General features: G+C 36.0%; 4 protein-coding genes and 1 pseudogene across 8 annotated transcripts; 2 read left to right on the top strand and 3 right to left on the bottom strand.

Annotated features, from left to right (window-relative positions):
- Positions 1 to 3,724: 3,724 nt before the first annotated feature.
- LOC128026598 (uncharacterized) lies at positions 3,725 to 7,415 on the top strand (annotated as a pseudogene).
- Positions 7,416 to 8,381: 966 nt separating this feature from the next.
- LOC128026486 (phenazine biosynthesis-like domain-containing protein) lies at positions 8,382 to 10,516 on the bottom strand. Its single transcript, XM_052613673.1, has 9 exons — positions 10,355 to 10,516; positions 10,146 to 10,242; positions 9,957 to 10,055; positions 9,761 to 9,870; positions 9,622 to 9,651; positions 9,460 to 9,548; positions 9,026 to 9,201; positions 8,800 to 8,862; positions 8,382 to 8,677 (listed from the first exon to the last, which is right to left on the bottom strand). Exons 1-9 carry the CDS (start codon positions 10,436 to 10,438, stop codon positions 8,565 to 8,567), a joined length of 861 nt encoding a protein of 286 aa, XP_052469633.1. The 5' UTR covers positions 10,439 to 10,516; the 3' UTR covers positions 8,382 to 8,564.
- An 846-nt stretch (positions 10,517 to 11,362) lies between these two features.
- Positions 11,363 to 16,695, top strand: LOC128026258 (heterogeneous nuclear ribonucleoprotein H3). 2 transcript variants are annotated; one of them, XM_052613154.1, is made up of 10 exons: positions 11,363 to 11,525; positions 12,273 to 12,382; positions 12,478 to 12,633; positions 14,045 to 14,188; positions 14,558 to 14,696; positions 15,199 to 15,395; positions 15,513 to 15,718; positions 15,807 to 15,942; positions 16,026 to 16,082; positions 16,206 to 16,695. In XM_052613154.1, the coding sequence occupies exons 2-10, from the start codon at positions 12,295 to 12,297 to the stop codon at positions 16,277 to 16,279; spliced, it is 1,197 nt and encodes a 398-aa protein (XP_052469114.1). In that variant the 5' UTR covers positions 11,363 to 11,525; positions 12,273 to 12,294; the 3' UTR covers positions 16,280 to 16,695. The 2 variants fall into 2 exon arrangements, with proteins under 2 accessions (XP_052469114.1, XP_052469115.1); XM_052613155.1 differs by lacking the exons at positions 11,363 to 11,525; positions 12,273 to 12,382; positions 12,478 to 12,633; positions 14,558 to 14,696 and having other exon boundaries at positions 14,046 to 14,188.
- A 757-nt stretch (positions 16,696 to 17,452) lies between these two features.
- Positions 17,453 to 34,893, bottom strand: LOC128026257 (RUN and FYVE domain-containing protein 2). 4 transcript variants are annotated; one of them, XM_052613150.1, is made up of 19 exons: positions 34,741 to 34,893; positions 34,153 to 34,295; positions 27,519 to 27,692; positions 26,968 to 27,085; positions 26,500 to 26,601; positions 24,909 to 25,032; positions 24,753 to 24,820; positions 24,583 to 24,648; positions 24,372 to 24,441; positions 24,182 to 24,283; positions 23,796 to 23,912; positions 23,533 to 23,700; positions 23,357 to 23,454; positions 21,509 to 21,628; positions 21,271 to 21,400; positions 20,992 to 21,086; positions 20,857 to 20,905; positions 20,588 to 20,668; positions 17,453 to 18,395 (listed from the first exon to the last, which is right to left on the bottom strand). In XM_052613150.1, the coding sequence occupies exons 2-19, from the start codon at positions 34,226 to 34,228 to the stop codon at positions 18,252 to 18,254; spliced, it is 1,902 nt and encodes a 633-aa protein (XP_052469110.1). In that variant the 5' UTR covers positions 34,229 to 34,295; positions 34,741 to 34,893; the 3' UTR covers positions 17,453 to 18,251. The 4 variants fall into 4 exon arrangements, with proteins under 4 accessions (XP_052469110.1, XP_052469112.1, XP_052469109.1 ...); XM_052613152.1 differs by lacking the exon at positions 34,741 to 34,893 and adding an exon at positions 34,376 to 34,475; XM_052613149.1 differs by lacking the exons at positions 34,153 to 34,295; positions 34,741 to 34,893 and adding an exon at positions 29,979 to 30,524.
- Positions 34,894 to 39,243: 4,350 nt separating this feature from the next.
- LOC128026260 (tetraspanin-15) lies at positions 39,244 to 57,140 on the bottom strand. The gene is made up of 8 exons (XM_052613157.1): positions 56,972 to 57,140; positions 52,054 to 52,239; positions 51,156 to 51,230; positions 50,552 to 50,647; positions 48,125 to 48,238; positions 45,696 to 45,746; positions 45,220 to 45,336; positions 39,244 to 40,587 (listed from the first exon to the last, which is right to left on the bottom strand). The coding sequence occupies exons 1-8, from the start codon at positions 57,053 to 57,055 to the stop codon at positions 40,426 to 40,428; spliced, it is 885 nt and encodes a 294-aa protein (XP_052469117.1). The 5' UTR covers positions 57,056 to 57,140; the 3' UTR covers positions 39,244 to 40,425.
- Between the last annotated feature and the right edge of the window lie 300 nt (positions 57,141 to 57,440).

Genomic DNA, 57,440 nt, shown 5'->3' with positions numbered 1-57,440 from the left:
ATAAATTATATAAAATATATAATAGATATACACTATAGAATAAGCTATATTTTACTTATGATACTAGAATATTTTTGTTTCATAGATTGACAGTGGCAAGAGGCTGACTGTTTTGGCCATTTATGCCAAAACTGGGATTAAAGATGGTATAAACTGGGCCAGAAAATTCAACACAGAATGAGTGGAGCAAAGCCAGTGTATCACCATCATAGATAGACATTTTGGATGGTTTTCCTTACTGCCAGTGGCTTTTTATTTGAGTTCTGATAAATGAGATATTTTCCATTACCATGATAGATGTAGCAGAATGCATTGTTAAAGTCACCGTTGCAATGCTCTGAATCCTGATCTACTGTAGCTGACCCATATGACATACCAATCAACCAATAGGGTTTCTTCCACACTGCCACCTCCCAGTAACGGGAGCCGCTGGAGAATCTCTTCTTGACCCGGACGCTGTACTGGGAGCAGACGTTTGTTTTCGGTTTCCTCTCTTGGGTTGGATTCTTACTCCAGTATACCTCCAGCTTTTCTGCTGACACCTCCAAGGTGTGCAGTTTCTGGGTCTAAACTTATTGCTCTGAGACCTGCAGGTGGAAAAAATGTGTTATTTTAAGGATATGTTTTGTATATGGATTTCAAGAGAATGCAGAAAGAATGCAGAAAGAACACACCCTAGTCCATGTTTTTTGAAATACTCTAAAAAAATGAAAAAGAAATAAGGAAAATGTACACTCCAAAAGAAACTTAAAATATGAACCTGGAGCAATACAATGTCATTCTCTTCCTCAAGCAGAGTTTGGCTTGATCTTAGGGCAGCATTAATATCTCTAACATCACCCTCCAGTGACTCACTTCTCCATCTTCTCAACATCAGTTTCTGATCCTCCTCAATGTGGGCTTTTATCTGGCTGTATTTCTCAACTATTCTGACTCTGTATGCTTCTGCATTATTCTGCAAATTACCATAAGATGACAAAAAATGTCAAAGTCTGGTAAACTTATAACTTGACAAAAAAAAATGATTTAAGTCACAGCACATTTGCATCACATACACTTTATTTATAAAAAAAAAGTATATTAATTTCAAATCATAATTATCTGAGAAGTGATGTATCAATAATTTTCATGTTTTAATTGGTTATTATATAACTCATAAAAATAAACACAGACACCTCTGAAAATAATGGCTCCAAATCTTGCATAACAGACTCAGATAAATGTGTTCTGAGTTAAGGAGTGATGTGTTGGTCTCCAACACCTTCTAAAAACAAAGGGATATGTTTCCATAAGTTCTCAATACATGGTTACTTTAATAATAATAAAAGTCTGTGTCTGAATTGAAAATCTGAGTTGATTAAATTTTTTCCAGATCTATTAATTTAATACAAAAAATAAATGAAAATCCCAAAATTACCTGAACACATCTCTTCTATTATAGACGGTTTCATCGGGCGCACGCGCCTGGACCTAAGTTAACTTCCGGTCTGTGTTGTGTATATCGGTCTGGCTGCGGTGCCTTCTACAAACGCAGTTAAAAGCAAGGTGATGAGTAGACTGAAGTTGGGCTCAGGTGGTTGTGCTGTGGGATGTGTTTCCCATACATTTATTTATTTTTGGAGACTCGCCACAATTTTAAAACTGATCTTTTTTCAAAAAGGCTTCATTGAATAAACATGAGTAACGTTGCTTACTGCACGTTTAATAATAATAATTCCTTACATTTATATGTTTAAATATCAAAACGAGGCACAGGTGTTTTTATATCGCTGTATTTCTGAAGGAAGACGTGCATGTTATATGCCTGATAAAGCAGCGTGTGAGCGTAGCTCTGCTTTGTTTACAGCTGTTACTGGGGAAACCTCTATTTCTCGCACTTTATGTCTATACTTTAAAACATCTCCTGTTGGCAAATAATGAATTTGCATTTTCATTAAGTCCGTCTGATCCACGCAGCAAACACATTTTGTTTGTTATCAAAAAATATCTACTCTAGAGGACTTGGCTGTTGTTATTGATTATATTTGGAAGTCTACCGGAAGTTAAGTTAGGTCCACAAAAGCGCTCATGCGCAGTAACGTTTGTTTATGTTGTTGCCGTTGAAACCGTCTATAAGCATTTAATTTCTGTAAATCTCTGTAAAATTATATTAATATTATATGTACATATATAAATATACTGTACATATTTATATGTTCTGTAGTTTTCACTTTGACTAACTTTTTACTTGATTTTTATACTATTTGACATTTTTAGAGTCAGAAAACACTGACTCTAAATACTTGACACCTGTGTTTTAAACTACATTTTTGTTTTATTTCTATCAACAATATTTTTAACTCAGTAAATTAACTGAAATTGAATTACCTTGAATTCTGTGCATGCATCTTGCAGCGTTACAGCTCAATGGTTTTTGTATGCAACTGCAATGCACAGACAACACACAGCGATCTGGTCCTCCCGACAGAAGAGCTTCAGCTCCTCCTCATGCTCCTTAAACTTAAAAGAAATCAAGTCTTCAGTAACTTGGATGAGAGAGTGTGCTCTTAAAGCCTCTCTCTACTGGTACAGCAGGGTGTGAGCAGAGCACAGAGAGGCATCGCAGATCTTCACAGCCACCTCAGTTTTTCCAATACACTGATCACACTTGCTAACAGAAAGTGACATTTGAGATGATTCTTCCAGCGAAGGTGCTCTTGCAAAGACATCCTGAACTTTTCTTTGAAGACCTGAGTTGATCTCTAGCTCAAGATCCGGAGGAAGAAGTACAGCGGCCCTTCTCTGGATGTTTTTGGGTCATCCATGTTCCAGACCACTTGGATGCAGGTTTGACAGAAGTTGTGCTCACATGGGTTTGTAAAGCTTTCTAAACAAACAGGACATTTTAGTTATTCTCCTATAGCGTCCATGTCAGCAAACCTTCTAGAGTATGTGTGCACTAGCTCTACATAAATATTTCAAAGATGAGGTTCACATTTCAATGCCATTCTATTATGAGTGTATTTAATTACAATAACCTGTGCATGTCTTCTAATACAACATATAAAATATTTCAAAACAACTATGACATGCAGTGATATTCAAACCCTTCATTTAACTTCAAATATTGAAGAAAACCACACCAAAAGGCACACGAATGCCTTTACTTTTAAATTATTCAAGAGTAAAATTTATATAAAATTCAATATTCTCATTCCATTCATGTTTCTTTATGAATCATTTCACATTTAGATCATTTCATATCAACATTTCTGCAACTGTAATTTCTGTATAACAATGTAAACAGTCTGTATATAAATGTGCATTTTTTTGTGGTTTGGATTACAGTAACGTTGTGTATTACATAACGTACCGTTGTTATGTATTAATGACAATCATCTGTTAGCAATTTTTGAATATACCTAGCATGTATTCTGTTGGTCTAAAGCTGTCTGAAACGCACATCATAAAACGTGCTTAACTTACCATGTGGATATTCAATGATTTTTTGTCTTGGTATCTACAAAATGAATTCCTATTACATAGAAAATGACGATATAACTGCCCGTTTTTCGTTCAAAAATTTACAACACGAGGTTAACGGAGTGTTAACAATAACGGACAGATTTGTTTTCAAACTGATTAATAATTACAAACTCGACCAGTGATCTCACTGACGCTAGGTGGCAGTGTGTGTTATAGTGATGTAAATGCAGCAGACAAAAAAAAACAACGACGAAACGTTTGCTTTCTCCTTCCTTCTATGGCGTCGTATGCGGGAATTTTCTTTTGAGATCGCAGTGTTATGTGTTTACTCTACTGAGATCCAGGAGGAGTTGTTTATGCACGAAATCTGCTCTTTTTAGTCGTATGTATGTGTCAGATATATGTGAAAATGCTGCAGCAGAATATCTGCTTCTGGACTAATTACTTTTGAGCCGAAATAGCTGTGGCTATCTTTATATGCAGCTCAAGTGATGTTATACGTTTTTAAGTTTTGAGCTGCTGTGTGACATTGGATTCTCTGAAGATAAATCATTTTTAGTAATTTTAGTCACTTACGGTCCACGATGATTAAGTCTAAATCCAGCTAATCTTCCGTAAATATTTCAGATTATTTCTGATGCATTGTTATTCATCCTCAGCTATCTATAACTATAAAAAAAACTTAGATGTAAATGTGAAAGCTGTGAAACTCCTAAATGTTATTTTTATTTTTTTATTTATTTATTTATTTTTTTTTTTAAATGTTGTAGATGGTCAGTAGAGTTAAAATATTAAGCCAAATATTTCTCCCTTTTTTGTCTCAAAGGTAAGGACTAAGGACATAAAACAGCAATTTGCACTTAAAGGGATAGTAAACAAAAAAATAATATTTTGTCATCATTTACTCACCATTATACTGTTCCAAATCTTTATGACTTTATTACCTGTAATATGAATTTTGTTTTCCAAATAATGACAGTAAATGGGGTCTGAGGATGTCATTTAAGATTTATTTAGAAATTATAAATAAAAGCCCCCCCAAACTTTTTTGTTAAATTTATTTAATATGTTTGTGATGCCCTTTAATTTGTAATTTAATGAATTTGTTTACGCAGTTACTCTGCATAGATTTATGTTATTTGATAAATATCTTCAGAACCTTCTTAATTGATTTATATTTTTGAAATTTAATAAAAAAAAAGTTAACTGTACCTTGCACGTTCAAGTTAAAAATGGCCACCTGCTCTGATGTTAAAAAAACGGCTGATGTCACACCATAACATCACCTTTATGTGTTCTCAGGTTTTACCAAAGTCACCTAAAAAAAATTGCAGCTGGAATTACAAAAGTCCCCATTTCACTGAAGATAAAGGATGAAAGTGCTCCCTGCTCTCCAATCCCTTCTGCTGGCCTAGAGACACCTGACAGTCTGAGGAGCGACAACCCTTCTGACACTTCATATGAGAACTGCTCACCTGTGTCCCGTGGCCTACTTACTAAATGTGTCAGGGGTAAACCTAGCCTGATGGCACGTAAGCTGATGCAGCCACAGAAAAACAGCAATCTAGAGCCAGAAGACACTTTTGAGCCTAAGAATGGCGTAAGTCACTCCGGCTCTGTGAAGAGGTTGTTGCACAGCTCCGAGAACATCCAGAGTGCAAAGCAGTCCAGGACCATGCAAGTTCAGAAACTTCCCGATTTTGACACAAGCTCACCAAGGGCTTCATCTTCGGGAACGTTACAGAGAGCATTCTCAAATTGTCAAAATTCTCAAAATGGAAAAACTAATGGTTTCTCAAAGGTCTCAAAAAATCCTTTCATCGGCTGAGCTTTAGTACCAGTGAGAAAGAGAATTCACTTGCTCTAAGCATGAAGCGCGAGATGGACTTTAGTACGGTTTCTGAAACAAATGACTTTGATCTTGTGATGTCATATAGTTTGTGGATACAAAGTGGATCTACTGAAGGAAAAGATACTTTTCTCAACTGTCCAGTCACTACGAAGAGACCCTTGAGTACTGCTGTTTTGCAAGTAAAAGACAAAATTGCTGATGGAGAGACTTTGCCAGCACCATTTGAAGATGATTTCACTGATCTGATAGACTATTGGTTTGATGATGGTGTGGAGCAAAAAACTGAATCTGAGGCGCCAAAACCCAAGAAGTTCAGTCACGAGTATGAATGTGTTATTCAATCTATCTATGTGCACATTAGTGTGCTTTTACTAATATTTGATAGTTTGGTGAATACTGCGCATTTATAATTTATGATTCTAACCTTTCTGTGTTCTTAATTGTTCTTGTCAAATTTTAGTGCTTAAAATAATGAAACCATATGTTGTTGTTGTTGTTTTTTTACAGGCATTTGATGGTGGATCTAAGCAGATGTTAAATGGTACCATAGTTCATGATATCTTCCAAAAAGCAGCCATGTCTTCAGATTTCTCCCCAGAGCGGATACAGACATTTGCTGCAGAGGCCCTTAGAACCCCCAGCTACCTCAGACAAATGTAAGAGCTATCTTCTAACATCAATTTCATTTATAAAATATGTTTTTATTGTTTCCTCAAATACAGATATTGTGCTAATACGTGTTTGACGACAACAGCTCTCTTTAATGTGCCTTAAAAAGGCTGTGTTTGTCTTGTACTTGCTTTAATTAGGTATAGCCTAAAGCTGACCCAGGCTGACATGAGACAGGAAGTAGAAGAATATCTGCCCTCTTTATCTGAGTGGGCAAAACACTATGTCCACACTTCACCGCTGGCTGGCCAAAAGCAGCTCACTCTCAAACTGTGAGTAAATATGTATGTATTTAAAGAAGACCGAGAGCATGGTCTTGTGGGAAATGTTTCTGACAGATTCAGTTTTCATATTATAAATCAATGTTATGGTTTGTGTGGTTATTTACTATCAGCCCTAGCAACGGGGCTCTGAGCAAGCAATATGCCTGTAGCGCGACAGTCACAGATTTTGTGGACATTGAAGAGAACATGTGGTGTCCACTTTTTGGACTGAAGGGGAAGATGGATGTCACAGCTGGAGTTAGGATTCATCGGAGAGGCAGAAAGCCCACAGAGAGGATTGTGCCAATGGAGCTGAAAACTGGCAAGGAGTCCAACTCCATTGAGCATCGCAGTCAGGTACAAAACACAACATAAACTGTAGATATTTCACATGTAAAAAAAAAAAAAAATCACTATGTTTGTCATTACTGAATATCGCTTATTATTTGACAATTTTTTCTTTTTTTTTTTGGTTATTCTGTACACGTTGATGAGCTCAGCTAGATGCTGCGATCCAGAGGCTGGCTTTCTTGTCTACTGGCAGTCTACATCCTGTTGTGGGTAACCACATGGACAGGAGAGGTTGGTTTGTTTTATTAAATATATAGTTCAATTAAAAATAAATTTTGTCATCATTTATCTTTAAAACACAAATTAAGGTTTTAATTTTAGTAGGCTGAATGTGGCCATCACTAGAGCCAAACACAAGCTCCTCATGCTGGGCTCGGCGCCCACCCTTCGCCGATACGCACCACTAGAGAAACTTCTCAGCCACCTTCAACAGGAAGATATGATCTCCTTTACAAGTGTTTACGAATGAGAATCTAATTGCAGGTACATTCAGTGACTTTTTTTTGTCACTCTGTCATTGAGATTAATAAATTAACAACTTATGGAAACCAAATTTTTTAAAATTCTCCTTAATCAAAGTCACATCTTCCAGCTGCCTGCTGCTGCCCATGAGGCACTACCCAGGGTGCACTTGTGATGAGAACAAAAACCTCTTCTGATTCATAGTGTATGTCACAAAGATAATGCTGTGAAACAGTTACTTGAAAGAAATTTGTGAAATGGTATATATAAGCTTCAGATAACTATAGACACTTTTTTGGTTTTAATGATGGATGTGAAGTTTAATAATAAATCAGTGCTGACAGGCCCTAGTACATCATTTTCACTTGTGAGTTTTTTTATTTTTACTTTACACAATTAATTCTCACTACCTCCTGTTGCATATTTTTTAAATCCATTACAGTTTTATCCATGCAAGTGTTTTGTGTATGTGCATTATATATATATATATATATATATATATATATATATATATATATATATATATATATATATATATATATATATATATATAAGAATTTTAAGAGTTTAATGTTTTTGTTTAATAAAAAATTGATGCAAATACTACATTATCTTTTACTTTTTTTTTCCCCACCGAAGACCATTGACCACTAAAGAGATAGAAATAAAAAAAAGTTTGCCGTCTGTGAATTTGTACTTTATTAAATGATACCTAACTTATAATGCACCTACACATTAATGTTAAGAGCCACAAAAATTCCCTGCACCTTTCAAGTATTTTTTAAAGCAGTATTTGAAGTTAAGATAGACTTTGACCCTATTGAAATAAAAGACTCAGATTAAAAGTACAGACTCAAGATTTCAAAATGTCTTTTTAGAGAAACTTTTTTTATACTGTCATGTTATCTGTAAAAGAGAGTGGAAAAGAAGATAATGCTGATCTATCATTTTATTTTATTATATATATATTCTACATTCCACACTAAACCAGTAGCAGTATTGTTCTTTGTTAATGGCATTTGCATTTTCACCTATTGGTATTTTCTTGTAAATACCTTTTATTGCAGACTTTATTATACAATCTAAATGAAAAGGCAGTTTGCCACCATCCATCAGAGCAGCTGCTGGGATTCCCCTGTAGGATGACCAATGCCTGATGAGGGATGTTCAGTTAACCATCATCTCTGATCTCTCGCTTCAGTTTCTCTCTGTGACTAACCATGGTTTGCTGTATCCTGGATCAGTATCAGAAGATCTAGCCTTACTCTGCCCAACAAAAAAATGTATTAATATTCTAAAATAAAATGTATAAACATCCATTCAGATTTAATTTACTAGTTTATTATTTATTCAGACAATAATTTGTATTGTATTTTGGCACACAAGTAACCACATTTGTCCATTCAGCATACGAAAAAAAATAACTGTGGATCTTTGTGAAAGAAAATAGACTTATTTCCTTAACCTATTCACTCATTCAGTGAGAAGGTTTTATAGGTTGTCTAGATTTTAAGAGTTCCCTGAAGAACGATCTGTGCCTGACCACTGATGTTGAGTCGACCATCATCTCTAACCTCCAGCCCAAGCTCTCCCCCACGACTGGAGCACTGATAGGCTGAAAAAAAACATATTGTGCATTTTATTTAAGCTTTTTGAGAATTTTTTTTAAATCAGTGAACTAATGTCTTTATGAATTTTCTTTGATTCACCAGTGCAGGAACAAAAAAAGGCCTTTACCCAGCATTTTCTTTTTCTTCAGCTTTTCAGACCAGTAGGCAGCAAGAACCGTATGCGCAGAACCTTTGAGAAATAATTATTGGTCTTTTAAAAACACAAAACAAATTAATATGAAATTATTCAAATTCATGGCTTTACATTAAAACATGGACACTTCTACAGATTTCGCCTCCTGTATTGCAGGTTGCTGCATTTTTGAGAATTATATATGATTTTTTCAGCTCACCACAGACTGGATCTTCAGGGATCCCAACCCAAGGAGCAAAGTAACGGGAATAGAAGTCATATCCAGGTTGTGCGGTTGGAGCTCCCTTCATTGTAACAATGACACCTTTAATCTTCCCAGTGGATTCATTTTTCAGCAGAGCTTCTGCTTCAGGCTTCAAAGATGTTAGTTGAGATCTGCCAACAACAAAGAGTCAACAACCTTGCTTAATGATCTAGATACTACAATACTTGAATAACTGCCATTTTGGAAAATATTACCAACATAGTATTAATTCTTGTCTTGACATAGTCTACATTTGCAATAAACTCTATTGTTTTGCTTTGAGCTAATTGTTTTCTGTTTCTCTCTTGACATTATTCATCTCATTTATATCCACAAGCACAATGCATACACAATATCATTACATTCCGCCTCTGAATGTCCAGCAGTACCTGTCACATGTGTCAGCCAAACGAATCATCAGTTTGCTTGTGGTTGGACTGTAGCACACTTCCTGAATGGGCACATCTCCTACTGCGGCCTGAAAATACACATAGAAGCTTGTTTTTTCCATATGTCCTAAAAAAAACTAAATTACTCACTGGCTAACTTACTTTCAAAAGATCCTTGATTTCATGCTGATCCTGGAAATAAAAAATACAAAACTCAATAGATTCAGACCAAGATACACTACTTTATTAATCATGAGAGACTATATGAAGAAAAGGTCAATAAGGTGTGCTGTGGTCATACCTGGGGGTTTGGTTTGTTTAAGGGAAAGTCCATTATTAGAGATTCTTCATGCTGGCGCACATTAAGCTCTCCACTCATAGTCTCAAACACCAGTACAGGGTTGACATTTTCTGTGTGATGATATAACTGTGATTTTAGAAAAGTCACATTCCATTGTCTTTGGTAAAAGATTAATTTGAGAACAAGTGTTTCTTACTTTTCAGGTAAAAGAGAACTGCTGCTGAGGCCAGTGTTGCATGTCCACACAGTGGAATCTCACTTGTGGGAGTAAACCAGCGTAATCCAAACCTTGCACCTTGCAAAATATATCATAACCAAAAACAGACGTAAACAGATGTAAATCAGTTATTTGAGAATTTCATCATGCATCTCACCAAAAGAATACCTGAGGAGAAATCCATAGAATTCAGTTTTGTGATGAAAGCAGTCTCTGATAAATTCATCTCAGCAGCAATGCTCTGATAAAGATCATCTCTCAGCTCCTGGATGTATTATAGATAAACACTTCACATTCTGATCTTCATAGCTGCCAACATGTTTAAACAATTCCTTAAGTAAAAAACATAAAACTGTCTTGTGCAGTGTAATACTTACATTCTCTATAAGACATATTGCAGCAGGATTACCTTTGAAAGGTAAGTTAGTAAAAGCATCAACAGTAAATACAGGAATCTCCATTGCTTCTGCTCTAGAGTAAAACAGCTGCAACAAGTTTAGCGTGACGCTTTAGCAAGTCATAGTCCAGTGTTCTGAGGCTTGCTGAGACTTTGACCCCAGTAGTGAAACACCCCATTTTAAAGTTACAAGCAACACAATTTCAGAATGTTTCTTGTGTTTGCTGTATTCATTTCATTAAGTGTTAAAGCTCAGATTAAATTAAAACAGTATTAAAATTTTACTTTTTATTTCTTAGATAGGACTAGGATCAGGGTCCAACTTAATAGGTGTCTGAAAATTACTTTTTTCACTAGTTATTACTTAAAGTCTTCATGTTGTATTGCAAAACACTTTTACAACTACTGAGGTGGAAAACAGGTAGGTTAAAGAAAGAGTTTAGGGGAAGGGGTATCGGGTAATTATAAATGCAATCACAAATTAATTTCATATAATTATGCCAGTGAGTTTTTTTAATTTTTTATATTAAGTAAAATGTATGTACACAATAATTGCATTAAGGATTCAATAAAAGTTTAGTACATAGTAGTTACAAGACACTTGGTGATCTTTAATCAGTTACAATATTAATATTTGCAGTTGCATTGTTGATTTTTTTCACTGTCAACACAAAAACCGTAAAAAAAGAAAGAAAAATTTTAAAATGTATTTTCTGTGCATGTTGATGAACCATTCATAACTAACAGTTATTATTTAAGGGGGAAATCAAAGTGATTTTTCCAGTTTGCTTCATGGTTTTCACAGTCTTGCCACAGCTGTATTTGTTTGTACAGAGCTGCAGGCAGTGGCAGTCTCTCGCAGTAGTACACATGGAGGTCCTATTATAAGTCTGGAGCGTTCGAATGTGCCACATTGCAGTATTATCTTGGATTAAGTACAAGCCTAGTGACTACGCTCGATGATTCTCCCGTGATTCATGCGCCACATGCGCCACACGCGCGTGACGCCCCTGCTCATACCTCAGACCGTTCGCTGCGCCTGCGACGAGGTCAATGTCCTCTGACAGGCGTTCTCGCGAGAGTTCGACTATCTGGACTACTGGACTATCGTTCAGGGTTACCTGAGAGGACGGGCGCTTGACGGTGAGAAGGTACAGTATACGCTATTCATGTGCACATTTCTTCATATTTAACTTATGTATAAGTTGATATTTTATATTCAATGGTGAATATATTCTGTTTACTTTGGATCGCGGAAGTGCTGGTATTTGTTCCAGAATATGTCAACTTGTCGGTCGTTGATTCCTGTCACGCTAATGTTTACAGTCGTTGTGCTTAAAGTTAACTTAAATCAGTTTCGGTTGCGGTTTGTTTGACATGACCGAACTGTTTTCCGAATGCTATATATAACATGTACCATGTTAGTTTGGTCTTAAGTTTAAAACACTACTGTATTTTGACCTACCGTTACCGGGTAGTGGTTGTCTAGCTAGCTAACTAACTTGAATTGACGTTTAATATAAGGTGCCAACTGATTTATACTAGTCTGGATTCCTAACTACACCGAAACATGTTGCGTTTGTGTGAAATGTTATTATTGTTTGTCTTTTTATCTCTTAAGGAAGCCTCTGACTATTGACAACATGGCTGTCTTTCAAAATATATTGTGTTGCCTAACGTTACCTAGACAGCATTTTTGGGCGTCATACGTGCGTTCTTCTGAAATGCCTCAAAATGCTTTCCAAGTAGACAACTTCCTAGGTTTGTTGCACTAGCAAGGTTCAGAAATGAAAAAAAAAAAAAAAGAGTAACACAAACTATTTTGATCGAGCCTAGGTAGGAAGCTCACTAGAGGTTTAGAGGCACGGCCCATGTGTTACATTCATTTTTATTTTCAGACACAGTCCTGACCAGGTAAACATGTCTCATAACGATGAAGGATATGTGGTCCGGATCCGTGGTCTACCTTGGTCATGCACACAAGAGGAAGTGGCCTCCTTTTTCTCTGGTATGCAAAATCTCAAACTGAAAGCATCTTTTGTTGTGGTGTATGTGAGTTTACAAAAAAAGAGCTGCAGTTGTGTCCTTTTCTTCCATTTCCAGATTGTGACATTGTAGGGAAAGTGAATGGCGTGTGTTTTACCTTCTCCAAAGAGGGAAGGCCGAGTGGAGAGGCATTTATAGAGCTGAAGACATCAGAGGACTTTAAAAAGGCTTTGGCAAAAGATCGTAAATACATGGGTCATCGTTACATCGAAGGTACCGGACATTCCTGTCCACAATGTAGAAAAGACCAGTTGGAGTTTTTATCTTCTGTTGATCACAAACGATGATATTTTGAAAAATGTTGACTTCCATAGGTATCTTTCTTTTCTATACTGGGTGAACCATCGCTTTACCATGAATGATTGGACAATTATAATTTTTTATGGAATATTGCATTATCATACATTTATTTGTGCAAATTTTTTAATGCATCTTGTAATTAGAGGTGAACCAGTGCAGAATTTCTCTTTACATTAATTTCATACTCTTTAGTTTCACTGATAACCGATTTTTCATAATGAAATATGCTGATGCTGATGCAGATAGTGTGATTTTCTTAAAAAAAATCTCTCCTAACTAATGCTGTGAATTGTACTGGGAACACTCTCATTTGCTACATTGCTGTAATAGCATATTAAAGGTTAAAATTAATAACAGAGCTATTATATTCAACTGCTATTTATTCTCAAATAATTACACTCAAATAAAAACTGAATTGTCTGTATACAACTCAGTTGCACATTACGTTTTCATAAACAACTGTCTTCATGTCAGATTTGTCAGAGAACAAACAAAAACACTCATCTTTAGTGTTTTTGTAGCTAACTAATGAACTGTGTGGAAGAGACTCGTACTCCGTGCTGTCGCTTGAACTAAAGCTGCTAAACAGTGATCCATCACGCCACATTTAAATGTGTCAACATAGCATTTATTGTTTGAATTTCATGACAGTGAATAGAATTTGAAAAATGAGACTTTGTTTCTTATCACAAGTAACAGCGCAAAGCTCTTTGTGATTATTGGATGGGAGGTGCATTGTTTGGTTTTAAGGGGAAAAACAGTGTGGATCTGGCAAACCATGGCATGAACTAGGCCTACGGGTGATTCATTGGGTCAAATAGAGCCTGCTTTAATTTAGCTCATTTGTTAAAAGGGTCATATCATTCTGCTAAAAAGAACAGTATTTGGTGTAATGCAATGTGTTTATGTGGTTTAAGGTAAAAAACAAACAAACAAAAAATTATTTTCCATATAAATTGTTTCTCCTCTATGCCCCGCCTTCTGAAACACTTAAATTTTTACAAGGCTCATCGGTCTGAAAATGTGAGATGTGCTCTGATTGGCCATATGCAGTGTGATGTGATTGGCCGAATGCCTCAAGCATGTGATGGAAATGTTACACCCCTTAACATACTATGCCGTCTCCCAGGCCAGCAGCATGAGACTCAGCCCAGCTGCTCTGCTCGTGCACATCCCATCATCGGTTCTCTTTTAGCAGAAAATACTATTGCTATCTCTTTCATTCTGATTTTAAATAGCACAAGTTAAAACACATGATACTTTTGCACATTTGTTTTTTAAAATGTATATTAATTGATTGTCTGCCTTTTGCCCCTTCCCACAGTGTTCAAGTCAAACCGTAGTGAGATGGATTGGGTGCTGAAACGCTCCGGTCCCACAGACTATGACGGCAGCAGTGGTTGTATGTTGCGTCTAAGAGGACTGCCGTTCGGCTGCAGTAAAGAAGAAATTCTACAGTTCTTTTCAGGTACATCTGTTGTTTCACTTCAACACATCCTACACTTGCAGGTATTGCCAGGTTAATCCTTTTAAAACGATTGAAAATTGTGATTTGTGGTTTTTGAATCATGTCAGTTCTTCCTTTTTATGTCTTTATATAGTCAGTCAGATCATATTGTGAAGGTTTTTCATTTTATATACCCAGCAGCTGTGCTATGATTTCTTGATTGATTTTAATTTCATGGATTTATCCTTTTTCTGGTATGCTCTTGGGTTTTTGTCTGACATAGGGAATGATGTAGGGGCTCATTTGGGGGGGATGTATTTTCTGCAGATGAGAATGTTGCGGCTCTTTAACATGTTTCCCCATGTGGGGTTATTTGTCCTTGGGTTAAAGGGTTGAAAATCGTGCCAAATGGGATAACATTGCCGATGGACTACCAGGGGAGGAGCACAGGGGAAGCCTTCGTGCAGTTTGCCTCAAAGGAGATAGCAGAAAAGGCTCTGGGGAAACACAAGGAAAGAATAGGGCACAGGTGGGGCTGGCAAGACTGGGCTGGGTGCTAATGGTCTCTCTAAATGTGGGATGTTGGGGGGAGGGGGGGGGGGGTCATGCATCTTTCTGCTTTGGAAAAAGATGGTATGATCATGTTATTACACTTGAAATGTTTAATTTTACTTAAACGTGTCATGAGGGGACAAAAGAAAAGTAGACAAATATGATTTCATAATGTGGTTGGGTAACACTGCAGAAGCAAAGGAGCCTTTTTATAACAGGCACTGTACAATACTTTTAAGATTCTGTTTCTGTCTCAAATTGGCCTTTAAATACAGTTACATTTTATGACTTGGCAGATTTTCAGACATTTGCTACTTCTCCCTCCGGTCAATAACTGACAGTAAATTGCCAGTTATTGTTATGTCATAATGAATTAAGTAAGTGGGGCCCAAATACTGTCTTCCCTAAAATCTCCCAGATTGCTGTTAAACATTCAGCAGCCTGTACGTTTAACATGTAGCATTTCAAAATAAACTCAGGTACATAGAGATATTCAAAAGCAGCCGAAATGAAATGCGTGCATACTACGAAGTACCTCGGAGGATGATGGGACAGAGGCCTAGTCCATATGACAGACCCGTGATGGGACGCGGGAGCTTCTTTGGGTCCAGTCCTGGAAGGGGAAGTGCTGCCCTGGACCAGGTGCGCAGCGGAGGTGGAGGCGGTTACAGCAGTGGTATGCTACTTTAATAGTGCTTAGTAACTTTATTAACATACCGATCTCAAACTTTTGAACAGTTCTTTCACTGACAGGAAGTGATCTTAAAGTATTGATTTGTCTCTCCATCTTAAGGATATGGTGGGTTTGACAATTACAATGGCTTTAACAACTACTGCTTTAGTAACGGCATGTTTGAAGAGCGTGTGCACGATGATAGAGGAAAAGGAAGAACGGGGGGTCATGGCTACAGCAGCGATTCGGACTCAGGCTTTCACAGCGGCCATTTTGTTCACATGAGAGGTCTACCATTCCGCGCTACAGAGACTGACATCGCACATGTGAGAAACGCCACAAGTGTTGCCACTGGACATATTCTTACAATATTTTGTTTTACAGTAAAGTGTTATCGTTTTCTTTCTTTTTCAGTTCTTTGCCCCTTTAATTCCTGTGAGGGTGCACATTGATGTAGGACCTAATGGAAAGTCTACAGGAGAGGCAGACGTTGAGTTCAGATCTCACGAAGATGCTGTGTCTGCCATGTCAAAAGACAAGAATCATATGCGTAAGTTGTCTCCATTTCCAAACCTCTGTCTTAGTCAAACTGTACCACCATCCTAACTTTTTTTCTCTCCTTCCTCCCTGCAGAGCATCGTTACATTGAGCTGTTCATGAATTCAACTTCAAGTGGGCCGTCCGAAATGGGTGAGTATGACTGTGTGGAGATTGTTGTTGTGCAATAGTTTTGTTAAAAGTGTATGTATAAGAAGGTGTGAAGACAACATTCAAATCTAAGTCTTTTGTTTTGGGGGCATAAAAACACTGCAGGCCGTGGAGGAGGTTTCTATGGCAACTCCGGCGGTATGGGCTCTCGAGGAAGTGGACTAAGGGGGATGTATTGAGGATGCTTAAAATTCATGCACTTTTCAACCCAAAGTTGGAACTTCCAGTCTTTTTGTATGAATATGTTTTCACATGTTCCTATGAAATATGCCCACGATATTTTCCAGACTCGAAGAAAATTTAATCTTAATCCATATATATCTAATATATATATATTTGAGCTGTTGCATATAGATTGACCGGCTACTGTACATTTTGCTTAATGAATTTTATATGACATTGCTTTGTATGTATTTTGACTCAAAAAGGAGCGTGAATAGCTTGAAGCCCAAGTTGCGTGTGAGATTGCACTTTTGTTTTCTTTCCCAAAGCAATAACATCATTTTGGATGTTTACCCGTTTTTGCTGCTCGGTAAAATTTCTAATTGAAACCTGTGAAATTTACACATCCGTGGAATAAAACCTTTTATTGATACATTTTGTTTTTGACCTAAGAATGTTTACTGAAGACCACTGTAATGTAAGAATAAAGCGTGATATCTTGCTTTTGGTCAAAGCTAGAGGAAACATATGGCATCAGTCCATTCATATATCATGTTTTTCAAAGCACAGGAAGATTTGTGTACTAGCCTTGTGTTTGTTCATTACCATTTAAAACTTTAGGATCAGTAGGATTTAAAAAATGTTTTGGCTACATTTATTTGAGTAAAAATACTATAAAATGGTAATATTATGAAATAACAATTTAAGCATTGTTACAATTTAAATAATAAAATGGATTTATTCCTGTGATGGCAAGGCTGAATTTTCAGCAGCCATTACCTCAGTCTTCAGTTTCACACGATGCTTTAGAAATAATTGTAATATGCTTATATGCTCAAGAAACATTTCTTGTTTTTATGAATGTTAAAAACCGTTGCACTGCCTAATATTCAGTCTTCCACATGCATCCTGTCATCTGAATGATAGTGTGTGTATAAGGAGCTTAAAGGAAATCTTTACTGATTTTTATAAAGTAACCATAACATTAACTTATATATTTTTAATATTATCAATATGAACGATTACTGGACTGAAGCAACTTAGGTTTACTTTGAAGAGTTAATGCATATTTGCGGAATAAAACAACTTATTTCAAAACAATCAAACAAAACTAACTGTTCTGACCCCAAACCTTTGAACAATTGTGTGTGTACTGCGGCACCTAATTGCAAAATCCATCACATGAAAAGTGGAACCATAATCAACTTTAATGGTTTAAGGCTATGTATCGTTTCATACATAAACTTTACATTTAAGTCAACAGTTGTATTCTGAGTAATTGTCCAGACAAACGTTAGCACAGATCCTCAAAATGAGTAGTGTTCCAGTTCTGTACCAAGGTAAATCTGCAATTGTGAAACAATACCATTTCCAGACAAACCTGAACACCATATTCAGAACATTATTTCTGTGCTTTCTGATGTGAACTCCTCAGTCATTCTCCAGCAGCACTGACAATATTCTACTTACATATACATAAGGTTTTCGCCCCTTCTAGATTCAGGGAAACATTTCAAATCCTTATTTGTCAGTTTGGCTTGTTATACAGGCACATATGAATGTAAGGTTATGGATTTGAAATATAATTGCTCAAGAAATGATATCCCTTTAAGTAACTGCATTTGCTAACTTTTGAATCTTGAGGAATGAAACCTGTTCACCCTTACATATCAAAAGTATACAATGCATGGGAGTGTTGTACTAGTACTGTATAAATAATCTAAATCAGTCTACTTGCAGCCCAGATGGAGGGCACTCAGTCATTAATTCTTTGTAAACTCATTTCTTTCATTGCACACTCGGTGACAAACACTGCATTGGCCATCTGCACAAGTGCCATTAAGTCTTCTCTGAGGCAACAGGCTTTATCCTATGTCAAATGTAAACTTCAAACACAGAGAAACGGGTGCATCCATTTTGGTCACTTTCACTATGCGGGACAGCACAGTCTGATTTTGGCCCTTGTTACGATGTGCTGTCATTTCTATCTTACGTGGCATTGGAGGAGCAGCGCTGGAGGAGCAGAGCGTGGCAGGTGTCGCAGACTCTCACGGGTTTGGGTGAAGCGGGGAGTGGCAGCTCATTATCTGAGCAGGCGTTGCAGAAGATCTCCCCACAGTTCCTGCAGTGGTGCTGTTCAAACAAAGACAAAGAAAAGAGCTTTCAATTAAAGGGCCTGTTGTTTTTTGGTTTGGATTGGACTCTAAATGACTTGGTGGAATCTTCACAAATGATATTTTGGGATTCATCCAAACAGTTGCTCTGGGGAATTTCCCTTTAGTTGTTTTTCATGGGAGTTAAATATATAAATCAGAATTTTTTAGAGTAAGGTCCCATTTAAAGATAAAACAGAAGTAGTAACACATACATTTTTCCTGTAATATGACACATCCAAGTGAAATATATTATCAAAGCAGAAAGAAAGAAAAAAATGCTCGGCATGGATGCAGATATGAATATCAGCTTTCAGTTAGTTGTATGAGAAGGGGCGGGGTTTAGGCAGATTAAAGGGGACATAAGTTCAAGTTTTCTTTTCTCTTTGGAGTGTTACAAGCTCTTGGTGCATAAAGAAGATCTGTAAAGTTGCAAAGACTAAAGTCTCAAATCCAAAGAGATATTCTTTATAAAAGAAAAGAGTCAACCACGCCCCCCTAAAACGGCTCGTTCCAACACAGCACAGAGGAGAAACAATAATGTACAGTATGTGGAAAATAATGTGTTTTGAGTTATAAATCAATTTGATTACACCAAATACACAAAATAATGTTCTTTTTAGCAACATCCTATGACCCCTTTAAATCTGTGTCCCAACCGGTCCCAACTGATAGTTTTCACGTGACGTCACACACTAATAGGAACGCCCACCTAGAGAGCAAAATGAAGCTTTTCTCCACTGACCGCCAGTTATTTTTACGCAGTTTGCATTAAGTAGTAATGTAGTAAAATCCAGATATTCAAATGTGAAATTCTGTAAACATTTAATTATGTATATTTTGTACAGGCATGCATATGAACTCAGAATATAAACACAATGTGCAAAGTTTCGTGTTAAAATGGTTTCCCATAGAAAACCATTATAAGGAAAACACTGAACCAGTTCATATTCTGACCTCTTCTGCTTGCCTATATAAGACTATGCATCATTAATATTGTGATTACTGAATTTGTTCTTTTAATATTACTGTTTTAAGTGTTTTTACAATGCTTGTCGCACTGTTTAATGATTGAAATGCTTAATATGGATAGAAATTGCCGAACTTGAATTTTTCACGTACTTTTGTTTTATGCTTTTGAAAGGTTATCTAAATACTTGCGGCTGTGAAACAGATGGAAATTTGAAAGGATTGTGCTGCAGTTCTATGAATGTTTTGCCCTCCAGCTCTTGGAGCCGGTCACATGACTGAAAGGGGCTGCATCCTAAGTCCACAAAGGTTGAACTGAATGTTGTTAAATGGAAAAGTCTAGCCTACAGAAGAGTGTTCTTGTTGCCTAGCAACTATGAAGGCTGCGTTTGACGAGTGCCAGGCCCAGGACTATTATAAAAATAATATTCAACTGTCTGAAAACAAACCAGGGTTCACAACCTGTCTAATTATGTTCACCTTGGTCCACCATAAACTAAGAATAAACTACCAATAAAACCACATCTTGGTAATATATGTCAACATTTGAACTGCTTTAAAAAAAATCTTTTTATTTTACTTATTTTTTAAATTTGTTTCATTAGATATTTGAATAAGTTAACACCAAATATTAACATTTAAAAGTGTTGTAATAATCTGCCATTTTGAAAGTCCTGTCATCTGTCTAGGCAAGGCCGCATTACAACCTTCGTAGATCGGGAAAAAAAATAACTCAATTCAAGGTCATATTTGAGACTTTGAAATGGGACAGCTTTGTCTTGTTAATGCAACCTTCAAAGGATGCAGCCTCTGAATTGGAACACAACTTAAAATGTTTGGAAAGGTCTGGCATGCATCACCAGAAAGAAGGCTGTCGTTTCACTGGAGAATCAAAATGACATTTTAATTAAATATTGGGATGTCCCAAAAAGTTAAACATGCATAGATGATAGACCCTTAACAGTGATTTAGAAAACTTCATTTCATGCCGTCTCCAACAGTACAGACCACCACTTGCCAACTCAAGTCTTTTATTCAGGCTTCATCTAATCCTCATTTGGACATGTTTTCAAGTCTTAAATCCAGTACGGTCTTTGTGCCAGTGAATTTCTTTATTTAGAGCAGTTGAATTTGTGTGGATGTGTGAGATTGGACAGCAAGCTGTGAAAAAGACACCGCTGTGCATTACAATTTGATTCTGACCTTTCTCCTGGAGATTGAAAACTCCTTCTCACAAAGCTTGCAATGGGTAGCATCTTTGTCCTTCAGCCAAACCTGTCCACCCTGAAATCAATTGTTTATTAATATGATCAAGTCAAATTACTCAAGAAACTGAAAATGTTCTTACAAAAAAAAAAAAAAAAAAACACCGTGATGGTTTCAGATGGTACTTTGATATATATCATCGTTCATGTCCACAAACATGTTCCAGGCAGTTTTTTTTTTGGTTTATCTCTAACAATGTTTCAAACCTGAAGTGCTTTGTTGGCTTCTTTTATATCTTCAATTTTCAACTTTGACCTAAACGAGAAAAATGTGTCTTATCAGTAAAAGAATGACATGATTTGAAGGCTCCCAAATGGCATTTGTATATAAATCCTACATACTCGCTGAGTTTGCAGCCCAGCTCCTCCAGCGCCTGTTCCTGCTCTTCACAAATTCCCTTCAGCTGCGTATTCTCATCCTGCAACCTGTGAAACTCCTGACAAGACACAAGGACACATCAGAGCCCAAGACAGGATGTTTGGCTTTCACCACAACGAAAACATCCATGAAGAAGCATTTCAATGACACAAACACATTAGTCCTCATACAGATGTATTGTGGACTTAATGGTTATTACATTTCTCTCCCTCGCCATTGTTGAGATGAGAAATTCATCGTACTTTTTTGAGTCCGTTGATTTGCTGTGCCTCGGTAGCGAGTTGTGCGATGGTCTCTCGTTCTCTTTCTAATTCATTCTGTAACGTCTGCCGCCAGTCCCTCTCTATTTTCAAGTCTGTTTCCAGCTGCATCCTGAACAAAAAGTGCCAATTATCTTAATTTTCCACTCAAGCATTAATGGGATATTGTGATACAAATTAAAAAATTTGAATTCTCTTCCAAAGCCGTTGCAAAACTTACATTTGTTTCTCTCTCTGGGCAATCTGCTTTAGGAGACTGTCAGCTTTGTTTGTGAAGTCCTGCTTGAATTTGCGCACCCCATCTTCGGCACTGACACGTTCCCTCTCGGCATCCTGCAATCTGGTGTAATTCAAACCAACTGGGTAAAACTACGGCTCAGAATGTAATGGAATGGGCGGGAATGTATTGGAACAAATGGGAAACAAAATAAAATGATGGCCATAATTCAACAGCCACAATAGAGCGGGAACAAATACAGAGCCAGACGACAGAAATAATGCGCTGCGGGAAAAGCCAGAGAGTTGAAAAGAGTTGGCAATTTAATAAGGGTCGAGGATACTTTGATTTTCTAACGTGTTTTTTTGTCAAGTAATTCACAAAGTAAACAGTCACGAGTAGTTGAAAACATCGAATTTATTGAAGGCTGTGATAAAAGACATGTCATATTTGTGGTTTCTTTGACTGTTAAACATTACAGGTAAATATTTACGCTACAGAACCACAAGAAAGATTTTCTCACTAAATAGTATGTGGAAAAACAGTGACCATCATCAAGTAAAACTTAAAAGGGGGCTAGTGAAGAATGATCAACTCATCACTTTTAAGAACACTGCATATTGCCACACAACTAGCTCGGAGTAATAAAGAGCAAATTTATCTTAATATCAGAAGGAAATATCTTTGACAAGTTTGTATTGGTGCTCGGTGTCTGTGCTAGCGCATTTTACAAACGACATAGCAAGAGTTCTTGTCTGGCTGAGTAGGTCTTTGTCACTATTTGTTGATCGAGGAAAAACATGGAATTAGAGGAATGGAAAAGATAAGAAAAAAGAAATGAAAAGGGGAACAAAAAGGGAAAGAGGATGTAAATATCAGTGAATTTCAACTTCATCCCAAAGCTTTAAGAACTTGTTAAGCAGTGCAGTCATAAAACATCAGAAATACGATGGCGGTAAATCAACAGAAGAAAGGGAAGGATGATTCATGTGGACAGAGAAATGGACATGACAGCACTACGTCACCACAAGAAAATAACACAAATGCTAAAGGATGAGCGGTTAGATGAGAGAAAGCCATTCAATGCGCCTTCAGATCACAAGCATGCATGCACCTTTGCATGCTATCAGGTATCTGACACTTCTAGACCCTCTGAAAACTGATTCTACTGATGATTGGTTTGGACACCATCAATGCACGCTAATTTGATTTAGGCTTTAAAAGCTGATATCATATTCTGAAATGCATTTACACTAGCGTTCAAAAGTTGGGGGTAGGTAAGATTTTTCAAGTCTCTTGCATTCACTTGTTTTGCATTCACAAAAATACAGTAAAAACAGTAATATTGTGAAATATTATTACTATTAAAAATAACTTTTTCTTTTGTAATTTTAATATTTTTTTTATATTCAGCAATCATTGCTCCAGTCATCCTTCATCCTTAAGAAATCATTCCAGATTTTTTTAGTTCATAAGAGCAGCATTTACTTGAAATTTAATAATCCTTTGTAACATTATAAATGCCTCTACTGTAAATTTTTATCAAGTTAATGTGCCCTTGCTTGAAAAACAAGTTAAATGCTCAAACATTAGAATAGTAGTCTAATGTACATATGCTACTTCCTGCAGACAAAAATCTGATTTTCTCAGAATCTCAAAAAAACAAACTGGCCAAAAATATTTTTTAAGTTTTTATATACATCATATAAATAAAAGATAAAAAATCAGGCTAAACTAAATATTCTAATTAAATTCAAATAACCAATCAAACATTTGAAAACAACTGAAAACATTCTGAATGCACTTCAGTAGTATGACATGATTCTAAATAAATGAGGAACTGCTTCTCACCTTTGTTCTAGTTGTTTCATAGTCGCCGTTATCTGATTGGTCTTCTCCTCTAACCGTGCGATCATGTCGTTTTTTTGTCTCATGTTGTCATCTGAAGACTGTTTATGATTAAATAGCTTGATTACAACATCTTCTAACCACAAATTGTGAAGAACACCCAACAAAAGATGTTATACCTGCATTTTTTGGTACATCTCCACATTGATGGCTTTAACTTCATCTAATTGGTGCCGAAGTCCAATCAGAGTGTCTTGCTTTTCATGGATGTCCTTTTCTAACAGCTTCATGGCCATTTCCATCTCCTGCTTCATGCTCACCTGCACAACCAGCTCGTTCTCCACATCCTTAAGCACAAATACAAGTAAAAGCAGGTTTGACCTCCACTGAGTGCCACCGCACAATCTGAATAGCAGGTTCCTATTTTTATATGAACACACACCTGCCTGAGTTGACATTCCTCTTTGAGTTGGCGTCTTGCCTCATTGAACATTTCATCCAGGCCCTGCCTTGATTGCTTGTACGTGTCAAGCTCACAGCTCAAATCTCCTTCTGCAATCTGAATAGAGTACAGTGCTTGTACAGTATACAGCAATTATAATATATAATGAATTTTGTATTTGGCTTTCACATTGATTTATGAAATCCTTTAATTATTATCGCGTAAAACTAGGGTTCCAAAAGCAAAAGGGTGTTAGGGGAAAAAGTACAGAGAATGTTTTTTAAAATGTAAATATTTTACAGATCATATTTTCACACGTTTATAATTTTTTTTTTATTGCTTTAAACATAAATACCAACACACAAAACAAAAACACTCAATAATACCTCAAGACGCTGTTGTGCTTTCATAAGAATGACTGAATTTTCTGTTCTGAGTTGGTGGTTCTCTTCCTGTAATTTAATTATGTTGTTTTTCGCAATTGCCAACTGCAATAAAAAAAGATGACAGCAACAAGTTAGTATAGAACATAACTATTTCACAGAAGAGACTTATTCTTCTGAAATCAAACAGTACCTCTTCGATGAGTTTGGAGTTGGATTTTTCTAAGGACTCCACACGTCCCTGTAAGCCTTGAACTGAAGAACTTCGACCAAGACAACGTTTTAGATAAAATTCATAAACGCTCATATCGAAGTTTTAAAGGGCTTTGACAGATTAATCTGTTTTTAGAAGCCACAATCACTCCTAATATACCACAAAAGTTTCAGAAAAAGCATTAACTTACTTCAGCTGCCTGTTTAATTCTTCAACATAGTTCTTCTGATCCAAAATGGCAGAAATTTGTCCATTTCTATTCCAGACAGATTCAAGATATAGGTTATTCGAACGGCATAATACATCAAGGTAATTCTAATGATTTAAAGTGATCAGTTATTGTCCAAGTGTACTTTCTACCTTTCTTCACTTCTGTAGTCATCATCAATGTCATTTTTCAAGTACATGGAGAAGTCTATTACACCAACCTATAGATTCCAATACAAGGCATTAATATTTCTCAGACAGACGCTAGACAGCAGGTTATTAAAAATGGCCAATACACAATGCTCCTACTTGTGTATCGAGGTCCTCGCCCTTCACACATAAGTTGGCATCTATGACGTTCAGTCCCACCAGGAGACCGACGATGACAGCTCCCTCCTCCTCCAGCATCACTGCCGAGTTCTCATAGAACTCACTGCAAATCACACACACACACACACACACACACACACAAATGCTTTGACATTTATCAATTATTATTGGAGTAGAAGTTTATATGAATGTGTCTCTTAGGGGAACTGACTGTCTTTAGAAAAGTCTATGTGGTATTTTCTATTTATCTTGCCTCTGAAAATGCACGAGTGTTCACTAGCGCAGCTAGCGGTAACCCAGGAAACGCTATCATTGCTCTCACCTGCTGTCAAAGAGTGAATCTGCATCTCATTCAATTCATCAGATATGTTTTATGTAGTACAGTTTCCCAATAATAAAGTCAGACCATTCTTTTTTTTTTGCTTCAAATTTCGAAATTAAACAGTCTAATTTAGAATTAAAACTACTCATGCTGCATAAATGCTGCATCTTTAGTTGGATCATGATTAAAATCCAGTGGTTGTCTCTAATTTAAAATGGAAAAAGCACAGACAAAGCCTTTTAGTTTGTTTATATTAAGATATTTATTTTATTTGTGCAACTTGTTTGATTTGGGGTTTGTTTTAAAATTTCAATTAAATTTTGTTTATTTTAATTTTTACAAAGAAACATCCAGCATTAGCCTAGTAAAATGACAACTTTTCATTTACTGTATATTGTCTTCAATCTCATTTTGAATTATGAGATCAAATCAAAATTGTGAATTGAATCGAGAGTTCAGTAAATAGTTACATCCCTAGTATCATTTAAATATTTAGGGTCAATTTTATTTTATTTTTTTAATTAACACTTTTATTCCCCAAGAACTTTCTTTTCATCAAAGAAAATATTTTATGATTTCCCCAAAAATATAAAGCAGCACAAACGTTTTCAACATTGATGATAATTATAAGAAATGTTTCTTATTCCTATTATTATTTTATCTATTTATTTAAATTATTTATTCTTTATTTGGGATTTCTTTTTGCATTTATATTTATCATCTTTGGAGTTGTTTCTGTAGTTTATTTTAAGCAAAACTCAAGTCATACAATATTTTAAAGACTTGCTGTTAAAGGACTGTATTTCTGTTTCCTTTAGGAAAGCACACTGTACATTGATCATGTTATTTCTGAATAAAATTAAATAAATGTTTACTAAGAAACAAATTTTTAAAAATGTAATTCTTCACAATAATAATGTTTTTAATATTTATAAAATAAATGAAACCTTAGTGGGCATAAGAGACTTCTTTTAAAGTCCTCTGAAAAGACTTACTAGCCACAAACTTTTGACTGGTGGAGTATATTTTAAATCTCGGGCAGTAGCAGCAGAAAGACTTCTTTAGATGGCTACAAGTGATGCACACTCTCTAGACAGCACTGTTCACTGCAATCTGATGACCTGAGCAGGAAACACTAGTTTGTCTCAGACACATGTTATCACTTCTCTAATAACTAATTCTCCACCACAACTGTTGTGATGAAGGAAGAAAGTATGAATTACGGGTACTGGAGGGGAAAATACTAACCTAAGTATATCTTTCCTGGTGATGAGGAGACGTAGGTAATCTGCTAATTTCTTCTGCATCAATGCCAGCCTTAGCCATGCTCGGGCTCTGCCCAGAGGTGTCCTAACAAACACATACAGACATATTCAGGCTGATTTACAAATGATAGATAGAGAGATATACAGAGAGAAAGAAACTCAGACAGATAGTGATATGCATAATTCTGGAAATAGCCTTTACTTACAGTTGCAAGTTTCAGTTTTGTCAGGGAACTAGAACTGAAATTTGCACTTCCCTATTCTGAATGTCACATTTCTTAATGCACTGAAAAATGAATGTGAGAAAGCATGTGTATATGTATATATTAGTGGGCCTGATTGCTTTTATATTAGTGTATTTGAAAGATCTAAACAAAACTGAAGCACTTAAAGCACTGCGTGCAAAGTAATCAATGTAACAGTAAGGCCAAATATTGTGAACTGAACATACTTAAGGCCGGGAAGGTCTCGTACACTGGCTGCGATTTCGCCTGCTTCTGGGCAGAGCTTCTCAACCATCTCCAGAGGCCCCCACAATGACTTGTTGTATCCAAGAAATGATTTCTTCACTGGGAGATGGAGACAAACTTGTTTCTTAAACAACTCAGGGTCACTGTATGTAATACAGAGTATGTAAATGCCTTGATTAAACACTCAAAATAGTATTCAAATTTTGTTGCACGACTGGCTTACTGGACAAGAACTTCAGATGATCTGTCACCTGAGAATGATTAATAAAAGCATTTCCTCATTTTATTTTCCTATAAAAAGCCTAGCGTAACAGTGGCTGCTGTTTGTCTGATGCCTAAGAATAACACTAACATATGCCTATAAAAAAATATATAAAAGATATTGATAACAGATAATGTTTAACACCAAATCAGCTATTCGACCAAAAAAACGAGCATATAATTACTTTGAATGATTAAGTTTTGTATTCAGTTGTTGTTAACAGATGGTTCTCTGTGGCTGGCTGTTTGGTGATGGTTGAACATACTGTACCTTTGAGACCGTGCTTCAGGCAGTGCTCCATGACAACAAAGAACTGTTGCAGAGGCGGATAGTCAGAGTCCAGAGTTCGTCCAAAGCTCAGAGCCGACTCGATCAGGCCTTTGATGCTGAGCTTAGCCATATTAAGCAAGTTTGCTCGTTCCATTGCCATTGGATCTCGAAAGGCTAGAAGACACAAAGCCCATAGACTACTTTATCCAAAAATGATAGCATTATCGCTAGAATCAAGTTCTTACAGTAGTAGTAGATGAAAATGAATATCAAGAATCAAGCTAAACTCATCACAGCACTTTAACCTCTGGCTGTCTCCTTAGAACTAACATGTGACCACACTTTGCATGGCTAAGTTTAAATTTTAACAAACCCTTAAAGCGCTTTCACTGGTCTTGACTCTACTGTCATTCAACAGTACTTAACAGCAGCATTTCACTTCTTTGTTTTGTGTTTCTACAACAAATACTGCACAAATTATATACACTGGACCCTGTTTTCACCATCAGGCTAAAAAAGAAACGTTATGCAAATATATTCAGACAGGCTCTGTCTAGCAAGTATACTGACACTGTGGTACTCTACTTCCCACTTATATCAGTTGGTTCCAATTTGCAATTTATTTGGATATTATATGAATGAGGCCTTTTTCTATCAGACTTCTGGGGTAAATAACTTAATACATTTTGCATCTCCTTTCTTTTCAGTATTTTTCACTATTATTATTATTGAATTTACAGTAACTGTATGGATGAACTGGTGCTTTGTAGTCTTAAAACATCAAGATTTATTAGATGCACAAATGAATACAAACCAACAAGGCACACTCTTCATGACATCATACCATTATGACATCATGCAGAAAATGTTGCATGGCAAGCCATTTTAACAAATTTCTTAAAGCTAATATAACTAGTAACTATATTTTCTTACTATCATTTACTAGTAAATATTATTCAGTACATTACTAGTATATTTTTCAAGTTTACTAGTAACTATTCATTACACACCAGTACTTATTATTTAGAACTTAGAGACAATTTCATTAATGGCAAGTGATCACACTTTGCTTTTTTTGGTTGTGTTTTGTTATGATTAGTCTGAATGTATACTTTATAGTTCAATTAAAAATCTCACTAGTAAGTTACAATAGGAACAGATAACTATTTTAATAGTCAGAGGTAACTAAACAATATAGTAACAGAATTAGTAGTATCTCTAACTAGTAAAATTGCAATCGCTATTAGCAATAATTATACTACTATAGGCCTTCTAATCAAAAACATAAAGTTGATACATAACTGCACAAATCCAAACTGAATTCAATGGCAAAAAAAAGCAATTTGTTACTAGCAATAGCCGCATTTCCACTGTCGCGCCAGTGTGAGCCAGTGCTTTAAATGGGCCAGGTGGTTCTAATAGCTTTGGACCTGTAACACCAAGGCCAAAATAGCACTGGGTTTCCATCATCGGACGAGAAGCTCTGGTGCGCTTCACTAAAACCTGCCCTTTACATGCCTTTCAGGAACAACGTCATGCAACTCCATCATTTCACCAACAAAGAGAAGTTATCAGAAAATGAATAAGAAATAAGTCACTGGAACTAGCACAATCTCTAAACTCTTGAGATGAGACTTATGACAGCTAAAATATGTTACCAAATAAATACACGATTGTGATAGAGACTTATAATATGACGTCTGATTTCTTCAAGTGGTCACATTTACCATGTTTACTATGGTAACGTTAATACCTTGAGTGCAAAGTCTTTTGCATCACATAAATATTTCTGCCCTGTATGGTGATAATCCACATCGGATCAAGTTATTTGAAACTCTCGCTGCTGACTGAAAGTGAATTTTGAGCTCAACTTATTTTAAAAACTTTTTAATGCTGGTGTTATGTTAGTTTTATGAAATGATCCACGTCGCTGACGCCCTCCAGACGAGGAGAAACTCTGCTTTTGTTCAGAACCACTCCTCTAGCCCCAACTGACCGGCTTTGGCCCAAGGTTTTCGTCTGGCCAAAAAACACAGCCGTTGGCCCTGAGGAAGCACCGAGGAGGCACGATCAAGCACCGGAAGTGACCGTGAAAATGCACTAGAATGCTGCTTTTGGCCCAACAGTGGAAACGCAGCTAATAATGGCCTAGTTGCATGGCAAACTATTGGGTTACTGTCTTGTGGCAAATGGATATATAATAGTGAAAACAACTGAATGAATAGATATTATTCAGAATTCTCTCTCTATATATATAAATATTATATATATATATATATATATATATATATATATATATATATATATATATATATATATATAATAAGTACTGGAAACAAAACAGATTATAGTTAGTTTTAAGCAATAAATGTTAACATGGCTTGCCATACACGTAGGCTCTGCATCTGAACAACTGAATCCCAACCTCAACCACGGGCTTTAATGTTATACATAACCTACCCTTGGCACCCCATTCTTCGGGAAAAGGCGATGTTTTTGGCTCTGTCACTTTGGGCAAGACGTGAATGCCACCCGAGAAGGTTTCTGACGCTTTTCTGGCTAACGCGAATATGGGCGCCTGCCATCTCCCGTCTCCAGATTTCATGGCAGCGGCACTCACTTTCTCACCGGCGACCGATTTATCCTCCTGCAATCGGAGGATACCGAACATTTGCGCTCTCTCTTTGTTGCTCTCTGCTTCTGCCAACACAAGGTCCTGTTCTGCAGGTGTCGCCATCGTTAACGAAAATATCATACAGTTTAGGAAAACGCTTCACATATCAACCACGGCGGTGATGTGTTGAGCGGCATTGATAAACAGTTCACGACGTGATTCAAGCGCTTTCCTCAGTGATGGTCCTTGTCAACGCCCCAAAGGCGAAGTATGATTTCCATTCATATGATCATGGTATCTCTAGAGAACAAATGGTTAGATTGTAGATTTGTTTACACCCGAGCACTCCTGCACGATCCGTCTGCAGCAAAGGGGTGGTGTCATAACGATAAAAACACGTAATTCAATGGAAGAGTACGGATATACTACCCTCTACTGCTTGTATGAAGCATTGTCCTGGACTGTTATTTCAATAGTTTTTCTTTTAGAAATAGTCACTGGTTAACAGTCTTAACACATAATAGTTTTAGATCATAATTGTTTATTGTAATAATGGGGGCGAGAATGGGGTCATTATAAAATGACCCAATACTTCGTTCTCTCCATCATGCACTGAGTGACTTCATTCCCTTTTCAAAGACAAAACTTAGGAAAAACTCTTTGAGAGGAAAAAGTCTCTCTTTGATGTAGATTTAATAGAGGTCGGGATCGTTGCGTCACGTCGCAATGCATTGTGGGAATCGCGGTACAGAAGTAGATGTACTGTATAGTAGGCATTAGGTAACGTTGGTCATTTGGTCATTAATTTTGATTATTTTTTGGAAAATGGTTCAGTATTGCTGTATTGTAAACTGCTGTAATCGGTTTCATGATTGACAGGGCAAACGCCTCGTGAATCATATTAGTTTTCAACATTTTCCTACTTGGAAAAAAAACACAAGGTGTCTGAAATCACCAAGAGGCGTCAGATGGCTTGGGTCGCCACTGTACGGAGGGAAACCATCACCTTCGATAATATTCAGGGTGTCCGCGGGGTTTTAAAAAGTATTAAAAAGTGATAAATCAAAATGGTCAAATTTAAGGCCATTAAAAGTGTTAAATGTGGTCTCAGAGGTATTATTTTTTTCCAAATTAGGTATTATTTTTTCCAGACTATCAGGTGTCTTATTCTGATTGAAATTCTATCTGCGTTCGTGTTAGTTCGTTTATATGGGCTTTAGCATATCTGGGCACATAATCAAAGATCTTCCGTCTCCGTCTCACTCAATGTTTGATGCTGACGTCATATTCAGTGGTCGTTCGGCATCATCTCAGAACACTGCGCGCTCAACAGAAGTGGCTGGCTTACGTTTTATTTTAGACTTGCTTCAAGGCATATCTTCAACGACTGGACAACCATCGTCGTCTTCATGGACAAATGCAAGTTTTCTAATAGCTGGGTTAACGACCGGTAGTACCGAGGTCCCGTTCAAACCCGGTTCTTGACGCATACAGCGCTATGATTTCCGCGAAGCAGAAAACGAGTACGGAATCTCAAAATCCAGTCATGTAAATGAAACTTACATTTTAATATGGACAGTCATGGAATTTGTGAAAGCATAAATTAATCAAATCAAATCTCCATATGGACCAGTATCTGTAAATGTTAAGCCGCAAAAGTTGTTTGAAATATGAATCCGTGTTCTGCGCGTCTCTGTGTGAATTAATGAATGGCAGAGACGTGCAGGTTTATTTACTACATAGACTGAAGCGCATGTCGCTTGCATTAATTTCAGCATCTGTTGTCTTCTCCTGTCAAAATAATCGAGTTCATTTAGAATTATTCATATTCATTTTCGAAAAAGCAGAAGACATACCGGTTTCTCCGGTAGTGGGCGGAGCTAATGCGCAAATAGAAATTTCAAAATGACAAATATGCATTCATTAGGCCTAAAAGAAAATTTTTACATAAGGGCATTGTGCTAGAAATATTACTATTATTTAGTAAAACGTATGTGATACTGCTACCACTGTTGCAAAAAAATAAAAAAACTTTATTTAAAAAAAAATAATAAATCTCAATATTTCTCCCATGTTTTAATTTTAATAGCAAATCCCCTTTATTTACCAAACATAAAATGTGTTTAAATTTGATAAATTAAAAGACAAATTAAATTTGGGTGAAACTTGTTTACTGTTTTTCATAATTATATAACTTGTAGAAAAACTTTAAACACAATTCTAAATAAGTATAAAGAATGGCACTGGTTTTATTTTTAGTGCTAAAAAGTTATTTTTTTTTCTTTATTAGCAAATTTTTGTGTTTTGCTTTGGTACCGAAATTGGTACCGAGAACCGTGGATTTTCACTGGTATCGGTACCGAATACTTAAATATTGGTACCGTGACAACACTAACAGGCAGGCTTATTGTTCGGTCTATCCATTTTCTCCATTGCACATTTTATGGTATTTGTTTTATTTTTATTTACTAAGTGAAATAAATGTGCAATATGCTGTCAACATCAGTCTCTTAATCTATTATTTTTTGTATGTTATATATGTCAAAATCGGTGTAAATAATAGAAAGGTCGCTGATTAACACTTGCAATTCAGTGTCGTGATGGTTTTAAAAAATATTCTGAAGGTAGTGAAAAAGGTATTAAAAAGTAGTAAATTTAACTTAAGGATTGCTGTATATACCCTGATATTATAATGCATAGTTATGGTGAGACATGTTGTGTATGGTCTCTCTCTCTCTCACATACACACACACAAACTCAGACACAAACACATTACGTTTTCTCTAGTTTTTGGCCAGTAAGGGAGTCAGTTTAGTGTCTGTATTTTTTGTTTAAACATTTTCTTTTGACCCAATCCTGAACTTAATTTGCTTTTTGATATTTTTGTGCTGACTGTATTTAACAAATTTGAACAACTTGTTTAAAAAAAAATAAAAAACTGGAACGAACTTCAAAATAGGAAGTTAAGCGTCTTGTTTTGGTGAATGGTGGGTTGTGTCTGAGGTGAATGTTCGTCAATATTATACCGGATTACAGAACTACCGGAGGAAAACAGTGGATTTTTGCAAGTATGATAGGTGAGTAATTACTCCTGAAGTGTAACAAACCCGCATAGACAAGTTTCATAGCTCGCAGAATCTGATAAGTGTGTGTGTGTGTGTGTGTGTGTGTGTCACCACTGATGCTTGGTTAATGTTAACATTTCCTTAGTGAAAAAGATTGTTTTCTCCACGTTTAATTTGCAGATCCATTTATGATCTGCAGGTGAGCCTCCAGTGACTTTTTAAAAAGTCCGCCTACAACCTCTTTTTTTTTTTTTAAGTAGCGTTGTTTGGCTTCATTATTAAGTTTGTCCGTATAGGTATAGGCAACTTTTTTTGTCACGTTCTATAACTTTTTCTGGATACTGGCTATTATCTTATTACAAACCTGCTTTGCGATGCCTCTAAAATGGCCGCCGTTACCCACAATGCACCATTCCATGACGTCTACGCCCGAGCTCTATAGCGCATTCACAGTAGTCATAAACAGTAGGCGAAAAGTACCCGGATGAATATCTCTGCTAATTATGGTGTGTGCATAATATCCCATAAGGCCATAGTTAAAGAGGAGTTGTGATGGCTGTGATGCAATGCAACTGGTACTGATCCTGGTGGATGTAGTTTGTCTTAATTTTATTTATACTATATGAACAGGGCATACTTTTTTAGCAGTCAAAAAGTTTCAAACAAAGATCCCACTATTAACTTTGAGTTATTTAAATTAAATGTAACTTCTTTTTATTAAGTGCATGTGTTCATCTAACAGTTCTGACACTGAGGAATTCAAACTTGCGCTTTAAAATGAACAATAACAACATATGCTGACAGCCCCCTCACTGGTGCTGAGTCAGGATTCTTCTCCTTGTAGAGTAGGGTGTCACCATGCAAAGCTAGTTACAAAAGGCTAGGTCTGCAGTTGCAAACAACTATAACTTATATACTTTGTATAGTTTTAGTAAAATCAATTCTAGAAGCTTACCTTGACTGTAAGCTAAACGCTCCATACTTTCACTATGGGTGATGCCCCACCGGTGGAGGCTCTGAGGGGAATACATGACTGCTGCTCCACAACCCTTTCAGAGCAAAGATGAAGCTCTTGTTTCTCAGTGAGCCCTGAATACACTGAACACATAAAGACAGTAGATGGGTGGTGGTTAACATTTAAAATCACTTCCATATGTCTAACTGAACTACTAGCATACCTATTGTTATTTATTCGAAACTATTTAAAGCTGATTGTCATACTGCTGCATACAGTTGCTGACCTACATCCAGACATCCAGTCACAAACTCAACATGTTTCTGTTGTTTTCTGCTGATCAGGATCTGGCTATCATATGACTCTTATTTCCTGCACCACTGTGCCTCCTCACATGGAAGGAAATGTTGACACATTCCAACTGAACAGACTAAACACCTTAAGATTTCAGTGTAGTATAAATGTGGAGCTAAGAACAACATGAATTGAAACATCTAATGCTTTGTCATCTTATAGGCACTTTCTTCTACTTTAAAATGTAACTGAATCACTCAGTGATGCTGCAGCAACATAATAATACACACTTACCCCAGTTAAGTCTACACCCGGTGCTGGTGTTCTTCTGGTACTATTGGGCCAGGAGAGCTGATAAGGTGAGGCGCAACCATTTGCTGCATTAGCTGGTTGTGGGGAGGAGATGTCTCTCGCTGGAACAGCTAAGTGCATTGGGGCAGTTTAGCAGAGGCGGTCAAACAAAGAGGGCGGGACATGTGTGCCTACTGGTCAGCCAATAAGTGTGGAGTTGCAGACTACTCAGGAAGTGGGATTCAGAATGAGACTGCACTGCAAGAGTAACATGCATTATTATGACAGGCATAACTTTAAGTATCACGGCTAATCCTTATTGCAGCTGCATTTTGTGTGGTAGCTAATTTTATGTAAATGGATGCACGTTTCACACAAAATAATGATTATACACTACTGTTTAAAGAATATAGTACTTTAATTTAGCAAGGAAGTATTAAACTAATCAAAACTGACTGTAAGGTATTTAACATGGTTACAAAAAAAATGCAATTTCAAATAAATGCTGTTAATTTGAACTATCTATTTAAAAAATAATAATAATTCCACACAAAAAATCAAAAGCAGCAACATTAAGCTGCATAACTGTAATATTGATAACAGTAAGAAATGTTTTTTAGCACCAAACCAGCATATTTTGTAATATTAGTTTTTATTGTATTTTACGGTGTTATACTGTATTGCTCAAATGAATGCAGCCTGGGTGAGCATAATAGACAAAAAATAATAATTAAATGAAAAAAAATAAAAATTGAATAAAAATTGCTAACCCCAAACTTGTGACTGTAGTGGAGGGTATTTCCACAAGGGTAATGCCCTGTATTCAACGGTTTTTTTTTTTTTTTTTTTTTTCTGTTTTCGGTAATTTAGATTTATCAGAATGAAACTGCAAAGGGGGGAATTCTTAGGTTTGTCTTATACAAAAAAAATAAAAAAGTGAACTTGTACCTATACAAACCTGTATTCGGTATTTATTTTAATAAATAACATTAATAAAATGCCATACTTTTATTTAATGGCTTACTGAACGTCAGAGAATTATGTCTTTAACCAGAAGATGGCAGTGTCCTAAAAAAAAAAGAGTAAAAAGAGTAAAAAACAAAGAAGTATATATAAATAATCAGTTAATCTTCATCATAAAATGACTTTGATTACTTCAATTACTTCTTCAGTGTTCAATTTAAAATAATCTTCCACTTCGGACTTGAAGTTTTGATGAGTGGATTTCACATTTGTGATCCTCCTGATAGCACAAAGCTAAACACTGTTGTGAAGAGAGGACAAGTGGCAGTAAAGAGCTTTGTTCTGATTCATGGTCTACATTAATCTCCAAGCTTGTAGGACTCCATACGTGTGTAGGGTTCTTTAAATGAATTAATACATGCCTTTCATTCAAACCAACAAATCTTCAGCCTTTACATATAAAACCTATGTAAACACTAAGTGTGATATGTGACAGTAGACCTATTTAAATATGCGCACTGTCCAGTAGATATAACTAGCCCAAAATAATAGCCATAATTTGTAGTTCCATGGCACTCATTGACTATGTACAATAGTAATCTAATATGCTTTTTAATCTTGGATGGTTTCCAACAGTTCCAAAGACCTCCAGAATAAACAATCAAATAATGATTTAAAAAATTGTGCATTATCACAATTCTGCATGATTCTTAATAAACAGTTGGTTTATTTAGTTACATCAATAACATTATGCCAGGTATGCAAGGTACAGTATCACTCTTAAAAATAAAGGTTCTTTGGCCTTGATTGTTCCATGAAGAATCTTTAACAGCTTTTCCATTACACAGTGGTGGAAAAGGTTCTTTAGATTTTTCTAAATGTTCTTCAAACTAAGAAACCAATTTTCTTTTAATTTGTCTTCACTGAAAGGCTCTTTGGGGAACCAAAGATCACCTTTTGCAATCTTATCTTTATGTGTAGGAGCTTCAACACCATTCATGAGACATTAAAAGCAACAATTTACATGCCTCAAAATTTACATGTAATTGCACACTTTAGTTTTCCATCTATTTTACGCAATATAACAAACACAGAATCTACATAATGTAAAAGGAGTCCTCACAGCCATCATTATAAAGGGTTAGGAGGTTTTTCATTATCACAAACTTTCAGCGTTGGTGCCTTCCTAAGAACAATCAAAACAGGATAATTTTGCTCTTGAACAGAATCTTGTTGGATTAGGTTGCATCTTTCATGCCACTCAATAACATTAGTTCAAAGCTGTCCGGTAACTCAAAAGTTGCTGCCAGCACGGGAACAAGAATCATCAGCAATGCAGTGAATAGGAAATCACATGTGATTGAGTTTGAAGGGTTCTTCAGACATTTAACCAGGCTACAACATTTGATTAACTGCTGCCTCCTCGGCACTTCCTTCAGACGACTCTCGCTAAAGGATTTTGCTTGGTTATAAATAGCATTGATCTATCTCATCAGTATAATGAGTGCATATTTTGTCCCTTAATTTCCATAGCCTTGGGAAGTCAGTATTTGCCACTGAGAGGCACTCGACCATCACAGGGAAGCTCCTGTGAAAGTTTAAAGATGTTCTTGCTGTTTAACATTGAAAGTTTTTATACACACCTAACTTGATGGCAGGCTGATGTAACGCTTATTACCTTAGGGAAACGTGGAAGGTCAGTTTTGTACAGACATTATATTGTGTTCAAGATTTAAGACAGCACGGTGTTGATTTTTGATCTATGGGTACGGCCTGAAATTTATATCTCAAATGATTTGTGCACAGATACTGATGTTGGGAATTACTTTAATTTGTCTGCCAAAGGACGTGATAAATGAGTCCAAGAAACCCTTTTTTAGATCAGCGATGGGTGTAGACGGCAAGTCCTACAGTCCTCATCTCCTTCATTATTAACTGAGCCCAAAGAGGTAATTATGAGCTCATCTATTTAAAGAACCCGCTCAAATGAGGAAAGACTTCAGCTTATTAAATAAATAAAGACCTCCTGCTGGAGAACGTGGGCGGGCATCGTAATGCATATGTCTATTGGTCTTCAGACACTGTAATTCAAACGTTATGATCATAAAGATCCATCGCAATGACTTATTTCACGCAGGAACAAAATAAAGAAAAGTGATGAAACAAGATTTTGATGGAACATCAATGTATGGTGCTTTCTAAGGCAAAATTCTTCATTCATTATTCTTTCATTTTATCCAAACTTTAATTGAGATGATATAATAACCTCTAAATTATCTTTAATTCGGGCTCCTTTGATTTGGAACAACTTATCAACGACCTAGAACACCCTAGCAACCATTTAGAACATCTAAGCAACAGTAGCAGTGCTCTGGTAACTCCATCCTGAGAAATGTGGTTGCAGGTTATTAATGTCCAAAGTCCATTTCATTACACCATTTTCTTCAGAGATGTAAAAATCAAGTTTCAACTACAGTTTATTTTTTAAACTATCCTTAATGAGGTCAGAATAGTTTTTTCATATATGTTTCTGAAACACTGCACTCTATCGACAAATGTGGCTGATAGAGAAGTGTGTGATGCAGCTGTTCACTGACTTATGATCAATTGTTTTTAATTCATCTCATTTGTAATACTTCATTGTAATTCTTTTAAGTCTTGTACCTTTGTCTTTTTGTCAAATCATGTGCTCGGTGGATGTTATCAAGTAACATTAAGGTTAAAAAATAATAATAATAATAATAATAATAATAAATTAGGAAATTCTAAACCGTATTTATTTTATGAATTCCTTTATGCCTTCACTATATGGAGACCATGCACTCACCTACTGGGATGACACAGGACTTCATAAAAGTATATATTTTTTTATTCTTTCCCCCTCACTATAAAAGAAATATGAACGTTTGAGGCCCAGGCTGTGGTCAAGAGTTTTCCACTACCTTAGAAGCATCTTTTTACAGAAGTTTCATTCACATGCCACAGAAGCAGCTTATCAAAAGGCACTTTTCTTTTTGATGAAACGTATGCAAGTGTGACCAATTTTAACATTCCTCCTCATAATGATCAGATGATTGCATGCAACAGCAGTCCTTTTTACAAACTAAAAATCAAGAGAATTTCACATTTTATAAGGTGCAGTGTTGAGATGACTGCAAAAACCGATTTGATTTCTTCCTACTTTGACATTCAGCAACATTTATTTAAAAAAGACTTATGGTAAAACCAGTAAAGAGCTCAACTTGATTTTCTATAGCCTATTTATCAAAATGGGGAGAAATTACAGAGAAACTCAAACATACTTCATCAGAATATGTGTAACTAGTTATTAATCTTTGCCCAAAGCCACACTTTTTAAAAGATATGAAGGAAATTGAACAAACAAGTAGATAAAACACAGACTGTCACATATTTGTGAAACCAGATAATAGCAGTCCATGTTTAAAGTACAAAGTTTCTGAGTGCCGCAGTTCTCCGGCAAACACAAAAAACCAGCGTGACAGAGAACAGATAAGAACATCCACTGAAGCAGCAGAACACAGCTCTGTAAACATCATTTATTCATTCATTCAGCAGGACACTCACTGTGTTCAGGGCAATTCTCAAGCTTTAACAGTCAGGTCAATACAAAGTCAAAATAATCACATAAAGACAGCAGAGAATTCCAAAGATAGACCAAGAAAATGGAAAAAAATTAAAGAACAGAAATTGTTAAGGCTTAATATTACTATTCACTTCAACTTCTTTGTTTGCAATTATCTTTCAGTGAATAATAACATTATACGAATGCAATATGTTGTGCATTTTATATAAACTGTGGCAAACTTTAAATAAATAAGCCATTGTATGATTCTCCTGTCATTTAATGATAAGACACAAACATCTCATGTACGTGTTATAAAAACAGCTCAAATATGCAGTTTATCTGGATTGTTTTCATGTTTATAAAAAAAAAATACCATCACCCTTTGGCAAAAAAGAAGGAAAAACATTTTAAAATATATAAATATATACACAATAAGCCCCGTTTCAGGTAAAGACTCAATCTGAAGTAATAATTAAATAATTAAGAAACAAAAGTTTTACCGCAAATATGGTAAACTAAAGGATTGGATTTACACAGCTTTTAAGTGTGGTAATGTTTGTAGTCAGGATTTATTATGTTACTCATCTTAGATACGATGTACAAACAAAAGTGACAGCACTCATATTATGATCAATGTAGCTGCCGTTTTCATAGACATTTACGGTATAAGTTCACATGTGAAGAGCACGGTTCACGCTAGAAAAAAGAAAACTTGAATTTCATTACCTGAGACAATTTTCCAAACAGGTTCCCCGTTAAACAGAACTAAGCTTTGTAAAATCTAAAGGCATTCGGACTCTGTCGACACGACGGAAATGTTAGTGTTGTGCTTCAGGTCTTATTTAGTAGAAAGATCCTAAGACAGAAGGTCAGCCCTAGCATTGGTCAATTTTGACAAAAAACTACCCATTTTCAACTGACAGGTGAAATAATGAATCTTGAGAGTAACAGTGAAAACGATATTGACAGTACAAAAACAGCTTTCTTGCATTAATGAGTCTGTGGCTGATGTTACAAAAGTACAGTACAGGACAGTTGTGTTTTGCATTGCCACAAACCGTTCATTTCATCCACAGCATGTCATAGTAACTGTATATACCTTTTTTAAATCAAATTTAAGGCTTTTTAGGAGATGGCACTCAGTCAATCAAAGGCATGCATTTGCAACATTTGGCCCACTTGCTTTGGTGTTTTTTCCCCTCCGGTCCGCCGTCCAGCAGACCATCCATATAGTGTCCATACTCCTCGATGGCATCTTCCACACGGGTGATATAAAGCCAGGTAAAGATCACACCAAAAAACTAAAAAGAAAAAAAAATAATAAAACAATATATTTAAAAATATAAATATTAAAAAAATAACTTTTACTTTAGTACAATTCAATTGTATTCTGTGGGAAATGAAGATATTGGAGTGGTTTATTGTATGTATTGCAAGCACCTTGCAGCATTACAAATTGATTGAGATCTGGACTTTGATTTTGCCCTTCAATATCCCTGAACAGATGACCATTTTGCATCAATTGTGCAGCCTGTTTTTTAATAGTTGTCTGATGCACATTTTCACTAACTGTTGCCAGAGCTGCCTTCAAGTCTATAGATGGCACCCTGAGGTTCTTTGGGACTTCCTGATGCATTTACTCTTGGGGTGAATTTGGGAAAATGGTCTGGCCTGGACATATTGCCAGTGGTTTAAAACGGTTTCCATTTGTTTTGTGTACAATGGAATAGATAAAAATTTCAGATGCATATCCTTCAACAGTCCTCCTCTGAGGCTCAAGCAGCTCTTTTACTCTTGATATAATTGTATCATGTACTTCAATGCTTAGGACAAAACCGGACCAGTTTACTGAGGTTTATATATAAGGTGTGGCCAGGGTTGCCAGCTCTATATAAGAAAACTAGCCCAATGGCCAACCAAAAATAAATAAAATTAGCCTATTGAGAAATGTTAAGAAATGTCTGCGCTTGTCCATATAATGGCAATGAATAGCAACCAGCATCAAGCTTTTTAAAAAAGACGCAAAGGTATCACAGAATGATCCCATGTGACATGTGTCATATCCTTAATGTGTCCTGCAGGTACACAATAGGGTTTGGTGAAAAACAAACTGAAATGTAATGTATTTATTTTGCATCTTTTTTAAAAGCTTGTTGATATTCACTGCCATTGATAGACAAGCACAAGAGGGGCATTTCTTTACATTTCTCCTTTTGTGGTCTGAAAAATAAAGAAAGGCATACGGCATTAGAACAACACAAGTGTGAGTAAATGATGACTTAACTTTCATTTTTGTGTGAACTTTCCCTTTAACCGGCACACTTCATACTGCAGCTATACAATTTATTCAGTAATATAAATCTTATTATAAACAACTGAGATAGTTCACAGTGTGGGCAGACTGACTAATGACTTTCCCCAACTGTGAATCCCCATTTACGGAAAAACTATGAAACTAATTATAAAAGTCTTTTGATTTCAAGAATTTTATTGCAAAAAAAAAAAAAGTCTCACCACTCCTTTCCGCTCGCATTAACATATTTGCACACCGCAAACAAACAGCAGACTGAAAACCGTTCAAATGTGAACGTTGAAGTCATAGCAGGCAAATGTTATATTAATGTCTATCTCAATAATACCTGTGCTTATCCCAGATGAAGCCCTGTATCATCTGGCATCAGTTCCTGTGAAACTGCCTAAAGATAGGGACTGTCTGACCTTACAGAAACTTATTTCCGTTCCCAGAACCTCCAATGTACTGGAGCCTTTATTAGAAAGAATTTAATTACTTTTGATGTACCATATTTTTCGGACTATAAGTCGCACCTGAGTATAAGTCGCATCAGTCCAAAAATACATCATGATGAGGAAAAAAACATAAGTCGCACTGGACTATAAGTCGCATTTATTTAGAACCAAGAGAAAACATTACCGTCTCCAGCCGCGAGAGGGCGCTATATGTTCTCAGTGTAGACTTCAGGAGCACTGAGCAGCATAGAGCAGCATAGAGCAGCATAGAGCGCCCTCTCGCGGCTGGAGACGGTAATGTTTTCTCTTGATTCATGTCAAATTAATTTAGTTAAATAAGTCGCACCTGACTATAAGTCGCAGGACCAGCCAAACTATGAAAAAAAGTGTGACTTATAGTCCGGAAAATACGGTACATGTGCTTTCTGAGTATTGGTGAGTTATCAAAGATGCAGCGTTACTGAAATGACTACAAAATGGATTCAAAATCTACGTGATTATAAAAACCTACACCTGTGAGTGTGTAGTGGTGTTTTTCAGTGCATCAAAGAACCTCTTTAAGGCTTTTACAACCAAAGAAAAAAATCTTTTTTGTTTTTGGCAAGCTTATAGAATTTTTAATTGAGCATATGTGTTTTATGTAAACATCATGACATTTGATAATCAAAAAGACTTATGCAGACAATCTGAACTGAGAAGTAGGGCTGTAGTACTCGAGTCCGGTCTTGGACTCGAGTCCGGACTCGAGACATTTTTCTGTCGTCTCGGACTTGTCTCGGACTCGTTGAATTTGCACGCGGACTTGTCTCGGACTTGGCCATTGGACTCGCCAAGTCTTCTAGTTGGTCTCGACCGAGTCCAGCAAAAAAAATAAAATAAAAAATCTCTCCTTCAAAACAAAACCACATTTGCATGATGTCGCGACTGAAAACGTGTGGAAAACGCTAGGCGCGCCGCTCTCCTTATTTCCAAAGCACTCTGTAGCCTGCGCTTGCGCTCCAGTGGCGTCTGCTGTTGCTGGGCAACCATGACCCGCTCTCCATGATGACGCAGAAGTTTCAGCAAAGAATAAATGGAATTCCAGCACTTAAAATCACTTGCAGTAGCTCTGCTAATAGATTCATTTAAAAAATGGCTATCCTTGTACAACTATGATCGTCTGTTTCTCCATCTTGCCTTAGTTTTCAGTATTGTTCCGGGAAAGGATGTGCATGACCAGTGGTGCACTTACTGCGACCTGAAAAGTTTAGATGTTTCTAATTTAATTTTCTACCTGTTAGATTGTGTTTTATTTACATCTACACCTAGATAGCCTTTTTTTTTTATCAATAAACGCGTATTAATGTATAGCCTTATGCAACAATTACATATGTAAATTTTAAAAACTTTATATATGACATTACATATTTACATTTTCATGTAACAGCCAGTATTTGTATCTGTAACAATCACAAAATTTTTCCTATCTGCATTCGGATACAAGATTGTACAGTTACTTGATAAGACTGTTATGACTTTTTATATATTTTTTCGTAGTTATCACTGAACAAGTATGTCGTGTTAAACTGAAATAATTATTAATTTCTAAAATAATATTTATCATGCAAGCAGAGAGATTTCATGACAAACGTGTCATAGTGATCATTTGAACACGACTGAATCCATTCGATGCACACATTCTCATTACGCAGAACACTTTGAGCGAGTCTTAATGTTAATGAACTTCACTAAACAGATGTGAGTGTTCCGTGCAAACCAGCAAAAGGTAAATATGCAAACATGTAGGACAAGTAGACAATGTATCCGTATCGAAGCTCATTATTAGCCTACTCTTGAGAGAGAACTGATTTGGTTTTTGAGAGACTGAGATGCGCAATGCTGCTGTTTGATTGGTGAGCGCTGTGCTTATTCCATTCATTCGTATCATGGTAGCCTAAGCTTTCAATATTTGCCTTTTAAATATATACAAATAATATAACGTGTAGCTATGATGTATTATTATAGGTAAAATTACTCTTGCAACGCTCTGATTTCTGAGAGATTAACAGAGAGGCGACAACAATGCGGTGTTTGATTTGCTCTCTTTTCACTCATAAAGTTTACATTCATTCACTTCTGGCGCTGATCCCCTGGCTCACCTGTTATCTAGCAAACACCAGACTCTGTCAGCTTTAGCCGAGTATTCAGGCAGAATTATTCCTTGAGCGTTATTCGTTTTTTAAGCCATTATCCGTGCCGTATTCGGCTTCAGGCACAACCCTAATTATTACATTACATATTTAATTTTTACATGCAACATAGATAAGGTCATATAGTAACAGCTCCACGCAATATTGTAATTCTAAAATTCACGTCGTACTTGCAAACACTTTGTATGCATTATGGTTAATGCATGCTGGAGTAGTCGATTGTTTCCGACAGAGCTCGACTAGTCTATGCAAGCACTAGCACAGTATGACAAAAATGTCGCTGTATTTATGTGCGCATGTCCAGTAGAGCCAAATGTATCCATTCTAGCCTTGCTGCGCGCATTTGTCATATCCCGAGCTTTGCGTGTGTCTGTGCACTGTGCCAGTTAGGCATAGTCATATACATTTTTGACCACAGATATAATGTCAACAAAAAATAAAGTACATAAAAATTATTTGACCTTACAGTTCCAAACTTTGTTTGTTTATCCAAGTTTAGCTCCCAGGGTCGGATCTTGTTTAACGCCCCTGTTAGCTTTAACCCTAATTATACACACTTGAACCTAATCAAGCTCTTACTAGACACACTAATCTTCCAGGTGTTTTAAGGCCAGTTGGAGCTAAACTTTTCAGGACATTGGCCATCCAGGATGTAGTTTGGAGACCCCTGTCCTACAGAGTTGTTACTTTGCACATGCTTTTTGATCATTACAAATAATAATGTAAAATGATTTTCTTAGAATAGGAGATATACTTTCACTCGCATCACAAACATTATCAGTAGTTAAGTATGTGGTCTTGAAGAGGACCCTTTTTCCTTTCATTTGGACTCGGTCTTGGACTTGGACTCGAAACTTTTGGACTTGGACTTGACTTGGACTCGAACCTCTTTGGACTCGGTCTTGACTCGGTCTCGACTAGTCCTGGACTTGGACTTGACTTGGACTCGACAAAGCCGGACTTGACTACAGCTCTACTGAGAAGCATGAGTCTTACCTGAGGAACTAAGATGCCCAGAAGAAGTCCAGCCATGATTTTATAGTTGTCCATGAACCAAATGAAGACGGCATTCGTGCAACCACGGGTGTAGATCACATCTATATTTTCCAGCCTCTGCGGGCAAAGTTCAAGCAATAGAAATGAGCTGCCATCACTGCATGTCTCATTAACAATCAGTGTTACGAATTCATTCATTGAAGATGCATTGAGAGATAACTGGAGGTTGTTATAAGGCAGCTCATCATTCGTCTGAGGTGCAGTATATCCTCAGGGAGCTTCTCATTGCTGTTCTCAGATGATCAGACCTTTGACCCCTTCAAATGACCGTATTTATACCAGGAGGATCGACACAGGACACAGAACACTTTTCAAATATCAGAATGCACTTATAAGCTACTTAAAAAAAAATCTTCATGAAAGTGGATCTAAAGTAACAAAACATAGTCAGAAAGAGAGGTGATCAGTGCACATACCTCTCTCTGCAGGGCCTTGTATCCACACATTGTATTAACAACTTCAGAAGGCTGTAATACACAAGGAAATGATTGTCTTAATATTTCCATACAGGTTAAATGCATATAATAGTTAACATTTGTCTAGTATCTGTCTCATCAGCTGTGAGATTGTGTTAAAGTACAGATTTGGCAAACAACTAGCTACATAACAGGTTTCCATTATAAGTTTTGATCCTCGTTTTGTCATAAGTTACAGAGGTTTTAGTCTTCATCTAATGCAGTGCTAAGACTACTAGGCTTTTCACTTCATCTTAAAGCTGCAGTAGGTAACTTTTGACGCTCTAGCGGTTAATAAACAGAACTGCTTGCGTCTTGTGGAAGAACATTGTAGCCGGAACTACTTCTCTCTGTTTGTGTCTATGAAGAATCACAAAGGTACTGGGTTACTCCGTCGCGGTACCCCCGAAGCAATCTAAAATAGTCTGAATATAAACACTTATTATAGGTGCACCCTAGTGATTCAGGACAAGCTAAAAACACGGTTTGGAAAATGGATTCATGGTGTACTCGCTTATTATATACATTTTTCTACATTTTGAACAAAAACAAAGTTACGGACCGCAGCTTTGATTGGTTATTTCTTAACGGGAGCGATGGATTTCTGCAAATGGCAATAGGACCACTGGGAGGAGCAGATTATCTGTCTCATATTCTACGGTCAGGACATAATGACAGGTTTAACAAATATGTAAAAAATACATTTTTACAAAAGTTACCTACTGCAGCTTTAATGTCGTTCCAAATCTATAAGACTTTGGTTCATCTTTGAAAACCAGTTGAAGAAATGAAATTATTTAGATCCCTCAATTGAAAGTTCAGGAAACTTCAGTCAGTATGTATGTGCGTTGATCAATGTTTGTAATTGAATAGAAGCTTTAATTAAATCAGTGCATAATATAAAATGATGGTGTCTCTTCAGAAGATTTGGCTTGAGCTGCTTGATTCAGGAGTTAATTTCCTGATCTCTTTATAGACTTTTTGATGCATCAAGTTTTCGGTTGCATGAACTTTCATGATTAAAAGAAATCAGATTTCATTAAAACTATTATCAATTGTGATTCAAAGATGACCAAAGTCTTATGGGTTTGGAACTATATGGGGATGAGCTAATGAGGGCAGTTTTAATTTTGGGATGAATATCTCAATATCCAACAAGACAAACTGTTCAAATTACTTTCATTTGCCAAATTAAACAAAATTAGCTCAAGGGAATGTACAAATCTGGGTTACATTAGGCTAAATATTCTTTTAAACAATGTGATTTTCTAAGTTTATATGACGTTCACAAACAAAAAAGGCAGATAAGTTATCAACATCTAGTTTCATTTGCAACAAGGGTATCTAATGCGATAAGCACACATTGTTGTAACTTAGGCACCTTGAAGAAATTCAGTCAAAATGGCTGTGATGTCAAGAACTTTGCCAAAATATTCTACAATTTATTACTTCCTATACTGAGCCAGGTTAAGTGAGGTAACGTTTTATATCTTGTAATCTGGCATTAATGCAATGTCCTTAGATAAGATTCTGATATTGGATTTCTGATGTAATCTTCATATATATAGAAATCAGCATTGCTTTGTCTTAGACTGAAGCAGTGATGAGGTAATGTTTGTCCACAGGTAATCTGCACACAGCTGGATGTTAGCAAACAGGCTCTGTGTGCTTTTTCCAAAACTAATGAAAAATGAATGCCCTTTTTGACTGCAAGACCTGCTTTAGAATTGCATTTAAGAGGACACATTTGTTAACTGTCCTATGCAATTCCCCCCAAAAATTCTTTTTTTAATATTCAAGAAAATGTCATTTCAAGCTGGGCTTCATCTCTGGCTCAACGTTTCCATAAATGAACAAAAATAAAGCAAAGCAACAGGGTATTATGAAAACTGGAAATCCTGAGCAGAAAACATTGTATGCATAATTTCAAAAATATGATGTGTGGGCAAAGTTATTTTCCAATTCACTGGATGTAGTAGTGTCATTGTTTTTCCACCTGTAAAAATCTGAATGTGTCAGTCAACTGTGAAAATGAAAGCAGACACGAGGAGAGCTAAAACGGGACAAAACCAAACTAACAAAGGAATGATGAAATCTCCTTTCATGAGAGCAAACAGTAACCTCACAAAAAACTCAATCACAAAAGCAATAAATGCTATTGTTTCCTTTCAAGTGAACCAGGGCTGGTTTTCTTTTCTTAAAAAAAAACAACAACAAACAAACAAATGAACAAAAACCCCTTGTTGGTTCCAATCTTTTGAATGGTATTGTGCTTGTGATATATGACAAACTGGAGTCATATAAATGTGACTATTTTTGCAAACATAAGATAATGAGTGGTGTGTGTGTTCACATAGCAAGACAAATTAAAAAATATTCATTAGACAAACCTTGCTTATACAACAGGTGTAAGGCACTGCACACGCCAGCGGACCAGGAGCAGTGCAGTTGTGATACATGTTCACCTTCCAGTCTGAGAAGTCTGTTCCCCCACAACATTTGAACTGGAGAAACAAGAATCAAAGCATTAACAATCACTTTAAAAAAACATTTCTTAGATGAATGCCACTATTACTTGATAAAGCTGGTAGTTTTCTCATCTGGCACCGCAAAAGATGGTAGCACATAGTGGTTCGACAGTGATGTAACTACTAGAGGAATATTTGTACATCGCATTTGTAAAAATAACATTTGGGTAATGTGCAAATGGTTGGATAGAAGGTGTCATCAGCTAAATTCCACATGGTTGACAAGACATTAAACATAAGAGGTGAAAAGAGTAATCTGACCTGCTCTGTATTCATTTCTTGAGGCAAAACTTTCAGAAGACAAGCATGAATAAATAATATAATCGGTCTTCTCTCAATGAATGGCACAATTCATATTCCAGCCCCTCAGCTCATTTAAATGGCATTGAATAACATTAGAGGTAATAACTCGATTCTCTTATAAGAAACATAATTATTGTACATCAATATTAGATATATGACAATCAGTTTAAGGAAAACAAGGGGGCATAATTGTTTGATGATGTCCTACTGCAGAAGGCAGACAGAATCTAATGCAGCATGGCATGTCAGTCACAAAGCAAATAAATGAGGAATGACCTAAACCACTGGGGATGAAGCCGCTGGACACAGCAGCCAGAGAGAAACTTGCTCACTTGGAAAGTATATGTTTCCTGATACAGACTGAATACTTGTGTGAACAATGTAGAAACTACGTCTGCAATGACTTAAGGTGAATAGAATAACAGAATTACTTTTCACTGCTTATTTTAGCCAAAATTTGTGATGTATTGAGGGGGTGCAAAATGACTGTCAAGTGTCTTTCTCTCTCTAAATCTTGTCAATTGATATTCAGATGTAGACTTGATCCCCGTGATGTTTTCATTGTCCTTCAGATTGAACACACATTCCCTCTATGATCTGGAATCTTATTCATTATAATTATCCTGTGAAGCAGAAATAAATACCCACTGTGTCATGTTGAGCTTATCGGGAGACTGTTTGACAGAAAAAAAAAGTAAGGAAGGAATTTCAACCACAATGAAAGACTGCTGTGACGAGCACTGAAGGTGGTTTAACCAGAAAAATAATCCCTTTATTTTAACAATGGACCGAATGGAATGTGCTAAACTTTTGTTTCTGACCATCACAGTGTGAGGAATGATTACCTGAAACTGACTGTTCTCATAGGCACAGCTCTACTTAGTTTCTTTAAAGTCAAGTCAAAAAGGATCTTTGTAAATCAAATGAAATTGCTGTAATATTTGCGTAAATAATGGAGCACTGCTGTAACAGCTCGCTGTAATCACTCATATTAAACCGGTACATGCAGACGCTCAGGGTGAGGTTGTGCAGCCGGTGGACTGCTACAGAGTCATTCTGTTCATTCTGAATGCACTCGATGAGCTGTTCTTACCTAATTAATGGTCATAAAAATGGACATTTGAGTAATCTGAATATAGGGATTTTTTCATGGAAAACACAGACTTGAATTATCCAGTTATTAAAACAGAATTTATAAAGCAGAAAATCATGGAATTTGGAAAATAATAAGTCAGTGATGATCATGGTTTTTTCAGCATCTACTGACTATACAAGGACATCCACATGAACTTCATCTCCAGAGCTACTCTGAGATTTCATGTGATAAAAACTTCTGCAAATACATTATCTCTAAAAGGTCTTCATTATAAACTACAAAAATAAAAGTGTTGTTTAACCTGAAAAATGATGGCAGAATTCTAAAGAAAAAATACTTTTTCGCAGCCATTTATAAAAAAATAAATAAAATCATTGTTTGTTGAAAGGAACCATTCTATTTTCATTTTCTTACAATCTTTAAAAGATTGTTTAATATATATATATATATATATATATATATATATATATATTTATTTTACAAAAAAAATAGAATTTAGAATTTCATATGGCATTGTTATTGTATTTAATTAATTGATAATACATAATTTAATACATTTTAATAAATTATTAAATTCAAATGATAATGCTTTTACTGATAAAAATATAACTCTTAAAAAAAAAAAAAAGAATTTCACAGGACCTATAGGTTTCCCAGTTAACAGACATAGAGTCGCAGTTTCATTTATTTTCAGCAATGATTAAAGAAAATTTCTTTTGAAATGCAACAAATTGTAAACAAAATGGGTTCACCAATAGCAATGCAGAGTGAATGCATGCAGAGAGGTCTGGGTTTTCATAGTTTCTTAATGTGCAACTTTGTTGACAGGTCAAGCTCAAAGCCAGCATATTAAATCTGTGCCTTTCATGTGTCCATGACAAATCTCTTACCTTTATCTGAACATAGTCCATGATGTTTTTGAAATCCAGGTCATCATAGTAATTGACCATGCCTTTACGGATGTTTTTGTTGAGAAGGTCCTCTGTCTATTGGACAAAGGAATTTCTGTGTTATAACAGGATTTTTCTTTCATTTGTTTTGAAGCAGTTAGAAATAAACATGAAAAAAAAACGGTAATATCTGAGGACTAGGGCAATTCGTTTCTTAAAAAATATGATTAAAATTAAGTTCACAGTGATGGTTTTATGCTCTGGATTCAAAATTATTTTGTTAATGATTGTTGAAGTGTCAAAAAGCCAAACAAAATTCAGTAGACGCTGAAATACAACCTCACCTAATCAGAAAACGGTCATGACCCAGCAACCATGTAACAATCCTTTGGATCCCATTAGCCCAATGAAATGAATAACAAAGAAAATACCAAAAATCGCATGGCTAATGACTATAAAATACTGCAATACTGAAATCTGTACAGTATGTGTATACATTTCTTGCCATTTGGAAATTTACATTAAAAAATTGTCTTATTATCAAGAAAGGGATTTGTCAAGAAAATTTTAAATGCAACAAAAAAGGAGATAAAAATGACTGTACCTGTCTCCTAAAGATCAAAGCTAGAATCCCACTGACGAGCTCCAAAATGAGACACAGAGCCAGCATGTAAAGAAACTGCAAGGAAACAGTAAACAGTGGATCTCAAGTGAAACAGAAACACACGCACATTGCTCAGAAGCATCTGAAACAGTCACACGTCTCAATTTCTGCCCTATGTTGGCTGTGAGACCGTCTATGCGTGTACAACAACAAGTGTCCTCTTTACAAGGCAGATGGACCAGTGAATACATTTCCCATCAGCTTGTTTTCTGGCTAGTGTGTGATTGGGGAGTTGTATTAACAGAGAAATTGGAAATTAGAGGATGCTATTCATCATGAGACAATATTTCAGTATTTCAGTCTGCAAAGTTCATGTTAATTCTCCATCAGGTGAACTGATATTTGACATATCAGATTGTGTTATTCAAATAATTCCTTTACGCAAACTGATAAATGACTCATCCCTTTATAAACTAGTTGAGTGTGGTTTGTTTTCGCTACTTTTTTAGTACAAGTGATTTAAGTAAGAATGTTTTCCTCTTTCTATTGTTAACTCTCTTTCAACCTCCATCATTTTTTTGGAACGCAAAAGAAGATATTCTGAAAAACTGTTTTGTCCATATAATGATAGTCAGTGGGGAACATAACAACACTAGGCACTGACTTTCAATGTATGGACAAAAACAAAATATTTTTTGTGCCCCCTTGAAAAATGATAGTCATAAAGCTTTGGAACAACATGAAAGGGTGAATAAATAATGACAGGATTTTCTTTTTTCTTTGTCTCTTTGTGTTCATTTTATTTTATGTTAGCTTCCTTCGAAAAGCATCATTATAAAGAACAGAATATGAAGGCCACTACTGTATGCAAAAGTCTACTGGAAAAATAAAAACTTACCACTTTGAGAAGGCACAAGTTGTCTCTGAGAGATGCCAGAACGCCGATGAAGGAGACGATGAACATGATCACACCAAGCAAAATGAGGATAATGGCAGGAGCCAGGAATACTCCTTCCAGCGTTTTGTACTGTTGCCTCTCCACCTCCGCATAAATGCCGATGGCCAAAATAAAGCCCCCTATCAGCTAAAACAAATCACAAAAATCAGACCATTTGGGTTTCATGCAAAATTACAGATGGAATGAAGATCACTATTTTACTGATATTAGTACCTTTAAAAATGCACATGGGTTAAAAACAACACAAAAGATTAGATAAAATATGTAGACTCACTTTACTAAATCTAGGAATATATTCTTCAGTATGTTTTTTATATTTAAAGGTATTATGATTCAAACAAGAGTTAAGTAGAGTTATGTGAAATCTCCCGAGTTTATGTATTCTAACCTTGAATCTTAATGGCACCCGATGCGCCGAGTGTCATTTCCATTTAGATATATTCAACAGGAATATTATAGTCTACTGATCGGAGCTGTGGTTAACTAATTGAAGAATTAAAGCATGTGGTGTGAACCCCAAAGCAGCTCTGTGTCACAATGAAAAGTAGTATAAAGTAGATCTAGGAGAAGCATATTCAGATTAAGTTGTGCAAAACTGACATAGAACAGCAAATGCACTTGTGAAACTTTGCGTAACAAATACTGAGCTCTAGTGACATGGCTTAATGGCATAATCAAATAATAACCATTATAATGCTGCTCTGGTAATTGCAGTAAAACCACTCCATGTCTATTAACTCACTGCGTGTGTGTGTGTGTGTGTGTGTATACATGTCTGTGTGCATATGGGCTTTACAAGACATTTGTTGTACTAAAGCATTCCTTTCTCATTCAACATCACACGAGCATGTACTGTATTCTGTATGGATAAGTTTGTATCTTTTTCCTCAAATGAATAGTGGCATCATCGGTATATACTGTACCAGTTTTCTTTTCATAGGATGCCTACTCAAAAGCATTCAGATGAAAAAAATTATTGTCAGTGCATAAAAAAACAAAGTAAATATTGTAAACTCAAAAGCGTGTAATACTCAACTGTGACATCAGCGGGTCAAGTTTCAGAGCGAAGTAGCTAAACTGTATGAATGTGAGGGGGTGCAAACAGGTTAAACTGGCAGAAATGAATGGACTAATTAGAGTAAACGACTCCCCTATTCATTCCCCTTTTAGTCTCGTCCAAATTGAAATGAAGTAGAAACATGAAATGATCTGTGGGTGATCAGGATTTAATGAAGGTCTTTGCAGTTCGGTTAAATTAAAGGTCCACCTCCATATCTACCATCATCATTACTTTACAGAGGGTTTGTGGACTAATGGGCTAAAAAAAGAAGGTTGCTATTCATATCAGTTAACAACAGGTAGTAGTGTTTAAGATAAACAAACACGTGTTACTGTATTTTTTTATTATTATTATTAAGCAACATAAATCTATAAACATAATTAAATGTTAACTTACACTACCACATACATTTTTTGTTTTGTTTTTTGAATTAAGTCTTTTATGAACTGCATTAATTTGATCAACAATAAAACCCATAATATTGTGAAATATTATTACAATTTACAATATCTGTAAAGTATTTTAATATATTTTCAAATGTAAATTTGTTCCTGTGATGTCACAGCTGAATTTTCAGCATCATTACTAATCATTATAATAAGATGATTTGCTGCTCACTAATTTTTTTATTTTTTTATTATTATCAGTGTTGAAAACATTTTTGCTGCTTAATATTATAAATATCTTAAGTCACTTTTAAAATTAGGGCTGCACGATTAATCGCATGTGATTGTCATGTGTGTCTCGTCAGTAAAGCCGGTTCTGTGATTAGCGGTAAATATCCTTCCCCTGCTTTCAAATGGAGCAGCATTTAATAGACAGAGCCATAGTTCGCTCACAAGCTACGCAATATCGCGTTCATTACTGCATGTGATTCATCTGTGATGAAGCAAAGTCCTCTCTGCATTTCAGAAGACAACCAAACATCATAATGTTTTTATTTTATATGTTTTAATATTTTTTAGTTAAAACATACATGACAACAACTAATTCCTTTGGATATTGAAAGACTGGAAAAAAGGAAAACAGAAAAAATAAATGCCTAAGGTTCCAAAAGGCCTTTGGAAACTGAAAGTATCAACCAGAGTTATGAGCTTTGGAAGACTATAAAGACTGAAGGCACAAGTGCTGATGGAGTCCAAGACCACCACCACCTCATTTCAACAGAAATTATCTGGGGCTGAGGCTGGCTCCATCTGGGTGGTTTTAATTTATAATTCATTTATTTTCATGCACCTTTATGTCAAAACACATTGCTTAAACATAAATAAACAGCTGAATCTGACTGTTAGCCATGGTTTGTTTTGGATGATGGTTTTTTCCTCAAGGTAATGTCACAGCTTCCAAACGCTCTCAACGCAAAAGCATACTCGCGCTCGTGATTCTTTAGCTCCGCCCACACGTCACGCCTCCAGTCGGTCGTGTTTTTCCGGGAAAAATCGGTACAGACTATCTTTCTCTTATGAATATAATAAAACTAAAGACTTTTTGGAGTTATGAAGGATGCAGTACTACTCTATAGGTACTCAAGATTAACAGGATATTGAGTGAAAACGAGCATTTCACCCCCCTTTAAAAGTAGAGGAAAACAAAGAACATCATCTACAAAACCTCTAGCACGTACATCTGCAAATATAAATAAATCAAAACTATTTCCAAACATCCAAAACTGCAATTAAGCCAATCTATAAAGTTATCACAAGTCAAGCAAGGTGTAAGCAGACGGTGCACTTCAGAATGCCTTTGACCAATCAACATGAGTGCACATTAATCAACAGAGATGGTAAGAACAGACAGATGTACTCCCTTGCCTTTGTGAGCAGAAAAAATCCACTTGCATAATCCACACATAATAATTCACCCTTGCAGCCCTGTGTAAGGCACGTGCACCAGGTCTCTTGTGAACCCTGTGATGAAAGCAGCATAAAGTGTGCGCTGGGTCAGCCAGCACTGTAATACTGGTGCCAGTGGGCCACCAAGAGCCTCGGCTGGTGGCATAATGGTCTGAAATGGGGTCCTAAGGGGCCCATCATTTATGCTGTCAGTGTGATGGGCAGAACATGTGCAGACCTGCTCTTGACAGTACACAGTGAGAGAAGCACAATGGTGCAGCAAAATGAACACCTGCCCTTTACTCACAATAATCTTTTTCAAATGTCAATAATGTTATTTGCATATTTAAACAGTATGAATAATACATTAATGGCACAATTGTGAAATGTATTTAAAAGATTATTATGAGAGTTTATGCAATGATGATGTAAAATAATAAATAAAAAAAAAGGACAAATAGTCTGGTGAATAACATCAAATGAGGAGAATAGAAACAACTGAGGACAGAACATTAAAATGAATAAACATTGCATTGAAGTATAATCAGGATTTCCGTTTAGAATTTTAATCAGATCTGAGTTTGAACTGTCAAAAGAATTTAAAACGGCAAATAACAGGACTTAAATAAACCCAAATTGCTCTCTGGTTTATTTTTGGTAAGTCACAGTCTGACAACAGTAAACAAAAGTATTAGGTTACTTGAAGACTAAAAATAGAGAAATACATGCATGGAAATAATGTAGCGAGAGTGGGAGAGAGAGAGAGTTTTGCATCTATAATATTATATATTTTCTTCAATACTATATTATATATTTTCTTCAACACTATATTTAACTTTTACAAAAACTAAAAGGTCCATCTTTATCCATAAATGGTACATAATACTAATACTTTAAAAGTAAATATTAGCACATAAAGTGAACATATTGGTGACTCTGGAAAGGACACTGCTACAGTGATAGTTGGTACCATGAGTGTAGCACCATGAGTTTGATATTATAATCTTAATGTATAAAGCATACTTTTATCCTAATTTCGTTTCAGGGCCAATCAAACTATACTTGCCTCATGAATGTATTGTAATCCTGAGTTCAAAACAAGCTTGACCTTATAAATGCAGGTCTTATAAATAGCAAACAAACTTCCTGCTTAAGACAAAGAAGAAAGAATCTGTTCATGAAGATGGAGGAAATTTTTTAACACACATTAAACAATGCATGTTGCTCATCTTGAGCGAAGTAATAATGATAATGTGCAAATTAACTTTGAGTGTCGGTTTAAAAATTTTGCACAGTATGACAACATTCTGTATTTTGGTCATCTGATAATCATGCACTCAATAAAAGAAGCAAAATAACACACAAACCACTAAAAGAGTCAGTTTCAGTTTCTATCTGCTTCTTTAAAGTCAATGCTATTTATTTATTTATTGTTTTGGTACAAATGAACACATACATTTAACAAGAAAGTTGTTGCTGTTTTAAGTATTATATAGCCTACCTATAATTTACAATTTTCACTTAATATTTTCTTCAGCGACGTCTGATATTTATTAATAAATCGATGGATAAACAATTGCATAATCAGATGTTGTTATGCAACATAATAACAACATCTATTATGTTCAACAGCAAGTTACTCTACTAAGAAGATCGATAATTCAGTGAGTAACAAACCCATAATGGCACAGTACAGAATAATAACTCGAGGAGGAGGAGGGTGGGGTCAAGAGCACTTCAACGGGTAATAATGGGTGATATTATAACATATTAAAATATATTAACATACACAAATATATAAACATAAACTCAATTTTTACTGCTAGTAGAATTTTGAAATTCAACTTTATTATTTGCTTTCTCTGTTTCTTCAGACTCTTTACACCGCACTTGTGTACAGTTGCTGACTTAACATTACAGACTACAACACCGGTTTATAACATATAACAAAAACAATCAAACTCACCCAGAAAATTGTTGCATATACGATTAAGCAGAACTTGAGAAAGAGGTACGAGCACTTATCGCAATATCGGACTTCACTGGACATGTTAAAAACATATACGATACGATGATACGAAATATGTTCGCGTAAACACTTCCTGGTTTGTTTGTCTCGTCTACCTGAGTGAACGCAGCGCGCGCCTCATTATCACACAGAATGAAGCACAAAGAGTTGATTGATGGGTGGTTTGTCCAATGAGAGAGCTGGATTCACATCCCCTGTTTACTATTTATATTTCAGGAGAGTTTATGGTTTTAGAGATCAGATTTTTGAAGGACATTATTACTTTTTGATTTAACATTACAGTTAACACGAAAATGTTATATATTTGTGTTAGATATTAATGGTATATAAAGGGATGAGGATACATCAGCCAGTGTCTTTAAGGGATTGCTAGGGCTAGTTGTTGTAGCAATGTAAACTATTAAAA

The sequence above is a fragment of the Carassius gibelio genome, chromosome A13 (genome assembly GCF_023724105.1).
Source record: "Carassius gibelio isolate Cgi1373 ecotype wild population from Czech Republic chromosome A13, carGib1.2-hapl.c, whole genome shotgun sequence".
Classification (NCBI taxonomy): Eukaryota; Metazoa; Chordata; class Actinopteri; order Cypriniformes; family Cyprinidae; genus Carassius; species Carassius gibelio.
Note: the sequence above shows the minus strand (reverse complement) of the source record. Positions and strands in the feature narration are given on the sequence as shown.

Excerpts from the sequence above, each read along its gene's own strand:
- LOC128026486 (XM_052613673.1), bottom strand. The coding sequence starts at position 10,438 with ATGGAGATTCCTGTATTTACTGTTGATGCTTTTACTAACTTACCTTTC. Across the intron at positions 9,202-9,459 it reads TTGGCTGACACATGTGACAG|ATCTCAACTAACATCTTTGA; the intron begins GTACTGCTGGAC and ends TGTTGTTGGCAG. Across the intron at positions 8,863-9,025 it reads CCCTGAAGATCCAGTCTGTG|GTTCTGCGCATACGGTTCTT; the intron begins GTGAGCTGAAAA and ends TATTTCTCAAAG.
- LOC128026258 (XM_052613154.1), top strand. The coding sequence starts at position 12,295 with ATGTCTCATAACGATGAAGGATATGTGGTCCGGATCCGTGGTCTACCT. Across the intron at positions 14,189-14,557 it reads AATTCTACAGTTCTTTTCAG|GGTTGAAAATCGTGCCAAAT; the intron begins GTACATCTGTTG and ends CTTGGGTTAAAG. Across the intron at positions 15,396-15,512 it reads TGGAGGCGGTTACAGCAGTG|GATATGGTGGGTTTGACAAT; the intron begins GTATGCTACTTT and ends CTCCATCTTAAG.
- LOC128026257 (XM_052613149.1), bottom strand. The coding sequence starts at position 30,273 with ATGATATTTTCGTTAACGATGGCGACACCTGCAGAACAGGACCTTGTG. Across the intron at positions 26,602-26,967 it reads CGAGACCTTCCCGGCCTTAA|GACACCTCTGGGCAGAGCCC; the intron begins GTATGTTCAGTT and ends TGTGTTTGTTAG. Across the intron at positions 23,701-23,795 it reads AGGAATGTCAACTCAGGCAG|GATGTGGAGAACGAGCTGGT; the intron begins GTGTGTGTTCAT and ends TTTGTGCTTAAG.
- LOC128026260 (XM_052613157.1), bottom strand. The coding sequence starts at position 57,055 with ATGTCCAGTGAAGTCCGATATTGCGATAAGTGCTCGTACCTCTTTCTC. Across the intron at positions 52,240-56,971 it reads TATATGCAACAATTTTCTGG|CTGATAGGGGGCTTTATTTT; the intron begins GTGAGTTTGATT and ends GATTTGTTTTAG. Across the intron at positions 45,747-48,124 it reads ACACCTGTTGTATAAGCAAG|CCTTCTGAAGTTGTTAATAC; the intron begins GTTTGTCTAATG and ends TGTGTATTACAG.